General features: G+C 45.9%; 4 protein-coding genes, 1 long non-coding RNA gene and 1 pseudogene across 6 annotated transcripts in view; 4 read left to right on the top strand and 2 right to left on the bottom strand.

The window, feature by feature from the left end:
- LOC101164137 (junctophilin-3-like) overlaps positions 1–12,206 on the top strand; it is a 17,739-nt gene extending 5,533 nt beyond the window's left edge. Inside the window, exons 2-5 of the mRNA XM_023951737.1 lie at positions 70–841; positions 1,962–2,086; positions 3,746–4,965; positions 10,642–12,206. Coding sequence (XP_023807505.1) covers positions 70–841; positions 1,962–2,086; positions 3,746–4,965; positions 10,642–10,722 — 2,198 coding nt within the window. The 3' untranslated portion in view covers positions 10,723–12,206. The remainder of the gene's footprint in view (positions 1–69; positions 842–1,961; positions 2,087–3,745; positions 4,966–10,641) is intronic.
- Positions 12,207–19,869: 7,663 nt separating this feature from the next.
- On the top strand, positions 19,870–22,997 carry znf319 (zinc finger protein 319). The gene has a single exon (XM_004066788.4). The coding sequence runs from the start codon at positions 19,997–19,999 to the stop codon at positions 21,746–21,748; it is 1,752 nt and encodes a 583-aa protein (XP_004066836.2). The 5' UTR covers positions 19,870–19,996; the 3' UTR covers positions 21,749–22,997.
- Positions 22,998–24,198: 1,201 nt separating this feature from the next.
- LOC101163644 (casein kinase II subunit alpha') lies at positions 24,199–30,577 on the top strand. Of its 2 annotated transcripts, none has more exons than XM_004066787.3 (13): positions 24,199–25,005; positions 26,686–27,050; positions 27,119–27,230; positions 27,692–27,793; positions 27,868–27,918; positions 27,990–28,049; positions 28,527–28,610; positions 28,798–28,908; positions 28,981–29,082; positions 29,480–29,580; positions 29,910–30,058; positions 30,136–30,222; positions 30,311–30,420. In XM_004066787.3, the coding sequence occupies exons 2-12, from the start codon at positions 26,944–26,946 to the stop codon at positions 30,207–30,209; spliced, it is 1,053 nt and encodes a 350-aa protein (XP_004066835.2). In that variant the 5' UTR covers positions 24,199–25,005; positions 26,686–26,943; the 3' UTR covers positions 30,210–30,222; positions 30,311–30,420. The 2 variants fall into 2 exon arrangements, with proteins under 2 accessions (XP_004066835.2, XP_020567036.2); XM_020711377.2 differs by lacking the exon at positions 24,199–25,005 and adding an exon at positions 26,123–26,538 and having other exon boundaries at positions 30,311–30,577.
- A 1,136-nt stretch (positions 30,578–31,713) lies between these two features.
- On the bottom strand, positions 31,714–46,663 carry kiaa0895l (KIAA0895 like). The gene is made up of 7 exons (XM_023951717.1): positions 46,461–46,663; positions 41,316–42,030; positions 41,087–41,230; positions 38,636–38,768; positions 37,862–38,167; positions 33,645–33,742; positions 31,714–33,446 (listed from the first exon to the last, which is right to left on the bottom strand). Exons 2-7 carry the CDS (start codon positions 42,000–42,002, stop codon positions 33,285–33,287), a joined length of 1,530 nt encoding a protein of 509 aa, XP_023807485.1. The 5' UTR covers positions 42,003–42,030; positions 46,461–46,663; the 3' UTR covers positions 31,714–33,284.
- Positions 46,664–57,722: 11,059 nt separating this feature from the next.
- Positions 57,723–59,659, top strand: LOC111946769 (annotated as a pseudogene).
- Positions 59,660–67,612: 7,953 nt separating this feature from the next.
- Positions 67,613–68,517, bottom strand: LOC111946842. The gene is made up of 3 exons (XR_002872623.1): positions 67,888–68,517; positions 67,720–67,765; positions 67,613–67,638 (listed from the first exon to the last, which is right to left on the bottom strand). It is a non-coding gene; the product is annotated as an uncharacterized LOC111946842 (long non-coding RNA).
- Positions 68,518–70,462: the final 1,945 nt, after the last annotated feature.

Raw genomic sequence — 70,462 nt, 5'->3', positions numbered from 1 at the left:
TCGGGTCTGAGGACCACTGAAGTGTTGAAGATGACGGGTTAAAGGTGGACTCTTGTGTTTCCTCTGCAGGAACGTACCAGGGCCAGTGGTTGGCCGGGATGCGTCACGGTTACGGCGTGCGTCAGAGTGTCCCGTACGGCATGGCGGCGGTCATCCTCTTTCCCCTGCGAACGTCCATAAACTCTCTCCGCTCTGACCACAGCCACGGGCCCCCGGCGGCCCTGGAGGACAGCGGCCCCACCACGCCCTCAGACGGGATGGTGGCGGGTCTTGCTGGGAGCCCAGTGGGCCGCGGTGGTTTCGCTCTGATGGCTCCAAGCGAAGCGGAGCGGCAGAGGAAGAGGAAGGGCCGTTTCCGTCAGTCCATCCTCAGCGGCCTGAAGCTCCGGCGCTCTGAGTCCAAGAGCTCCCTGGCCAGCCAGCTCAGCAAGCAGAGCTCCTTCTGCAGCGAGGCGGGCATGAGCACCGTCAGCTCCGCCGCCTCTGAGGGCGTCGGCGAGAGTGAGCAGGGCTCGGCCGTGGACGCCACAGTCACCGAGATGTACGCCGGGGAGTGGCGGAGCGACCAGAGGGCAGGCTGGGGGGTGAGCCGGCGCTCAGATGGCCTGCACTACGCAGGTGAGTGGGCAGCAAACAAGAGGCACGGCTACGGCTGCACCACCTTTCCGGATGGCACCAAGGAGGAGGGCAAGTACAAGCAGAACGTGCTGGTGAGCGGGAAGCGCAAAAACCTGATCCCGCTGAGGGCCAGCAAGATCCGGGAGAAGGTGGAGCGGGCGGTGGAGGCCGCCGAGAAGGCTGCAGACACCGCCAAGCAGAAAGCAGAGATCGCCCTGTCCCGGTGAGGAGCCGGCCGGGGGCACAGCCCCCTCCCTCAGTTAGACACATTTCTGTTTGTCACAAACACACCAAAAAATCGGCTCAAGTCAATAAACCCACGAAAAGTTAGACAAGTAAAAGAAAATTAGAATAAAAATTTGTTTTTCCCTTTTCCACCTAATGAAACTATTTAAGAAATTAACTATAAACATTCATATTTCGGTAGTTTGCTCTGCTAAGTGCAAACATTAGGAACATATTATCAAAAAAAGAAAGAATTTAAAGCCTAAAGGTACTTTATTCTATTCCAAGTGCTTCAACATAACATTTTTTCTTGACCATGAACATCTCAAAGTAATTCAACATTATAGGATCAATTAGATGTTATGAGTCAAATCAAACTTTTCAGTTTCCCTAAATCTAGTTGAAGCCACATTCATCTGATCTGTTTGTATTTTGGATGATTCTAAATGTTTGTTGTTGGAAGGAAAAAATCTTTTCTGTATTGTTGTAGCTTCATCGTGTTTTATGAAGCTACAGGAACACCAGGAATGTGACGCACAATCACAAACACACTGAATGTGCGTTCATGAAGGGGAATTCAGCCCACAGTGTTCACACTGGAGAAGCAGGGAGGGACTTCTTCTTCTTCTTCTTTTTCTACTGTTGACTAGCTCATGTCCGCCACCTACAGTTGGAATAGTCTCGGTGCTAAATGTCAAGTGGTGCAAATCCCGTGAGTCTTGCTCCAGAATTTCTTTCACAGCTCTGTTCCGATATATGAAATGTCACAGAGTTCTGCCGGGGAAAAACCCTCCATGATTCATTTTCAAACGGTTGCTTCTTTTGTGAATTCAAAGGGACGCCATCCATACGTTACTACCAGATAGGAGTTCCTGATTGGTTACATTTGTTTTAAGTTGCTGCGCGTTTTGTACGTAGAGCCTAAAAAGTCGTAGAAACTATGTGTGAACCCAAAAGCTTTAGAGCCAGAAGCCTGAGACGCGTTTACATCCACATAGTGGGCGCTTGAACGCGCGTTGTCGAGGACGGCGTGAACGTAGCAAAAGGTAGAAACATTTTTGTGCAAACATAATAAACCACAGCTCTGGAAGGAGTGAAAACACATCTGTGTCGTTCAGGATGAGCCACGCCCGAGCCAAGGCCGAGGCGGCGGAAGGGGTGGCGCAGAAAGCAGCAGAAGAATGTCAGCAAGCCCGAATCATCGCCAAAGAGCTCTCCCCCTCCTTCCACATCTATGGCAACGGTAAGGAACGGCAGCAGGACATGGAGGTCCACGCAGCTTCAAGAAGTCTTCATCTTCATCTCGCCTGACTTTTTCATCCCATCACTCCTTAAATCGCAATGTTTCATGTTCCAACTCTCCACTCTTTTGTCCTGTGCTTTAATAAACGTCATCATTTCGCTCTAACTCCCACTTTAAATTCTTTCTAATCTTACTTTTCATCACTTTGTCACCGTTTATCCCTTCATTTTAGTCTCACTCTCATCACATTTTATCTCTTTTTTTAATCAAGCTTAACCAAACTTTTCTGTATCTTAACATCAGCCTTCCTCTCTCCACTTATCCCACTATCATCACAGCCGCCTGACTCTTTCTCACACTCTTAAACTCCCTGGATAACTCCCTGCTGCTGTTATTCATGAGTGTGGAGTTCCTGTTTCCCTCCATGCTTAACCCTGTCACACCAGAGACGACACTCAGCACCCGTACGCTGGTACAGAGCAGCGGCTGCATCTAAAAGGACAGCAGCGCTTTGTCTTGAGGCTCGTACCGCCACCTCAGGGGACGAGACGGCCGCAGTTCTCCGTGTGAAACAGAACCATGTGTCATACCGTTAAACCCAATCGTGCAGAGAGTGAACTGCTGCATCCCTACACGGGACAGCATGAAAATGGAACGTACCATGTATTCAGAAAGCTAATGGAAGTTACACGCACTTATGATGCTGTCGTATAAACCATTCCCTAGCTGTTGGTGAGGTGCGAGTACTAGCTCCGCCCAGGATGTGCACGTGATACGCAGGTGCACCTGTGTGTTCACTGAGTGATCTCTGACCTCAATTTTTCCTACTGGTCACCTGCGTGTCCCGTACAGGTATGACCATTTTTTGCCTGCAGACAGCCTGTATCTCCATGTAAGGCCAGATGGAACTAAGGTCTTAAACGACCATCCACGCTCTTTGAACTACTGTAGGTCTTCAACCATTCACGCAATTGACGTAATTCCAACAGATTCTGATGAGGAGATATATCACATGTTGGCTTTGCTGACGTAATGTGCTGCTTATCAGCGCAAAGCTGGTTTTCTCTGCTTAAGAATCTGTCTTTCATTGAAAGAGTTATGGTAGTCCAACGAATGTGGAACAGTGCCTGTGTCCGAATTCCCACCCTAACCCCCAACTACTAAAAAACTAGATAGTGTGGGACTGTGTAGTGCTGTGAATTTTAAAAGCAGTTCATACACCATGCTTACTAAAGATATAACGTCATTGATGTCATGAAGTTAAAATCTAATTGATATGAGCATTTTGTGATGAATATTTATTCATCTACTGTCTTCTAAAGATAAAAACGTATTAAAAAAACTACATTTAAATGCAATTTTTGGGCAAAAATTGTTCAGACGCAATGCATTGTGGTCCATATTAGCTGATCTAGTGAGCCCTGTTGCACACTGGTTTTTCGCAGACTTCTGGGAAATTTCCAGGGCACTGAATTCTGGAAATGTAGATTCAAACAGCACTACAAAATGGCGAATGTCCTCTATAGTGCGCCTTGTAGGGGTTAGGGTGGGAATCCGGACATAGCCTAAAGCTCCAGTGCTGAAGGGTCAAGGTAACTGGGAATCCCCCCCCCCCCTTCCCTCCCCCCAATGCTGTCACTGCTGCTCTTTCTTTTTCAGGACTGGAGTGTCAAGGCCCAAAACACCAGGAGCCCCGGAACAGGGACCACGAGGCCATCTCAACGGGAACAGACAGTCCAGAACTGTGCACGCCCGACACCACGCCGCCTGTAATAACACCTGATCTCAGTCCTGTGCTGAGTGTCCCCACCCCGCCTCCCCCCGGTCCACACAAACACACCCACCGCCCCAGGAACGCCTGCTTCACGCGGCAGAGTGCTGTGGACGATCAGGGCGGGGCTGAGATCCAGGTGTTGATAGAGGGGCGGGGGGTCAATCTGTCCAGGGGCGGGGCTAATAACTGGACTGATGAGGCATTTTTGGAGCGTGGGGGCAGCAGCCGGTCCACCACCCCCTCCCTCCTTGAAGAGCAGGAGGGGCAAATCAACGGGTATGAGCAAGCTCCAGTCCCAAACCACAAACCGGTGGAGAGGTCCTCGTCCAATCACAGGTCTCGAGAGCACAGCTCCTCCCACAGAGCGTGGGACCACCCCCTGTCTGACCAGAAGCCGTCCAAGCATGTGGCCTCCAACCACAAGTTCAGGGAGCACTCCTCGTCCAATCACAAGCCACAAGATCATTCCTCCACCAATCACAGGGCTTGTGAGCCCGCCTACTCCAGCTACAAGCCGCAGGCGCACATCTCATCCAATCACAAGGCCTTGGAACACAACATTTCTAACCACCAGACGTTGGAGCGTGCCTCTCACAATCACAAGTGTGAGGACTACATCTCCTCCAATCATGATGCAAAGGACCACGTTTCTTCCAAATACAGCCCCCGGCCGCATGTCTCCTCCAACCACTATCCAAAGCAGCACAACCCCCCCAACCACAGGCTGGGTGAGCATGCCGCCACTGACCAAAGGCTGGACAGCCTCAGGAAGGAGTGGTCTGCTGAGAGCACCCTCAGGTGGAGCCCCGCCCACTCTCGCCTCACAGAGCACGACGAGGAGCAAATGAATGACTACACGGTGGACATGCGGCTTCATGGTGCAGAGTCTGAACCGGCGCCCCAAAACAACAAACTGCGATCCCGAGGTTTTCGGCCAGTTCGGGAAGAATCAGCGGACTCTGTACAGATGCTGGACAACCTGAATGTGGGGGCGGAGCTAGAGGAGTGGCCACTGCACAGGGACCTCACCCTCTCCCCGCCCCAGAAGTCCCAGCTCATCATTCTGGAGCAGGACAGCGAGCATCTCACCCTCAAACCAAACTCAGTGAGTCCAAACAGCACAGTCTGCATCAGAACACCTGCAGTTTGAAGGTTTTACGTAGAATGAAACCCCTGGGAGTCCCGGGGCAGACAAGTCGGTCAGACGTTTCCTACATGGTGATCGTTAGCAGTGTAAACATGACGTAGATTTGGAAAAACACTCTTTATGCCCTTATCTCTTCATTTTTTAAGAAAAAATCCTAAACACCCCCAAATGGCAATGGATTGACCCAAACAGCTCCAAGTTATTACCCCATAAGGTAGCAGTACAGACGGAAACCACCTCATAGATTCAATGGTGCTATGACTGTCACAACCTGGAGTTCATGGGCCTATATCATGCTTTTGTTAAGCCTTTCAGAGCTAACTATTCAACTTCTTCTGCTTCCGTTTTTCCCTATCGGGGTCACAGGGCTGCTGGAGCCTATCCCAGCCACTTGTGGGCGAAGGCAGGGGACACCCTGGACAGGTCGCCAGTCTGTCGCAGGGCCACATATCACACATTATCACACTCACATTTACAGCTAGGGACCATTTAGAGTGACCAGTCAACCTATGAAGCATGTTTTTGGACGGTGGGAGGAAGCTGGAGACCCCGGAGAAAACCCACGCATGCACAGGGGGAACATGCAAACTCCACACAGGAAGGTCCCCCATCGATGTTCTGTTTACTACTATGAACCGGGGGCCATCTTGCTGTGAGGCAAGAGCGCTAACCACTGTACCTGTGCAGCTAACTATACCCATCTATATAATGATATATTACCTATGGCACACTAAAAAATGATTGTTTAATTCAATAGGAGTTATTTTCACAGTTCATTTTCCTATTCGGAAGTAAGACGATTCGTTCTCTGAGGCTCCGCCTTTTGCTCCATTTCCTGACGTCAACCTAGTCACTTCACCCACAAAAATAAAACAACATCCCAACTTTTGCAAAGATGGATATGAATATTGTCCAATGAAAGCCTTTTGCTGATCACTGCCAGCTCAGTGTAGAAAGTGGGCGTGTCTGTTAGCCTGGGGGCGGTACTGGATGCGCAGACACTTCATGGAGGGGCGGTTCCTCACTTTGTGATGTCACAATGTGAGGACCCACTCGTTTTCGTAGATTGGGAGGGGCTGGTGCTCAGAGATCAGGTTTTTAAAGGAATACTCAGGAATGCGTGAACGGATCGAAATACCACTTAGGGGTTGTTTTTTGTGATATAATACACTTAAAATCTCAAAAAGTTGCTTTTGCATGACATAGGCCCCTTTAATATTGATTATATACATTAATATTGATTTTAGTTTGATTTTTAAGAGGCAGCAAACTCGACAGTGACCAGCCAAAGTTTCTTCTTTCTCTTTCGGCTTTTCCCATCAGGGGTCGCCACAGCGAATCATCCTTTTCCACCTCACTCTATCATGGACATCTTCTACCCTAACATTAGCCAACTTCATGTCCTCTGTTAAGACATCCATGTATCTCCTCTTTGGCCGTCCTCTTGCCCTCCTGCCAGGCAGCTCCATCTCCAACATCCTTCTACCAATATATCCACTATCCCTCCTCTGAACATGTCCAAACCATCTCAGTCTGGCTTCTCTGACTTTGTCGCTAACACAGGCAACATGAGCCGTCCCTCTGATGTACTCGTTCCTTATCCTGTCTAACCTGGTCACTCCTAAGGAGAACCTCAACATCTTCATCTCCGCTACCTCCATCTCAGCCTCTTGTCTCTGTCTCACTGCTACCGTCTCTAACCCATAGAGCAGAGCTGGTCTCACCACTGTCTTGTACACCTTTCCTTTGAGTCTTGCTGGCACTCTTCTGTCACACAACACTCCTGACACTTTCCTCCAACCGCTCCAACCTGCCTGCACTCGCCTCTTCACCTCTTTTCCACAATCCCCATCACACTGAACTGTTGACCCCAAGTACTTAAACTCCTGCACCTTCTTCACCTCAGCCCCCTGTAACCTAACGCTTCTACCTTGATCCCTCTCGTTCAGACACATGTATTCTGTCTTACTACGACTGACCTTCATGCCTCTTCTTTCCAGAGCAAACCTCCACCTCTCTAGCTGTTCCTCCACCTGCTCTCTACTCTCACTGCAAATTACGATGTCATCCGCAAACATCATTGTCCAGGGAGATTCCTGTCTTACCTCGTCTGTCAGCCTGTCCATCAGCATAGCAAACAAAAAAGGACTCAAAGCTGATCCTTGGTGTAGTCCCACCTCCACCTTGAACTCCTCTGTCTGACCTACAGCACATCTCACCACCGTCATACTTCTCTCATACATGTCCTGAACTACTCTGACATACTTCTCTGCCACTCCAGACGACCTCATACAGTACCACAGCTCCTCCCTCGGCACCCCGTCATACGCCTTCTCTAAATCTACGAACACACAATGCAGCTCCTTCTGACCTTCTCTGTACTTTTCCATCAACACTCTCAAAGCAAAAATGGCATCAGTGGTGCTCTTACGGGGCATGAAACCATACTGCTGCTCACAAATCTCCACCTTCTTCCTAAGCCTGGCTTCCACTACTCTTTCCCACAGCTTCATTGTGTGGCTCATCAACTTTATTCCTCTATAGTTGCTGCAGTTCTGCGTGTCACCCTTGTTCTTAAAGATCGGGACCAGAACGCTTCTCCTCCATTCCTCAGGCATCTTCTCACTCTCTAAAATCCTATTGAACAACCTCGTTAGAAATTCCACTGCTGTCTCTCCTAAGCACTTCCATACCTCCACAGGTACGTCATCAGGACCAACGGCCTTTCCGCTCTTCATCCTTTTCAGAGCCTTCCTAACCTCATCCTTTCCAATCTCTGCTACTTCCTGCTCCACAACAACCACATCTTCCTCCCTTCTTTCCCTGTCATTTTTCTCGTTCATCAGCTCCTCAAAATACTCCTTCCATCTTTTCTGTACACTCTCTTGGGTTGTTAGCAACTTTCCATCTCTGTCCTTAATCACCCTTATCTGTTGCACGTCCTTCCCATCTCTGTCTCTCTGTCTGGCTAGCCTGTACAAGTCCTTCTCTCCTTCCTTTGTGTCTAACCTGTCATATAGCTCATCGTAAGCTTTCTGTTTGGCCTTTGCCACCTCTCTCTTCACTCTACGCTGTGCTTCCTTGTACTCCTGTCTACCTTCCTCAGTCCTTTCTACATCCCACTTCCTTTTAGCCAACCTCTTCCTCTGGACGCATTCCTGTACTTCCTCATTCCACCACCAAGTCTCTTTACCGTCTTTCCTCTTTCCAGATGACACACCTAGCACCTTCCTACCTGTTTCCCTGATAATCTCTGCTGTAGTTTCCCAGTGACCAGCCAAAGTTTACTAACTCAAATATGCTCAAACCCAGAGGTGGCTCCACTATGGAGAGAAAATATAAAATAATCATTTTATTTGTGTGCGTAATATTTGTAACTCATACAATACATTTTATGAATTAACTTGCAACTGTGTATTATTTTGGCGGCCATGGTGCAGTTGTAGGGGGGTCGACCTCTGATCGGAAAATTCAGATTCGTTTCCCGACTTGGACACCCATTTGCCGAAGTGTCCTTGGGCAAGACACTGAACCCAACCACGGCTCTGGTGGAAGGTTGGCGCCAGTGTTCGGCGGCAGAGCCGCCACCAGTGTGTGAATGGGACTGTGACTGCAAAAAGCTTTGGGCCTTTGAGGACGCCAAAAAAGTACACACCATTGGTGTATGGACATGCAAACTCGAAAATAAAAACCTACTACTATGAAATAAAGTTTACACACGCACAACTTTACGTTACACCAGCTCAGAGTCCCACTCCAGTCATCCTTCCATCTGTTTTCAAAGTCTTCCCAGTAGTCTTTTAAATTTAAGTCTGACGTCTTTAGCACACATCTAGGACATAGTTTCTGCAGTGCGGCAGGAAGTATCCCTGATATAGCTCAGACGAGGAAAACAAAGACATAGAGGGATCTATTTGTCTTCATCAGAATGGAGGAGAGCAGGGAGACTTTGGCCCCCCCCATTTCAGTTGCTGTGTCAGAACGGCGAGTTTTTTCAAACGGCAGATTTTCGTTTGCTTCTGATCTTTCACGATTTGAATAAAGAAAACCTCAGAAACACAGTTTTAATCTTTAATTTTTTTTTTTAAATGTTCTCCACCATGAGAAAAATGCTATGAGAACATGTTAAAAACACCAAAACACCATTTTGGAGTGGGTCCTTAAAACTAACTACACATTCAAAACCGCTTCTATGCATCCAGATCTTTAAACAGTACACACCAGTCGCCTGATACACACACACACATACAAAACCACATGACACACACATCAGAGCTCCTAGTCCACAAGGGGTTGTGAGACTCCTTACACATCTCCAACACATCTGAACTTAAATTGTAAATAATATCTAGTAACAATTTGACATGTTTTTTCCACTTTCGTAAATAGATATGCTCTGAGAATGAAAATGAAAAAGTGACATTTTTAAAACACTCTCTGCTGTCTCTCACAGCTCTGGACCCCAATCAGTCCCTGCATCGGCCCGATGGACTCGGTCCACATTCTGGGGTTGCAGAAGGACCTGGCGCTGTCCGAATTCTGCCTGATTTGTGTGCACAGCAGCCATTTTGAATTCATAGCTAGCTTTAAGCTGCTGTAATTTCAGGTTGTGGGTGTAAATTGTATTTTGTCTTTGTGAATTATTAATATTCAACTGTACATGTAAATACACAACTGCAAACACACAGTTACGCACAAAATGTGTTGCATGAGTTAAAAATCAAGTATTAGACACACACACACACACACATCCATAGAGACTATTTTCTCTCCATACTGCTCCAGTGACACAGAGATGTGCGACAGAGAGTCCGCACACGAGTCACAATAGTTCATGTTTTCTATGACATAAAATCCTGTTGAAAAAAAACTGTCTGAGCTGTTTAGACTAAATCTGTGATGTCACTGAAAGTGATTCGTGCGGCAGAGGCGCCCAGCTTCAATGTTAAGTCAAAGTACAGACGCGATCTGAGGTCCTGCGGCGCGTTTGGCGTGTTGAACGCGTCGACTTGGCAGCGGCGCAGTGCGGCACGTGCAGAATGGGAAAACCTGAACTACGGGGAAGAAGACGCATCAACCAATCAGGCCCTCAGCTTTAGACACATGACAGGTTCAATACGCAATCAGCGGACTTTCTATTTTCCTTATTTGCATGGAGACGACAATGAAACGTTCCTCTGATTTTATTTTTTCCCTCCCTGGAATAATGCGGGACAGCAAGTCGTCAAACTGGGTCACAGAGAAGGAAGTAGCGCTGAAAGCGGCTCCTGCAGTAGACGGTGAAGTTCGCTGTAGTGGGAGAGTCTCTGAACGATGTCATGAATCCAGACATGGAGACGTGACGACTGATGCTTTTATAGAATTCTTCACAATAAGCTAACCTGATCTCTAAACGAGATAAACGCAGACGCCGCTCCATGTAGCGATCAAGCTCCAAACGTTTGGCAGTGGCTCCTCCCACACGTTTTAACCGACTTGGTTGGACACAGTTTCAATCCATCTCGGTGCACCTGAAAACGGTCCTTACAGATAATTCCGGCTGGAGTCAACTTTAGTTTATGTTCAGTGTCTGTATCATGAATGTTTGTGGGAATGCTGGACTAACCACTTGTTCTGTCCTCCCGTGTCTTTCAGGGCTCCAGCTCTATTCTGGTGGTTATGGTCATCTTACTCAACATCGGAGTAGCCATTCTTTTCATTCACTTCTTTATTTAAGCGTACATGAGTATGATCTACTAAAACATATTGATAACTACAGTATATTATATTCTGACGCACTCGGATGGACGTTCTGCCTGCGGGACTGGAGTCTGCAGCACGAGTGACGGACACCGCAGAGCCGCTCTACCGTCGCTCCCGGTCTCTTCTTCTCTGTTGAAGCCTGTTTTTGTTTGTGCAAGACCCCCCCACCCCACCCCCGTCCCAAACCTGTCTGAGCTCTCAGCCACGAGTGAAAAGATGCCTCGAGTCAGGAGAAAGTTAAAGAGAGCAGCTTTTGTTTAGCTGTGCAGGCAGTGCTGGTCATTTCTTAAGAAAGCCTGGATGGCGGCGCGACCGGCCAGGTCCCCATGGGGAGGAAGTTGGCCGTCACACGTATTCCAGCGCCCCCTTAGCCTTCAAACCCCCCCTTTCCTGTTCGCATTATGCGCTACAAACTATGCTGCAACCGTAGATCAGTTTAAAAGGGCTTCTTCTTCATCATCATTTTGTGTTTCCATGACCCCCCCCCCCCCACACACACACACACACATTGCATGAAGCTGTTTGAGCTTTCAGAGGTGCATTTTCTATCCCTTTAACATCACCCTTTTTTAATCTGTATGCACTCAAACAGGGCCTCACCTCTGTGATCAGCACCGCTCAGCCCCCGCCCCCATCCACAACGTTTACGTTTGATCGTCCAATCGAAAAAGCCGAGCTCACGAAGGGTTCGTTTCTACGTAAAAGACACAAGCCGCACGCAGAAAACCACCTGAGCAGCAGAGCCCCGCCCCCTTTGTACAGCCTGGAGACTGTTATAACCACTATCTACTATATAGGTCTATGTGTCATTATTACTCCAGTTTGTTACCTTTTGCAGAAACAGAGAGAGCGTAGAGTGCCTCGTATTTGTTCACCCCCCCCCCAAATCTTATTTAGCCCTGACCCGACGAGAGCGCCCCCCTGTGGGCTCGCTTGGAGGAGACCAATTATCTTTGAGATCCTCCTGACCCCCCCCTGCCATCGCTCAACCTTCCTCCCACTGACCACTCTCACCCCTGCCCCCCTAAAATGGCATGCACTGTTTTGTCTCTCTCCTAGCCCGGTCCCCTGGGGGGAAAGTGGGGTTTCTACCGTTTCCAGCCCCTTTTGGGCCAGAAAAGATTTATTCATTGCTTTATTTTCTAGCATGTTTGTTTAGCCTGCTCAGTCTGGTGTCAATTAACGCGTCGCCCCCCCCCCCCTCCCACGGTTTCTGATTCAGTGGAGGTGGTGGGTGTGAAACGGCGCCTCGCTCTTATTCTCAGTGGATACGCGAATGCCCCGGTTTATGAATGATATGAAAAACAAATGTCTGCTACTGTATGTTTTATACTCGGCACCCAGTGGCATCATCATGTTGTGACATCATTGCATGCCCCAGCATGCTCTTTCTTACTCTTTGGTTTATGAGGTTGTTTCCAGGTATGTGGAGAAAATAATGAAACGTTTGAAATGAAGGAGGTTTGTTGTGCTCATTGCTGCCGCTGTTCCGCTCCATGAGGCTGCTGAGGAAAAGAGCAGCGCTCGTGCTCGATTCCCTGTCCGCCTCACGCCACTGCGGGTCGACTTCAGACTAGTACGGTGGCCCTGAAGTGCCACAATCAGTCGATACAGAAACATTCTAAAGGTCACGACGACAATTAAAAAACAGTAAAAAATCAGCATTAAATTTTAGAAACCAAAACTGAAAAAGACATTTCCAGAAAACCAAATGGAATGTTAAAACAAAAATTGGAAAACAGGATGAAATGTTGGAAAAACAAAACACAATGAGAGACCGGAAAAGGTAGAGGGACATCCTGATTGGATCAAGTTCAGTGTCCAAGCTAAATAACTTAATAATGGACATACGTCATCGTCCAATCAGCAATGTCCCTCAGTACAAACCTTTTCCAGTTTCTCATTGGGTTTTGTTTTTCTAACAATTCATTTCGTTTTCTAAAATGTTTTTCATTTTTTAACATTTAATTTTGTTTTCTGGAAAATAATTTGGTTTTCTAAAAATGTTTTTTTCCTTTTTTTTTACATTTTGGTTTCTGAATTTTTTTTTTTTTCCCAATTTGTCGTGATCTTTTAAATGTTTTTGTGTGGAGTGATTTGTTGATATGATTGGCACTTCAGGGCCACCGTAGACTAGGTACGATGAAAGCGTGGCTTCAGCCTCACTGGCTTAAAGTCCCACTACATGGACGAAAATCCGACGTTTTAATCCACTCTGTCTGCCAGATGATTTTTTTTTATCACAAACTGATAAATCTGCTGTTATGTCCAAAGCTTCATATACTTTGAACTACTTGAGAGGTTCCTTGCTTTGGCTATCAAAAACCACACAATGATCCATGTTTTTTTAAAATAAACTCGCTCCTCAAGTATTTTAAAATCTGATCTCAGCTGGGATCAGAATCCTCCTCATTTGCGAGATCAGAATGATCGAGGATTCAATTTAAAGTCTTGAAATACTGGACAGAGGTCTGTAAAACAGATTAAAGGCGAGACCGGATCACCAAATCCTAATCTTCAGGATCAAATTTGGTTTGAAATACCCATTTTCAGACCCAAGTCTGGCTCCTCTACAAAGGTGGGCACCAGCCTGGAGAAAACACCAAGGTTGTGTCAGCATGAAGGGTCCTGTCCAAGGACCCCCCCCCCCCCCCCTGGATGAAGCTCAATACACACCGTGGGTTCTCTGTGCACCGAGCCATCCAGCCATTTTCATTTGGTACGCTCTGTAAATAAAGATTCATTGGATAAACACAGATGGAAGATGGATCTCAAAGTTGCATTTCTAAATAATTCTTTATTCAAATCCTTTTAAATCAGGAAAAGGTTTTTAAAAATGCATTTTCAGAAAGATCGGATTTGTGATGTAGAAAATTCTTTTAATTCTTTAAAAGGAGAAACAGGGAAAGGGGGGAGGGGGTTGCTGCTCTCATGTAAACAGAGAGCTCTCAGTTATGGGTGATGGGAAGGGGGTGCGGGCTTGCTCCCACCCCCTCAGAGGTGAATTTCCAATGAACTCCTGCCGCTCTGCAGAAACTTTGTCCTAAAAAAACGACACAGGTATTTTGATTTTGGCTCAAAACAGCAGAGTCGTTTGAAAATGGATCAAAAAATGATCAAAAGATGAACGGAGACCAAAAGCACCAACCAAAGGTGCTGACGGGAAGTCGAAAGCACAGAAGAGAGTTAATGAGGGGAAAACCGACATGACATACGAAAAAACAAACCAGAGTGGAATAATCTCCTCCAACGGAATAGTTCCACGCAGCTGGATCCTCTTCACTCTCCACAAAGACAAAACGTGTAAACGTGGTGCAGTGAGACGCTGCAGGAGCTTCTTCAGAGATGACCAGCTGCTTGGGAAGCAATCCCTAAAAGGGGATTTGGGGAATTTCTCCCTGTGAGATCAATACTCCAAACCTCCACCTGCCTCCTGTAACAGTCTAGATTTTGAATGAATGCTTGTTGCTCTGTATGACTCCATCTCAGTGTCAGAGACTGTAAGACTGCTCCTGAGATCGCCTCAAACCAGAGCCGCCACACAGGTGACTTTCTGTGTCCCGCTGCACTAAGGTAAGCCTTCAGACGAAGAGAAAAAACGTTTGACATGAACCGTTCACACCCAGAGCTTCACCTCCACTTCTTGACACTTTCGGAGGACTGGAGGCTTGGCCTCAAACGTTGATTTCTCAAGCGTCTGCCGGCAGATCCAGACATGAAGACAACAGCTGAGGGATGGTTAGACCGAGTACAGCAGGCCCGTGTCCTGAAAAGGTCCCCAGGTGAAGCGGCTTCCTGACGCTGTTCAAGCAGCTCAGCTGATGAATTATTCCACACAGACGCTAAATATTTCAGACGAGAACATAGTGCTGTTCATAGTTTCACTCATGCAGACTGAGGAGGGGCGGGGATCTGAGGTGGAGGAGGTTCCAAGACATAAAGAGGTCCAACAATGACGGGTTTCAGCTGACCTATCATGGAGTCACTTCAGCCCAGTGGGATTTCAGAACTTTGGATCCGGATTAAAGTGATCTGTGATCCACGGATCACAGATTTTATACGGGTATTTCAAAGCTTTGCTGGATCAGATCAAATTCGCTCAGATCTGCTTGGATGGAGATTTCCAGATCCGCCCCGCCCACAGGATCAGACAAGAGAACCCAGGAAGAGGCGGAGCCTGCTCCCTCCAGGAAGAGTCTGCAGGACTTTTGCACCAAACGTGAGTAATATTTTGATCTAGGAGGATTGTTGTTAAAATCTGACATAGCAACTCGTAGTATTTTGTTAATACGTTTTCATCAAGAGAGTGGAACTTCTGTAAAAGCACAAGGAAAACAATGCAGCTTCATTCAGCAGGACACTTACTTCTTTAAACACACTAACTAGACATCACTTCAATTCTACTCCATGTCTTTGTAGATGTATTTCTGTCTGGTTCAAAGAGGTTTCTATGCTGTAAACTGAGAGACACATCTGACTGTTTTGTCGTTGCAGCTCTAGAGGCTGAGGAGACACAAGTGGAGCATGAGAGACCTGCAGCTAAGATGGATGGATGTGTGGATGAATGCATGGATGGATGGATGGATGGACCCCTAATAATAAGCAGCTGCTTCGGGGATGTCCATTTTTTCCACATTCTGTATTGTGAGAGGATTTGTTTGCTTTTGACACATTGTGGAAAAATAAACTAAACTAATGGATGGATGGATGGATGGATGGATCAGTTTTTGTTGTTGTCACACATACAATGAAATTAAAAGTTCATTCATTCCATAAAAGAAGAACTTACTACTAAAAACAATAAATAAGACATAAAACTACATAAAAAGTGCTTCAGTTTGTGTTAAAATAGTTAAAAACCAGAGAAATAATAATACTAAAAATAATTAAAATGAAGAAAGCTCCCACAGTATCTTAGTTTACAAGAAGATGTCCAGGTTTAATGTTTCCTGGTCCACATTTAATTTGTTTATGGCAATCGAATAAAAACTGTCCTGAATGCGCTCAGAGTTTCAGTAGAATCGTATATTTATTTTATTTTATTTCTGCACACATTTGGCTTTTTTCAAACACAGAAATGTCTCTAAAAAAACATGACAAGCATCAAAAAAATCCTTTCTTTAGACAGGATTGTGGATTTTGAGTGTCCTTCAGTAAAGCTGCTTTTCTGTTTGTGGCTTTTTATGTATTCGCATTGTTGATCATATCTACAAAAATGTAGAAAGAATAAAACAGACTTTTCATTTTGAACAATAAAGAACCATTATCAAACAAAAAGCAAAAAAAAAACTTTATAAATCAGCAGTTAAATGATGAATATGCTGCATCTTTTTCTTTTTTTTATTGAAGTTATTTGCGAGGCACGTTGAAATTGTACAATAGACTACGTGCACGACAGAACTTCCGGTTAACTTCCGTGTTTCGAGTGTGAGGCCGACAACTTCCTGTTGGTCGTGTTATTGGTGTGGGGAGTTTTGTTGAGTTGCTAGTTTTGAGTAAATAGGAGCGGATTTCGGGTAAAAGAAAGGCGTTTGGTGTTTCAACGCGTGACAAAGACATCACAACATTGTTGTGTATACCCGTGTGCGAATTTGTCAAAGTACAACAGTACTAATATAAGCTTTCATAGCTTTCCAGTGTCGGTGAGAGCCGAATGGATGGTGAACACGGCGGGAGGACTTCACCCCAAGCAAGACGAGTCGTGTTTCATATTTGCAGCAATCGGAAAGAAAATGTGTCATGTAAACACGCCGTTCGGAATACTTTGCCCCGGTCAGACTCGTTCGGATCAAAATTTCTTTCCGATCGAGATAGCTGGGTTATGCCGATCGTTGTTCATGTAAACGGTCATTCCGATCGTGTGTCACTGCTGCTCTGGGTTTACGTCATGCATAGACGGTGTTTCACTGAGAGAAAGCTTTGGAGCTCATACGGGACCGACCAGCGGCTCTGCGGACGCCCTGCGTAAAGCCCCGCTCCGCTCTCGCCCCGCTGGGTCTCCCCTCTCTTTCACCCCTCACGAGGGAGATGCGGGGGGGATGCGTGTCCACTGACGTCTGAAACCCAGCATCCGAGCTCTGCGTTCGGGCTCCGGAGCCAGTGGACCGAGTGAACCTCTCTGACTGAGCAGATCAGCTGGATTTATTAATGTGTTTGAGGGGAGGGTGCTTTGTTACGTGTGCGTTTTGTTATGTGTGAGAATTCGGACTGCGAGCCGAGCCGCCGCTCTGGGTTAGCGGCTGCCGGACTCGCGAGGACAGAGCAGAGCACACAGTGTGTGTGAGCTTTACAGAGCAGAAATGCCGCTCAGTCCTTAGAAACTGTTCAAAAAATCACGACACATGGAATTGTGTTTCTAATTGTGCCCCGACAAATAAAGGCTGATGTTATTCCCAGACATTTACGTGCAGCCAGGATGCAGATTGCAGCGTTTCCCACATGGTTTGTCCTGGATATTGTGTCCATCAAAAGGCTAATGTTGTTAGCCCGTGTTGTTAGCCTATCCTAACACTGGGTTTTTCTTCAGTTCTGTTCTTCTTCCACAAAAAAAAAGCACTGACCACAAGGATTAAATATAAAATGATGAGCGAACAGGCACTTCATAATATTCATAAAATTAATAAAAGCACGTTTGGAAGATCGCCTCGTATATTACCGAGCTGCTGCATATGTGACAGCACAGGTTTGTCTACAGTACAACGGGACACATTTCCTTTCGGTATTTTCGACACTATATATTTTAGACACGATATTTTGCCCATGTAACCACGCACTGGTCGACAATCCTGTAGATGTCGTTCACGTCGATTTTCGGGAGACCTTGTAGAAAACGGCTGAAATATACCATCTTTCGCAATGAAAATCTGCCGTGTCGCTGCTATAGAAGTCGCAAGCCGGAAATGGTCGGCCTCACACTCAAGGCGGCGGAAGTAGAACTCCTTACTTTCGTGCACGGAGCCTATTATTCGACAAACAGAGCTCAAAGTCTTTTAGCGCTGCATCTTTTTCACTGTAAATTTATAATTTCCTTCTTTAAACAGTTTTCCCGACAAAACACAAAGGTTGTGTCAGCATGAAGGGTCCTGTCCAAGGACCCCCCCCCCCCCCCCCCTGGATGAAGATCAATACACACCGTGGGTTCTCTGTGCACCGAGCCATCCAGCCATTTTCATTTGGTACGCTCTGTAAATAAAGATTCATTGGATAAACACTGATGGAAGATGGATCTCAAAGTTGCATTTCTAAATAATTCTTTATTTAAATCCTTTTAAATCCAGAAAAGGTTTAAACAAAATTCATTTTCAGAAAAATCGGGTTTGTGATGTAGAAAATTCCTATAATCCCTTAAAAGGAGAAACAAGGAAAGGGGGAGGGGCTTGCTGCTCTGGTGTAAACAGAGAGCTCTCAGTTATGGGTGATGGGAAGGGGGTGCGGCTTGCTCCCACCCCCTCAGAGGTGAATTTCCAATGAACTCCTGCCGCTCTGCAGAAACTTTGTCCTAAAAAAACGACACAGGTATTTTGATTTTAGTAGTAAATTCTCTGGGTGGACCACAAGTTCCCTGCTTGGTGTAAACAGAGAGCTCTCAGCAGCAGAGAGGGGAAAGGGGGCGGCGTTGCTCTATCCCAACAGTCCTTCGCTAACCCAAAGAATTTCTGTTGAACTCCTGCCACCTTGAAGAAACTACTAGAATATGACGTGTTTTTAAATTTTGCCTAAAACAGAATTTAAAAAAAAAACACTCGGACCGCTTTGAAAATAGATCAATACATAACTGAAATGAAACTTTAAGATTAAACTCAAACCGTATAAATAAACTACTGCTATAGTGACAGCATCGTACTTCAGCGGGGTTTTGAATCTTCTTGTGGTTTCAGAACAAATCCAAAACTGGTGTCATTGACAGAGAAACGGGGAAACACTCCCCTCTGCTGGACGAACCGGGAACTACACTTTCTCACACAGTAGGGAACTGCCGCTCGCCTTTGTGTGATCCTGAAAGCTCGTCGAGCAAACTTTGAAAGCAGTTTTCCTATGGGCCGCCATCGCTCCGTCGGCGTTTCTAGGTGCTCCGTGGCCATGGCACGTGCGTAGCCGCCGCAGCACGGCGGCAGCAGCTCCCTGCCCGCGGGTTTCCGGTGTCTGTCCGTCTGCTGGGGGATGGCGTCCGGCTTCGACCGCATCCTCTCCACCGGCGGTCCTCCTCCTCCTCGTCTGGGCAGCCGTTGATGTCGAGCCCCGAGCACGCCGAGAAGCGACGATCCTGAGCTCGAGTGAGTATGGCGGCTGCTTGGGCGGCCGCGCGGGGTTTCTCCGCGCTGCCCGGGGAGGCCTGCTGTCGTCCGGGGTCCCTCCGCGGCGCAGACTCCCAGCATCCAGTCGGTGTGGCCTTTCAGGGAGCGGGGTTTCCACCGAACCCTTCTCCCGCCCCCGCTGCATCCGCGCGGCCCTCCTCTTTCATGGCGGACGCTTCCCGCTGACGGAACTTCGTCGCCCCCCGGACCGAACCGGACCGTATTTGAGAGGGAGAGAGGGCGGCGTACTTGGGGAAGGAAGTCCAGAGATGTAGCATCGTTAGCTGCGGGTTAGCTGCCGCAGCCTGACGGGCTAACGGCGGCGGACGGAGCAGCATCCAGAGCAGAACCGCTTTCACTTCGGCCCAAACTACCTCCACGAGAACAAACGAAGCGGGCAGATGTTTCCGAACCCGGAGACTGGATTGCAACCGCCTGGCAACATTCGTACCCACTAGATGTTGGGCTTCCGTTTCAGGAAATAGACCGAGCCCATCATCATTTCTGCCGTTACCGCCGCGGTAGAGCGGACGGTTCCGCTCAGGTTCGCCGTTTGTCAGCGTAACGTGACGGCGGGAACTGTTGGAAACAGGATTGGGTTTCTTTTTGTTCCCAACCATCGTAGTTGGAGCCGCGGGCTTTCAGATGTGGAGCGTCCTCAGTTTAACCAGCATCTCGGCTTTGAACCGGCAGCCTTGAGGCTGCTGCTGGCAGCTGTCATTCTAAGCGCCGTTTGTCTGTCAGTACATTCTGTTCTAGAGCTGCTTGGTCTATCATTCATGGCTGTTTGTTTACTCATTTTTTTCCCTCTTTACTCCCAGGTCCCCCCCCCCCCCGTCCGCTGAGCAAACCGACCCCCCCCCCAGGAGCTGGTTTCCATCTCCCTCCGGCCACATCTGGGACAAAAACTGTTGTTTTGTGAGCGTTAGGCTCCTGACATCGAAGGTGGAAGGATGACGGAGGCATGGCAGCAGCAGCAGCATGCAGTGGCTCCACCCTCCGTGGTGCACACACTCCCCCAAGGAGCCGACAACCCTCTGGGCTGCACCGTGTACGGCGTGGTTCTGCAGCCGGATACCTCCCTGCAGCAGCCCCAGCAGCACGCCGTGCAGGCCCAGCAGGCCTCCTTACAGGTAGGGGGCGACAGAGGGCACAAGTGTGGCGTGTGCGGACTTGACATTTCCCATCTGGCCAACCCTCACGAGCATCAGTGCATGGTGACCCAGGACCGGTCCTTCCAGTGCACGCAGTGCATGAAGATCTTCAGCCAGGCCACGGACCTCCTGGAGCACCAGTGCGTGCAGGTGGAGCAGAAGCCGTTCGTGTGCGGAGTGTGCAAGATGGGCTTCTCACTGCTCACCTCCTTGGCTCAGCACCACAACTCGCACGGCAACGGAAACAATCCCATGAAGTGCTCCATCTGCGAGAAAACCTACCGACCCGGCTCCGGGAACGTCACCCCCACCTCGTCCGGCGGAAACCCCCAGCAGCCCTCCACGGGGGAGACGTCCGGGGGCGGCGCCGTGATCAGTGCCTCGTCTCCTCCGGCGTTTGAGGCCTCCGCTCCGGACAGACCCTACAAGTGCTCGGTGTGCCACAAGTCCTTCCGGCATCTGTCGGAGCTGACCCGCCACGAGCGGACGCACACGGGGGAAAAGCCATACAAGTGCGACACCTGCGACAAGAGCTTCAGCCAGTCCTCGCACCTGGCTCACCACCAGCGCACGCACAGCTCGGAGCGGCCGTACAAGTGTGCCGTGTGCGAGAAGAGCTTCAAGCACCGCTCCCACCTGGTGCGTCACATGTACGCCCACTCTGGCGAGCACCTCTTCAAGTGTAACCTCTGCGAGATGCATTTCAAGGAGTCGTCCGAGCTCCTGCATCATCAGTGCCAGCCGGAGGGGGAGCGGCCTTTCCGCTGCGGCTCCTGCGGGAAGAGCTTCAAGCGGCCGTCCGACCTGCGGCAGCACGAACGCACGCACTCTGAGGAGCGACCCTTCCAGTGCGAGGAGTGTCAGATGAGCTTCAAGCAGCAGTACGCCCTGGTTCGCCACCGCCGCACTCACAAGAACCCGGCCGACCGGCCTTTCAAGTGCAACCTCTGCGACAAGAGCTTCCTCCAGCCGTCCCACCTGCTCTACCACCAGCAGGTCCATGGCATGGAGAGCCTCTTCAAGTGCGCGTCCTGCCAGAAGTCCTTCAGCCAGTCGGGAGAGCTGCTGCGGCATAAATGTGGCGGGGAGGTGGAGAAACCCTACAAGTGTGACGTTTGTGGCAAAGGCTACAAGAAGAACTCCACGCTGCAGCGCCACCAGAACACGCACTGCACCGAGAAGCCGCTCAAGTGCTCGCTGTGCGACAAGCGCTTCGTCTCCTCCTCCGAGTTCGTCCAGCACCGCTGCGACCCCACCAGGGAGAAGCCGCTGAAATGCCCCGACTGCGAAAAGCGCTTCAGGTATTCGTCGGAGCTGCAGCGCCACCGCCGCGTCCACACGGGGGAGAAGCCTTTCAAGTGTGCCAACTGCGACAAGAGCTTCAAGCAGCGCGAGCACCTCGCCAAGCATCAGAGCGTGCACTCCAGGGAGACGCAGTTCAAGTGCGTGTGGTGCGGGGAGCGCTTCGTCGACCTGGCGGCTCTGCAGGAGCACACGGTCCAGCACACGGCGGAGGGGGAGAACTTCCCGGAAGCGCCGTGCATCCCGTGAGGCGAGCTGCAGGCAGGACAGTCCTTGTGAGGAACTGCGCTCTTTTCTAAGGCACTCACCTGTTTTTTTCTTGTCGGTGAACACGTCTCGCCCTCGCCCCTCCGCGCATCACAGGAACCGGACAGAGACGAGCAGGAGCCCTCGTTTCTGGAGAAAACGTGAAGACATGGAAAGACTTGGAAGGTTTTGTTTAGAGACGGACCTTAGTCTGTGGTTGCATGTGGTAGCTTGTCGTGTCCGTTTTGGAGAAAGGCGACCGGAGCGTCCCGTCTGCGAATTCTCCTGATAGGCTCCTCTGTGGTCCGTGTGCCTCGTCCTCCTCTTACCTTTTTTTGTTATTTTTTTAATCACTTTTGGTTTTAATTTAACGTTGGGTGAAAGCAAAGGCCCTTCAGGCGGCAGCTGGTGTGTGCAGCAGGATCCTCCGACATACTCTAGGCCAGGTGTTGCCATCCGTTTGTGCATGAATATTTATCCCATTTAATACCCCCGATGTATCATAGACTTTGTTTAGGAAAACGTCCCAAGAGGAAGAAAAAAATCCAGTGGTTTTTGTGAAAAAGTGAAGTGTGTGTTGTCGACTCTTTGTATGAAAACAGAGGAGCTGTCGGTGAAAAAGCCAAACCCTCGGTGTCAGACACGCGTGCACTAGAGGAAGCACAGTGGAATATTTATGACTACTGATTCCTGGATTGGTGGACTCTGTCATATTAGAGACTGACTGTGTGTACACGCTGTATAAACATGGATAGTGCTTATGTTACCCGCTTTCTGTTAGCTACGAATGAACTGGCTGTTTCATAAACAGCTTAAGCCTCACGTCCTCGAGGACCAACCCAACAAGTCCTCCAAGCACTGTGCTGCTCACTCGCCACAAGCTAGCTGCTGTTAGGTAGTGTGATAGGTCTAACCCACTTCTGTTATTTTATAAGAATCTGCATTTTATTCCCCTCACAGGACCCCCCCCATCCAAACAGACCTAAATAACCCGAGTAGCTCTTGAGAAGCCACATGATGTGTTTGTTCAAACCAGAGATTATCTTTGAGAAAGATGTCTTTAAGTTCACGGTGTGGATTTCTATCTTCTGTACAATCTTTGCGTTATATTTAAAGCAGGTTTTTGAGTGAATGGGGGGGGGGGGGTATCCCGTGTAACCCTAAAGCTCCTGCTTGGGGGAGGGGCATACGGATAGCGTTATAGACTCCTGTTCATACTGTATATTCAAATAAAAGCCCTCATAAGTACGGTGCAGCGTTTCCGTCACTGAAGGCCAACAGGAGATCAGAGCAGGTGGACGGTTCTCAGTCCCACCGCCGGTTACGGAGGAACGCTCCTGCAGAGGAAGACCATAAATAACCATAAACCATGTCATGCTTTCAGAGGTGGGTTAAACGACCAAAAACGACTCCAGGAAGACTCGTTTGTCTTTCAGCGGTTCCCACAGAGAGCGCCATAGAAAATCATCCGCTTCCACCTATTCCTCCTTCACACCATCCACCCTCATGTTCTCTACATCCATCACCTTCCTCTCTTTCCTGGTAGCTCCAACCTCAGCATCTTTTCACCAACATCATCCCTGTTCCTCCTCTCACGTGTCCAAACATCTCCATCTGCTTCCCTGCATTCATCTCCAGAACATCTACCATGATCTGTTCCTCTGATGGATTCATTCCTGGTCCATCCTGGTCCCAAACAGAACCTCAGCATCTTCATCTCTGCCTCCTGCCTCTGCATCACAGCCACAAAGCATCTTTTTTAATTATGTGTTTGTGTTTCAAAGCCTTTTCCTCTCCTATTTCCTTGATTATTATTTTTTGTGGCGACATGAACTAGGTCACATGATTTCCAGTTGAAGTCTTGAAAACCCTGTGACATCAGGTCAGTACCACTGTACTGAAAGCATTCTGATGGAGCCCAGAGCTGCTGAATGCACATTTCTGTCACAGATCTATAGTGAGGTGTGGCGAGTACTGGATTTATTTTTTCGTTGAGTAAATGTAACCCATTCCTACACATCTGAACACGTTTCCCTGGTTGATCCAGAGCCTCTGTAGCTCTGAAGAACAGTCAGTCAGTGCCCTTTACCCTCTGCACCACATTCCACCAAAACTCATCAAATAAGCAAATCTTTAACGCTTTTCCCCAAAGTGTTCCCAGTGGGTTTCAATTATTGTGCCATTTTTTTTAGGACATAGCTTTTGTAGACTGACAGGGTTTCATTAGAAGTTCAGCTCTGAAATTCTCTTGAGTTGGCATGGAGCAACCCCACCCCCCTTCCCTTCTTCTTTGATCTTCTGACCTGCCCTCTGCATCACAACTACAAACTTCTTCAAGCTTCCTTTTTTCGCTGCTCCTGATTCACAATGATTTAATAAAGAAATACTCAGAAGTGCTCATCTAAATTTTCTTTATAGATGTCCTCAAACGTCTGAAAATCACCTCTAGGACATGTTTAAACTCCACGTTTATCAGGGTGGGTCTTTAAACCCTCAGAACTCTTTGGGTTGTCTTGTCTAAAGTGGAAAACGTTGCGAACCATAGTTAGGCTGGATGAGCTACAAATTCGTTTCAGGAAAGAAAAGAAGTCCAGGTGCCATGATCCAACTTGAGGGCAATGAGGAGAACCTTCGCCGCTATCATGCAGACTGATTATTAGTATTCTACCCGGGAAAATGCATCAATGTAGCCCAATTTTCCTTGCACTCATTTTTATTTTCTCTAAAGATTTCAAACGGTTTGGCTCAATCTTTTTTGCGTATTTCAACTTCAAGTGTCCTGGCTTTTCAGCAAATTGAGCTTTAAGGACGTTTGTTACAAACAAAACTTTTTGCATAACTAACTCACTGCTCTCAGCAGCACTCATGCAATTAAACATTCAACTCTTGGAGTTGTTTACCTGGCCACGTGCCAACTGAACGGGTTTTTTATTTATCACTATCAATTTAAAGAAAGAACAACCACCAGGTTGTCGCCCACCTACGTCATGAGGTTCATTGCGTCGGTAAAAAAAAAAAAATCGTTTCTTTCGCCAAACGTTTCACTTCCGGGTTACGAAAGGGGGAGCACCATCCTGTTCTGGTACCGACCCGCCGTGGCTTCTGCCCCGCCGTCAGAGCCGCTTACCTGCCCGCCTCGGACCGCGATCGAGTCCCCGCCGCGCACCTACCTCCGTCATAACGGACATCAAAGTGCCGCGGGTGCTAACTGGCGTCGATGACGCGCGGACTTCCGCTGGGCTCGAGCCTTCTACGACGAGGTTAGCCGGCTAACTTTAGCCTCGCGTTTGAACTTGATTCCCTCAGCCATGAACGTGTTTTTAAAACTCTTCCGGCCGCGGAACGCTGATAAGCCACTGGGTAAAGATCCCGCTCGCGCTGCTGCTTGGTTGGGCTGTGGCAAAACGTGCTAAAACGGCTAACCGGGGTAATTAGTTAGCCTGGTTAGCGGAACGAGCACAACTACTAGTCAGAGGCTGACCGGAAGCTGCTAGTAGTAAGCGCGACTAGGATGTGGGTCGTAGTTTCAACCTTAACCGGGTCTGGGAGCACCTTTGAGCCTTTAAGCCGCAACACGAGCCGGTTCTGGAGCTGAGCGGGGCTGAGTTTAACGGGCCCAAAGCTCCCCGGAACCGAGACACAAAAACAAGAGCAGAATGAAATTAAAACCTTTAATGATGGTTCGTTAAAGATGACAGAGTCTGCGACTCACAGGAATTGTGTATTTACGTTTACTATAGAATAATGAAATGGGAACTTAATGAAAAAATGTACTCTAGAATAATAATCAAAAAAATTACAACTACGCCGAACAGGTATGGGGGCGGAGCTTCATCTGATTGATCTTTCCCCGCTGGTGCGTTCAGGTGCTGTGTAAAGTGGGAACTCTTTCCTGTCTATTTCTGAACTCCTGCATCTTCCTCCTCTTCCTCCATGGTCACTGTGGTCCACGAGCTCCTGAATCAAACTGAAACACCTGCTCAGATGCAAACTTAACACAAATACCAGGCCTGGGGTGGAGTCTGTTCTCATGACCTTTGACCCCTCAGAGATTCATACTCGAACGGGATATTTGTATTTTTACTCGCTCTGGTCGTGTCTGAAGTGCACAATATAGGGCGCTCGCCTTTTTTCGGGGGGGGGGGGGGGGGGTGTCTGAATCTACTATTTGAAATTCCAGTGAATATGGACCACAATGCATTGCGTTTGAACAAGTTTTTATGTGAAATATTGTATTCCAGTTCATTTTTTATAAACCATCCACGTTTTCATTGGACTCATTGGATTCATGAAGTCTTCGAAAAATGTTTTAATTAATTGGGTCGTTAAATGGGTGATGTCATATTTGGCGTTTACAAAGAAAAAGTAGTGAGTTTGATGTCTGAACTGCTTTTAAAATCCAGTGCACCAGAAAGTCCCGCACTACGTCGTTTTTCCCTTGTTGGGGAGCAGGGAGGATCAGTCGCACATAGCCTACGTCTTCATGCGTTTAGCTTGTTCCGTCGTTGCTTTTCTTCCTGTTTTTGTTGTTTTTCTTCCTTGAGCTGCCTTTGTGGGTCACCTGCTGTTTCAAGCGCAGTGTTAATAAAGTTTCAGCTGGTTGTTTCTGACCCATAAAGATGTTCAGCTTAGTAGAAAAGCTGATTAACGGGAGGCTTTTTTAAATTTATTTAACCATTGTGCTATCTTATGGGGTCCAGATGACCCCACTCCCAACGTTAACGTGCCGCCGTTTTGAGCATCGTGATTAGACCACTGGGAACGCTTTGAAAATGGACCAAAAGACGATCAGGGTGGGTTTTTAACCTCATAGTTTGATGAGAACAGAACACAAACAGTCTGGATTTTGTTGGGTGTTGTCCATGTCTGCCCCTCCGAGTTTGAATTTGATCAAGAGAATATTCACATAAAGCTCAGAGGTCTGGTCTCCCTTCCTGCAGCTGGCGGTTCTTCATCCCATCCTGCCCAACATCCTGCTCCGGAGTTTAACTCACTCGGTCCTCTTGGCTCTGTCGGTCTGCACGGCGCGCGCTCAGCACGGGCCCAGCGCCTGCCAGCCCGCGGCACGAGCAGCCCCAGCCCGCGTTAACACGCCGGAGACGCAAACTCTGCACGGTCGCTGCGCCGCCTTCCAGTATCGAGCCGACAAGTATTCAGAGGGAGGTGGAGGGCCCCGTCACGGAGCCTCAAAGCGAGCGATGCCCGGATCTACGCCGGCCAGCAGCAAGGCTCGGGTCTACACCGACGTCAACACACAGAAGAACAGAGAGTACTGGGACTACGACGCACACGTGCCAAACTGGAGGTACAGGTCCGACCTGCAGCTTCAGGGGGTTGAGAGGAGGTTTGTGACTTCATCCGCTTCCTTTGCAGCAATCAAGACAATTACCAGCTGGTGCGAAAGCTGGGCAGAGGGAAGTACAGCGAGGTGTTTGAGGCCATAAATGTTACCAACAACGAAAAGGTGGTGGTGAAGATCCTCAAGGTGAGTCTCCCCTCCTGTCCAGAGGATGTTGGATCATGGTTAAACCACCCTCCTAACTATGAAGAGAGAATCTATTTCTCTCCCAATAGTGTGAAATAGTGACAGAATTTGCAGTCAGCTGTAAACCTGCAGGTTCCTACATTTTCAAGGACTCGGATTTCTTCGCAGTACGTTGCTCGGGCTTTGTGGTTTCCTGTTGTCTGGATCTTCTCCATTGGAGGCAGCAGGACCCTTTTCTGTCCCACGGTGCCTGAAAAGCGGCTGCATGTTGAAGGAAACCTGTAAATCTAGTCCTGACGGGCGTCAGTGGTTCATGTTGGAAACCCTAAGGGCCCACAGACAGTCTTATAGTTTCAGTGAAACAGAAATCGCGGTCTGACACCAAAATCCAGTGTGCAGAATCATTTAGAACGTGGAAATGTGTCCCAGACGTGATGTCATAACTCTCCTCGAATCCTCAGCCCGTCAAGAAAAAGAAGATCAAACGGGAAATCAAGATTCTTGAAAACCTGCGAGGAGGAACCAACATCATCCGCCTGGTGGACACGGTCAAAGACCCAGTGGTGAGCGGCGGTCATTTGCCTGCCCGGTGTCCCGCTGCTGTCCTCAGCTAAGCCGTGCGTGTCCTCTCTTTCAGTCCAGAACGCCAGCGCTCGTCTTCGAGTACATTAACAACACAGACTTTAAGGTACGGCCTTCGATGGCCCTCATGCATCTGCTCCTGTTGGCTTCTTTCCTGAGCTTTCCTCTGGTCTGCAGGAGCTTTACCAGAAGCTGACGGACTACGACATCCGCTTCTACATGTTTGAGCTCCTGAAGGTAGGCTTCCAAATGTTCAGCAGTCCCAAAGCTCAAGTTTCAAGTCCTGGAGTTGAATGTTTGTAACATTCAAGTCCCCCATTTCTGAAAGAGCCAACCCTGAAATGAAAAATGTCTTTAGCTCAGTTTCTTTGACTCAGACTCTTTCCGTTTAATTAGCCTCAATTTAGTTTCATTCAACTCTGTTTCATGTAGTTTAGTTCAGCTTTTTCAGAGTTTATTCTGCATTTTAATGCAGTTTTATATGTAATATTTCCACGGTATGTGTGTCTTCACACACTGTGGAGCAGAAAAGTCTTTGATTCTGCAGGTGGTTCCACTGAAAAAGCTGAGTTTGGTTTATTATAGATAGATATCTTCTTGCTTTCTACTCTGATCTGTAGAATTGAAGTCTACCTGACAGGTGAGCAGGCTTTTGCTGTAAACACTGACTTGAGGCCTTCAGAGGAGGAAACGCAGCCCTGCTCTTTCTTCCAGGCTCTGGACTACTGCCACAGCATGGGCATCATGCACCGAGACGTGAAGCCCCACAACGTGATGATCGACCACCAGCTGAGGAAGGTAAGGCGGCTGAGACCCCACAGGAAAGCGTCTGGGCGCCGCCCTCGGCTGTCGTGTTGCGTCTTACCAGCTGCGCAGCTGTTGAAACCGGGCAGAAGCAGGCGGGTCGGAGGTCAAACGTGGAGCAAAGACGGTTTCTGTGCAGTTTGAGCTCAGGCTGTTTCCACCGTCTCCGTCTTCTCTGCAGCTCCGGCTCATAGACTGGGGTCTGGCTGAGTTCTACCATCCCGCTCAGGAATACAATGTCAGGGTGGCCTCCCGTTACTTCAAAGGCCCTGAGCTGCTAGTGGACTACCAGGTACGCCTCCAGGGAAGCTGTGAACCTCTGAGCCCCAATGCCAGCCGGGGCTGACTGTCCTCCTGTTTGCAGATGTACGACTACAGTCTGGACATGTGGAGTTTAGGCTGCATGTTGGCCAGCATGATCTTCCTAAAGGAGCCGTTTTTTCACGGTCAGGACAACTACGACCAGGTGAGAGGTCCACTGCACACCGACCGCCGTTTGCTCGTTTTACCCTCTGACTTTAAAGTTTTGCTTTATCAGCTGAAGTCACACAGCGGCCAAAGGGGCGGAGCTGAAATACTGAGCGAGCCGTTGGCTGTGGTTCTTTGTTCACCTCAGTCTGTCTGCCACATTTACAAGATAAACAAGCTGACTTTTAGTTGTTTTTTTAATCCCTGCAACCCGAAACATCAGACACTTAATCTTCCCGTAATTATTCAAACCCCAGCAGTCGGCGTCCGATGCAGGAAAGCGGTTTTCCACAGAACGCCGCCTGGTTTCAGTGTTTTCCAGAGAAGGAAATGGTTACCAATGTTCACAATGATGTTTCACTCTTCTAACCAAACCGAACCTCCCTCCTCTGCAGCTGGTCCGCATCGCCAAAGTCCTCGGTACCGACGAGCTCTACGGCTACCTGCACAAGTACCACATAGAACTGGACACCCGCTTCAAAGACCTGCTGGGGCAGTGAGTCCTGCACACGCTCAGAACACCTCATGGTCATCAGAGCGAGCTGAGCCTCCCGTCACATTTTCGGGACCTCATGGTTGTGACCATTCGATGAGCGTCCATCTGCAGCCTGTCCAGGAGGTGGCGCCAGACAAGCGTGGAGCCCTGGGTTTCAACCGAAACCTTTATTTAAACAAAGAAAAGAGACAGTTTGATGTCAAATGTATTTTCTAGCTTGGAGTGAAACCAGCAAACCTCCGCGGATGAATGAAAACATAAACCTGGAAGGAGCTGCGGCTCCTCTGATCCTCGCTAACCAGCCCCCCCTCCCCTCCCCATGATTTCAGGCAGACGCGGAAGCGCTGGGAGCAGTTCATCCAGTCAGAGAACCAGCACCTGGTGAGTCCGGAGGCTCTGGACCTGCTGGACAAGCTGCTGCGATACGACCACCAGCAGAGGCTGACGGCGGCGGAGGCCATGCGCCACCCCTACTTCTGTGAGCATCTGATCTGAACGCGTGCCCCCCCCCCCGGTGGCTGTGTGTCCGTCAGCTGTGACGCTTGTTCTCCTCAGATCCCGTGGTGAAAGAGCAGGTGAACGCCAACACGGACAGCACAAAGGCAATAAGCAGCTCCAACGCTACATGATACCAGAGAGCAGGTAACCCCCCCCCCCAGAGGTAACCCCAGCTTTTTGTGGCGTGTTGCTGTCTGCCTCCATGCTCAGCTGCTCCCACGCTCTGTTCCAGGAAGACTCCTCCTTTTTCTTTTTTACCTCAACCTGTGACCTTCTGGCTGCAGAGACCTCCGCCCATAACAGCCATACGGAGCAAACGTGTTCGGACTAAAGCCCCCCCCCATCAGAGCTCGACCCCCCCCTTCAGACGAGCTCCTTGACTGCTGATGGATCAGCTCCAGGCTGAAAAGGTTGCATATTTTAGCACTGAGTGACGTGGAGGTGGTTTCTGCTGATAGAACAAAGCTATATTATGAGAATAAAACGTTTTTATTTAAGACACAGTGGTTCTGTCTTGACTGTGGAAAATATTCCCACCCTCACGCCAGTTGAGTTCAGTTCTTTCTTTGCACCCACAGCTGACTGAAGACGGGTTGAACCCATCGACTGTATCAGAGAGCTGGAGTGAGCGCGTGTGACCTCACCTATAGGCCCAATCCAAATTCTCCTACGGCTTCTCCCCACCCCCACCTTTAGCCCTCCAAATGGAGAGTTATGGAAATATAGGCTGTCTCCAAATTCCCGCCCTAACTATTGTAAAACTATAGTGCAGCACTATGTAATGCCCTGGATTTTTAACGGCGGACATGATGTCATCAATTTCATGAAGTTCAAATCTAATGTAATAATTTCATTGCTATGAGCATTTTGTGAGTCCACTGTCCTCTGAAGATAAAAACATTGATTTATTAAAAATATACATTTTTTTGGGGTAAAAATTGTTTAGATGCAATGCATTGTGGTCTATATTTGCCAATCTAGTGAGCGTGGATGCACACAGGTTTTTCTCAGAGACTTCTGGGAAATTTCCAGGGCAAAGGATTTTGGAATTGTAGATTCGGACAACAGTACAAAATGGCGAATGCTCTATGTAGTGAGTAGGGAAGGAATTCAGACACAACCAGAATGTCTTTGAATTCGGATGTTAATAGCACTTGATGATGTCATCAGTCGTCGCCGGTCATCTACGTTAGCCGCAGGTGCCAGCGCTCGAAATACAGAAGTCTTCTTATTTTAAAAAGTTACGCTAAAACACAAAAAGTCATTACTTACATGTGTGGCTCCCCCTTGAAAGAAAACATTTTGGGACACCACTTCAGCTCCAAATGCCCCTACGATTAGAGCAATGGGGAGGAGCCAGAGGGGTAGAAAATGGTTTGCTTTCAGCTCCAACCAAATAAACTCAATTCAGTCGCCATTTTTTGTTTTGCAATACGGACGCCGCCATGTTGGGAGTTGGACGTCGTCGGTGAGCAGTGATTGATCAGAAACCGAACCGTACGTTATGCAGCCTCCAACCGAATCCTCTCCAAAGTGAATGCTCCAAACATTTGTTGTGTTGTGAAATTACTGAAAGTTGTTTTGTTATTTTATTGTTACTTGCTCGTCTTGATTACTTGAAATGATCCAGAAGAGTCCAAATATGAAAGACGTTTATTTAAAAACCACTGCAAAGCTGCCATGCCCGACAATCCAGGTCAAGATTACAAAGAAAGAAGGAGCAGTGACACAGAAACATCCTCCGTTCGCCGTTCACTCATCAGAGGTTAAAGCTGCTTCGCCATTCAAACAGTGACTGATCAAAAGGCTGAAGAAGTAGATGTGAATGCTTTTTTTGGTAGAGCAGGGTCTACAGAGAACCCTGGGCCCCCGCTGGGAAGGGGGGGGCAGCATCCAATGACCATCCACTGAAACTCTGGGTTCTCTTAAGAGAACCAGCTTTTCCCAGGATCCTTCATTTGCAGTGAAGTCAGAACCTGAACCTGCAGGAGGAGCGGCGTCACACAAAACACAAAGAGAAACAAGCTCCGCCCACCACACGTGAAGTGCATACAGGAAGTGACACAGATCTGAGCATCAGTTCAATAAATAAACCATAAATTCCGTGGTTAGTACTCTGAACGGCGTCTGTCTTATAGGGATCTTCAAACGGAAGTGGAACACATGTATGTGCATGAAGTACTGTTTAAATTGAAAGTTGACCTGACCTGTGTGTGTGTGGGGGTGGGGGTGGGGGGCTGCGGTGCCCCCTCCCCTTCTGTCCGTGGTTCTGAAGCAGATCATCTTCAGTATGAAACACAGCAAAGAGCAGCAGCTGACGAGATCCACACGGCAAAGGCACGGCCCAACACCTGACCCCCCCCCCCCCCCCCCAACAGCTGCATAATGTCGGTGATGAGAGACAGGTCGGGGGGGGGGGTTCACCTTCACTTTCCAGATATTCCCCAGAAGGTCTCATATGATCAGAAGTTGAATATTTTAAAGGCAGCTGTTCAGACCTAACTGAGCATGCTCAGTAACTTCCATGTCTAGTGTGGGGTTGGGGGGGTCACTCTCAGTCAGGAGGAGGAGTTTAAGATTTTAACTGTCATTACCCCCCCCCCCCCACACACACACACACCCTTTTTCTGATAGCTACATTTTTAGACAGAGGTGGGGAGGGGGGGGGGGTCACAACTTACTACCTGAAGCTCAGGTGAGACTCGTGGACATCTGGCACTTGATATGTGAGGATTCTTTACAAACGTGTAATAAAACTTAAGTTCCAAGGCGGAGACGTCCAAATCCAGGCCCCGAGGGCCGGCATCCTGCAGCCTTCCATCGAAGCTCCTTATTGGCTAAACACACCTGTCCAGGTAATCAGCAGCAAATAAGGCAGGATTCCTGGAAAACCAGCAGGAGGTCGGCCTTCGAGGGCCTGGATTTGGGCACCCCTGTTCTAAGGCATCCAACATAAAGCTGAAACCTGAGACAATCATGAGCTCTCAGAGTGAAGCAGTGAAGCAAACTGAAGCAGTGAAGCAAACTGAAGCAGTGCACACAAAAGCGCACATGGATGGCCTTTACTGTCTGAGGTACGTGTGTGCAGCAGGACGCAGCAAACATGCAGTGAAGCGCAGACTCCTGTCCCTTCAAGTTTGACCACAAGTAGTCTCCTATAAAGCACGACCAATAGTTGGTGTCCTCCGGCTTAGGGGGGCAGAGTCTCAGGGGAGCAGCTGCTGCAGCACTGAGTCGTCCAGCTCGTTGATGGAGACGATGTGGTCCAGGTGATGAAGGTACTTTTCCGGGTCCCGCATGAAGTGAGGGATTCTGGTCCGGGAAAGATCTGCAAACGGACGGAGTCTCTCCACATCCTCGTAAGACACCTGTGCAGGTAAATATGTGAAAAACAACTGTGCAAGATCAACATACAACACCTCGGCAAGTTCAACATACAGACACCTGTGCAGGTGAATATGTGAAAAACAACTGTGCAAGATCAACATACAGACACCTGTGCAGGTGAATATGAGAAAAACACCTGTTCAGGGACAATTTACAGGTACAAGAATGTTAACACTCACCTTTCCTAGAGAGGTCAGCATTTTGAAATCGATGTTTCTTCGATGCCTCAGGATCCTCAGGATCCCATCCAGGTAAACCTGATCTTTGCTAAAGCAACCTGTGCACACGCACACACACGCACACACACACACACACACACACACGCACACACACACACACAGGCACATTTTTCTGATGATGCGGGACATAGATGAAGGAAATAAAAACAATGTATTTCTGAGTATTTCTTTATTCTAATTGTTGTCAATCAGTAGCAGTTTGAAGCAGATTGTATTTGTGACATAGCAACCACGCTGGGTGGGGCCACAAGCTCCCTCCTGTGTTCTGACGCAGAAAACTGGATCAGGGGTCTGCAACCATCAACACTCAAAGAGCCCAGAACAGCCCAGCAGGAGCCACAAAGGCTCCTTTCCCCTTTAGAAAAATAAGAGGCTGGTCTGTATTCAGCCAAATCAAGACAAAGCAGAAGTTTCAGTCATCGGTCCTCAGGCTGAGACAGAGGGTCCAGTGTTCTCTGTCCACCTAAGTGTGAATGTGGGTGACAAAGTTAGAAAGATTTTTGAAGCACAAACAAAGCAGGTTACTAAGACTGCTTTCTAAGGTCTTTCCTGAGTTGGAGCCTTTCTCTCCAGAGCCAGTGCTGAAATCTTATTTCATGCTTTTATGACATCTAGATCAGACTACTGTAAAGCCCTTCCTAGTGGCGTAAAGACAAACACGGCTGCAGCTGCACGCCTTTTGACTGAAACCAGACAGAAGGAGACACGACACCGATTGTAAAGTCCCTGCACTGGCTCCCAGTCAGCTTTAGGGTCGATTTTAAGATTCTTTTATTCAAGTGTTAACGATCTTGGACCCTCTTTTTTATCTGAACCTTTAGCCTATGAGCCTCTAGGTGCCCTCGGTTCCTCAGGTGCAGGACTGCTGAAGGGGCCTAGTGTTTGAACAAAAACCCACTGCGAGGCACCGTTCCAACCCTACGGGCCTCGCCCTGGGACAGCCCGCCGTGGGACGGCCCGCCAGAGGACGTGAGGACCTCATCACAAACTCATCTGTAGATGCGCCAGATTGACTCAGTCGAGTGTTTTAAAGCTCAAGTTAAGACGTTTTTATTTAGGAAAGCTTTTGGCTGACTTTTACTTGTGCTCACTTCTGCGTGTTTGGTTGTTTTACTTATAAGCCTGTGTGTGTTTATTTGAGTCGCGCTCTAAGAAAAGTGCTATATAAATAAAGATTTACTGACTTTACTTACTAGATGAGCTCTCAAAGTTGGTTTTGTTATAATGTGCTATGTATACGTTTACTATGTATTTATTTGTATTATGTATGTATCTTAGTCTTACTTGTTCTTATGAATTATTACTATTTACTATAATCAATAATATTAACTTATCCTAATGGCATTGATTATCTTATTTCTTTCACTACATCTCTGCTTTTAAACCAGTTTTTGGCTGGAATGTCTGTTTTTGGGAGGGGGGGGGGCTTGTTCTTTTATGTCCAGCACTTTCAGGTGGATTTTTATATAATACTTTATAATACATTTGAATCTGAATTTATTATGATAAATATAAATGACACTAATTTTGTCATACAAAAAAGTATAAAAATAAACAGAAAAAACGTGTTCTATTTTCAAAACATGAAGTAGTTTCTGACTTTGACAGAAGTTGGTTCAAATGACTTCCTTTCAAAATAAAGTGTCACATAGGATTATCTGAGTAAAAGTACTCATTTATTTAACTCTTTGTGGTTCATCTCAGCCAGAAATGTGTCAATCTAACAAGGTAACCCTTGTGCTATCCTAGGCACTTTGACATTGGGAGTTGGGTAATCTAGACCAGTGTTTTTCAACCAGTGTGCCGCGGCACACTAGTGTGCCGTGGGAGATGGTCAAGTGTGCCGTGGGAAAATGCCCTCATTAACTGATCTAAAAACATTAAACATCTCGAGGATATCAGCTCTTTGTTCATCCAAACAGGTCCTGATAAAACACTGAGTAGTTAGGAATATGAAAGATCATAAAATACTTTTTTCTTTGTGTTTAACTGATTCTACTAAAGACATTTTGATAAGGATGACGGCACCGCGATTTACCTGCAGCTATAACTGTTTTCTGAAAAGTCCCGCAGCTTTTACTGTCTCCACGACTCCACCAATCATTCTTGAAGGCTTAATCACATGTCATCAGTCTGACCAATCAGAAGTGGTTAAAGTCTCCACTTCCTTGTTCCAATTTAGCTCATAACTCACTCAGTTCCAACAAAAACACCAGCTAAAGCTCGTCTTTAGCGCTGTAGCTTTCCACAGAATCCGGTATCAGACCGTGGAACAAGTGAACAAAACCATGAAACTCAGAGACGCAAGTGTTTCTGCCGTTTTCTCGCCGTATTCACACTACATCTCCCATGATGCATTGGCTTAAAGGGACAGCGCCTCAGCGTACAATGAGTCGTCCTTGTTACACGTCTTGAAACCACAACGAACAACGTTTGTATGTAACTTAACTTTTATTACATCTTTCAGAAAAAACATCTACAACTTCCTGCTTTTTCTGCCACAATTATCACAAAAATGCACGTCAGATTGCCGGGGGGGGGGGGGGGGGGCGGTAGATCAAAACAGACTATGAGTTTCTGCTTTTTTTTTTTTTGGGATGCTGGTGTGCCGTGGGATTTTTGTCAAGGTTAAAGTGTGCCGTGGCTCAATAAAGGTTGAAAAACACTGATCTAGACCAGGGGTCGGCAACCCATGGCTCCGGAGCCACATGTGGCTCTTTCATCCTTCTGTTGTGGCTCCCTGTGACTTTGTAAAATAATGAGTATTTTATAATAATTAAATTTTATTTTAGTTTGTTCATTTTTCATAGCATTTCAAAGGCGCTGCTGGCTCCGCACGAAGCGCGAGCCACGGAAAAAACAGCTTCGTAATGAGCTCGTATTTATCGGGCGAGACCTGCAGAGCTGATAGCAGGAGGAGACACGCGGGGGGGCTTCAATAAACACTCCCATCTTCTGCCGGGAACTTGACGTACCGCGGGGCAGAGACTGATGACAGACTGAGAGTTCACACCGGCGTTGCCAGATAGAGTCACAGGTTTCCAGCCCAAAAGTCATCTGAAAACCGCCAGACCCAGCCAAAAAACCGCCCAAAACAGCTTTTGTTGATGTTTTTTTTCGTACTGGACTGATAAAATAGAAGATTTTTCTAAATAAAAGATAGTTCAGACTAATAATAAAAAAATATTTCTTCAGCAGGCCGCCTTCTTGCATTCATTTGCTTAACCCGCTCTATCCCCGCTATAACCTGAGTCCGGCTCTTTCATCCTTGTGCTGCGCTGGAGCGCCCCGACTATCGTATTTTGCGCTCTCTGTGTAGGACACACTGAGGAGCGCGGGGGAAACAAATCCCAGCTACAGAGGATGTGAACAGGTGAACAGGTAGAGAGGAAAAGCAGGTAGAGAGGCGGAGGAGGGGCTTTGGCTTCAAACTCTGTCAGAGAGATGAAAACACGGGCGTCAGATTGAGACGCAGCTTTCCCTGCAGGAGTTGAAGCAGAGACTTTCCCTGGGATGATTTTATGAACTCAAACATGGAAACATGATTACCAAGTAGAACTCTTCAAAATAATAAACCTGATCTCTCCACATTCTCAGTGTCTACCATGCATACATATTTTTATGACTTTGTTAAAATATGAAGCTGCACCGCTCGATAGGTTGTTGGAGCATTATGGGTAATGTAGTCAGGAGCCTCAGAGTGCTAAGTCCTTCAGCTGTTTGTGAACGAGATGAATACAGCTTGAGTTATACTGTTTGTACTCCTTACTTACTTGTTACTTTAAAGTAACTTTATCAACTTAAAACTTAATTTTTCTTTAACCAAAGGGCCACCATGAAGGTGTAAAAGAGCCACATGAGGCTCCGGAGCCTCAGGTTGCAGACCGCTGGTCTACATCCATGTACGTCTGTGATTTCCTCGTCTGAGCTGGAATCTGACAACGCTTTGAAAATAGATCAGAAGATGATCAAAGTGGGATTTAAGGCTGCATTTAGAGCAAATGTCTGCTTCACAGCCCTGAAGCTTTTATTAAGCTCCACAAAACATTCAGACTTTGTTTCAAATGCATCAAAACTAATTTTTCTGAGACCAAGCTCAATGTTTAAATACCAAACGTTGAATGTGTGTCTGCATGTGTGTGCGTGCACGCGCTCACCGGGCTGCGAGGTGTCCGTCTGGCCCCTCTTGGCTCTCAGGCAGTACTCCCAGCGCACGTCGGGGTCGTGCACAAAGCGGGCGATGTGCCCGAAGAGCTGGCTGAAGCTCATGCTGGCGGCGTGGAACACGGTGTAGTACAGCAGCGCAGCGCGCCACAGGTACGGCTGCTTCCGCAGCAGCACGCTGTGCAGGCTGGCCAGCCCCTCCTCCGTGGGGTTGGCGGGTTTCAGGCCAAACTGCTTCCTGCCGTCGGCCGACGCCCACGGCTGCAGACTGTTGTTGACGCCTCGCAGGTAATGAGTTCCTGAGGAGAAGCATCCCATCATGAGAAGGAAAACCTTCGCCCCGTCAGAGAGCACAGAAGCCGCTGTGGCGGGGGCCGGGCCTGGTCCAGACGATGCGCAGACGAGGCTGCAGCTGCCGAAACGTACACCGCAGCCACAGACGATAATCACTTTCACGTTTCTGCACATTCTTCCTGAAGGACACCCTGAGAAGAGAACCTGAGTTTGTTCAGAGAAGGTCTGCAGGAGCTCCACTGAAGGCCCGCCAGAGTCCTCTGCAGCTCTCCAAATCCCCAAGAGGTTCAGAAATACAAGCGGACGTCACATGACGGACTAGCAGCAGCAGCTGCTGTAACGGCCCCAACACCCGGCAGGTGCGGACCGGACTCACCTGAAGAAAAACTGGTTCAAGGAATGGTTACGGTTTAGCTTTGAGCAGGACGAGCTGTGGAGAAAAACTCCACGCCTCTGTGTCTGCAGGGACGTACCGATCTCGTGCCGCAGCATCCCCTCCAGCCAGTGCTGCCGGGCCCCGCCCAGGTTGATGGTCAGCGTGGGACGGCAGCTCTCCACCACCATGACGGCCTGCGACAGCAGCTCGTCAGACAGACGCACCACCACCTGAAGGCACACAGAGAGAGAGACAGGGTGCTGGTCAGACGCCTGCCTTTTCTAGCAGCCGCTTCCAAAGAAAAGTCTTAGGTTCCCTACTCACTACATAACGCATTCGCCATTTTGCGATGATGTCCAAATCTGCAATTCCAAAATCCAGTGCCCTAGAAATTTCCCAGAAGTCTCTGCGAAAAACCAGTGTGCATCGATGCTAACTAGATCGGCTAATACAGTGTTTTTCAACCTTTTCTGAGCCACGGCACACTTTAACCTTAAAAAAAATCCCGCGGCACACCAGCATCCAAAAATTAAAAAAAAAAGGAGAAACTCCTAGTCTGTATTGATCTACAGCCCCTCCACAATCTCACATGCATTTTTGAGATAATTGTTGCAGAAAAAGCTGGAAACTACAGCTGTTTTTTTCTAAAAGATGCAATAAAAGTTAAGTTAAAAGATTTAAAAACAGTTTGTGTGTTCGTTAGTTTCAAGACGTTTAACAACAGATCTCCTTTTGCGCTGTCACTCTCACAACCCAATGCATCATGGGAAATGTAGTGCATAAAACGGCCGAAGATCGGTTTTCGGAGCTTCATTGTTTTGTTCACTTGTTCCACGGTCTGATACCGGATTCTGTGGAAAGCTACACCGCTAAAGACGAACTTTAGCCGGTGTTTTTGTTAGAAATGAGCGACTTTACGAGCTAAATCGGGACAAGGAAGTGAAGACTTTAAGCACTTCTGATTGGTCAGACGGATGACATGTGATTAACCCCCCCAACACGGGACTTTTCCAAAATACAGCCGAAGGTGCAGCTGAATCGCGGTACGTCATTCTTATCAAAATGTCTTTAATAAAATAAAATAAACGCAAAGAAAAGGTATTTTACGATCTTTTATATTCCTAACTCCTCAGTGTTTTATCAGGGCCTGTTTGGATGAACAGAGAGCTGAAATCCTGGAGATGGAAAATGTTTTTAGATCAGTTAATGAGGGCAATTTCCCACGGCACACTAGTGTGCCGCGGCACACTGGTTGAAAAACACTGGGCTAATATATACCACAATGCATTGCGTCGGAACAATTTTTGCCAAAAAAAAGTTCAGAAGACAGTGGCCTCATAAATGATCGTCGCAAAACGCCTATGTCAGTTAGATTTTAACTCCGTGAAATCGATGACATCATATCCGCCGTTAAATAAAAAAATAGTAGTGAGCATGGTGTCCCAACGACGTATGGATGTAATTTATGGAAGTGACGACTGTTTGAAAAGGAATCACGAATGAGAGATTAATAATTATATTTGTGTCCAGCTGGAATTCTAGAGCGCCAAGTTCTTCAAACATCAGAATAGGAAGAAAAAGTTTTACGCCGCTACATCATTTAACACCAAGCCTCTATACCAGCGGTCCCCAACCCCCGGGCCGCGGACCGGTACCAGTCCGTGGGTCATTCGGTACCGGGCCGCACAGAAAAAATAAAATAACTTACATTACTTCAGTTTTATTTATTACGGAATCTGAAAGATGCTTTATTTTGAAAAATTGCCCGATTCTCTGTTCCATCCGTCTATGTTTGACGCAGGCCAAGGCGCTCTTCTGGGTCACGTGACAGGATACCGCTAAAATCAAACCCAGGAGCTAGCAAAATGAGTAAAAAACAATCGTCTTTGGAAAGTGGAAAAGGCCCAGCCATGGGCATGTTTAAACATTGTCATAGCGACCAGCGAGTGTTGGGGGCAGAGAGGACGTTGCTCATGTCATAATTCATGTTTATTATGTTTAGAAAATACCAGTTTTCATGCAGGTCATATTACTTTGTTGTACTGTAGTGTCGGTCACGTGCACGTTTGCTCTGCAGGGGTTACTGTGGGAGCTGGCATCACAGGGAATTCAATCAATCCCCTTTGCCTGCTTTGGTCAAAATAGGGTTGAGCACGGGTGTTTCTTTTTGCCTACGTGTCCTTTCATCTGGCAGTTGTGTTGTTTCACTCTTAGTTATTTCTTCCTGTTGTGTTTACTTCTTTTTAGCACCATGAGTGTGGGAAGGGGAGTGGATGATGATACCTGTGCGATGTACAATGTTTAGCGTGTCAAAATAAAAGTGCAGAGTACGTCTTATCACGTGTCTCTGCCTTTATTGCAGCGTTGCTGCAGCGTGTGTCCACCACTTATAATATACCGGTCAGTCAGAATTTTGCCAGACATCAAACCGGTCCGTGGTGCAATAAAGGTTGAGGACCGCTGCTCTAGAGGACATGCGCTAATAGAAGAAGCCCCTCCCTGCTCGTCCAGTGTCAACACCATGAGCTAATGTGTTCTTGCTCCTTACCTCGCCCACGCAGCCCTCCTTCTGCAGGTATTTGCGTACGGCCGCCCACACTTGGCTTTTGGGGAGCACGCCGCCCCCCGTCACCTCCTCAAAGTGCTCATAGGAGTCAAACTTCCTCAGGACGCACTCCATGATTCCCACGGCCTGCAAGTGAGCACAGACATCATCACCATCATCATCATCGTGTGCACTGTGGCTCAGAGGAACAGGGTGGGGGGCGCTGCAGCACCTGCTCCAGGAAGAGGCCCGCCCCCTCCCTGTACTTGTCCAGGACGCCCCGCGGTTCTGGCTGCGCGTACTCAAACTGAGGCTCGTAACTGAAGTCGGACTGAAAGAAGGCCAGCTTCTCCTGCTCCAGGTTCAGGGGTCTGAGGGCCACCAGCAGGCAGGGCCGCGGAGGCGGGGGTGCCACGCCCTCCGCTCCTTTAGCAATGTGGGGGAGGGAGCTTGCCGGGCGCATTCGCCCCCTCCCGGCTCGCAGCGACAGCGGGTAGTTGACGGAGCAAGTGCTCTCACTGCGCCGCATCCAGCTGCCCCCCGCCAGGCTGGGGCTGGTCAGGCTGCGCATGGGGGGCGAGGGCGCCACAGGCCCACTGCGCCAGGGAGGCTGAAGGATCTTCCGCTCCTCCCTCTGATCCGCAGACCCTCGCTGGCGCTGGGGGGTGACCTCCAGGCTGAGGGGTCGCCGTAGGGCCGGCCGCCCCCCACATCTCAGTGGCGTGGATCTCCTCTGTGCCGCCTGGGGGGCGCTCGCAGCTCCGGGGAGCCCGTTTGCTAAGACCTTCTCCTTTTTGGTTGTTTTGTCCTTTGAGGTGGGGGTGCTTGAACCCCCAGGAGGGTTTCTTTCGACATTCCAGCCCCCCACACCTTCACCTGCAGCCTTTTCCATGAAGACGTCCCCCGAGTCCAACACCATCACCTCACAGCCAGTCTCAGACTTCGCCCTGTAAACACACACCTGATTTAGCTCCACATCCCATCAAGACATCCTGGTTGAAAAAGTCTCCAAGTGGATTTTCCTAAATCTGCAACTTTCAACTCCTGAAGAGCCATTCGGGTCAATTTCTCACAAAACAGAACCCAACAGGCGGTCCTGTTGGGTTCTGTTTTGTGAGAAAGTGACCCGTCTTTTTTCACCCTTTAGAAGTACAAGACATGGGTTTGTGTTCATGTTATTGTTATTATTATGATAAAGATTATTTATTTGTTTCTTTTTTAGCAGGTGGCACGGTGGAGCAGTGGTTAGCGCTCTGGTCCATAGTGAGAAGGCCCTGGTTTGAATCCCGGCTGGGACCCTTCTGTGTGGAGTTTGCATGTTGTCCCCATGCATGTGTGGGTTTTCTCCTCTGGCTCCTCCCTCCTCCTACAGTCCAAAAACATGCTTCATAGGTTCATAGGTTCATTGGGGTCTCTAAAGTGGGAGTGACTGTGTGTCCTGCGACAGACTAACAGGCTTTGGCGACCCTGTGACCCCAAAAGGGATACAGCAGGTCAAGAAAAACAGATTATGGTCTTCTTGGCATTAAAGAAAATTAATATTTTTTAAATATGAAATAATTTATAGATTTTGACAGAGGTTCACATGACTTGATATCAAAATAAAAGATACTGTGTGTCACACAGTGTCACCTCAATGCACCAATATAGTAGTATGTAGTGTAATGTTGACAAAGATAAACACTTTATTTTACCATTTGTGGAGCATCTAAGCCATAAATTTGTAAATCTGACTAGCCAAAAATGAATCAGGTCTAATTAAGTGACCCCTACCGTGTTTCTAAAACCATGTGGCTCACTTAAAATCCTTGAATTTGTTTCAAAATAGAAAATGTCTCTAAAAATCCAGTGAACCTTAATTCTGGTTGTGCTCACTGACCTCCAGTTGATTTTCTGTGGTACACGGCGCTCATAATCGGTCAAAATGTTGTAAATGAGTTGAATACAGTTTAAATAAATTTACTTTTTTAAAAACTTTATTCATTTTTAAATGACAAACTTTATTTTTCTTTAACCAGAAAGGAAAAACGGAGGGGTAAAAGAACAAGATTGGAAGGTGAACAGAGCAACGATGCAAACCCCCTCAGTTAGAGCTTTGAAGATGGGTCGTGGTTGGGTCTTCCATCAAGACAATGACCCAAGCACATAGCCAGGAGAACCACTGAGTGGCTCCGTAAGAAGCTTGTCAAGGTTCTGGCATGGCCCAGCCAGTCTGTAGACCCCAACCCGATAGTAAATCTTTAGAAGGAGATCAAACTCTGTGTTTCACATCGACAGCTCAGAAACCTGAGTGATCTAGAGGAGATCTGTGTGGAGGAGTGGGCCAAAAATCCCTCCTGCAGTGTCTGCAAACCAGGTGAAAACTATAAGAAACGTTTGACCTGTGGAATCGAACACAAAGACTACTGTACCAAATATCAACATTGATTTTTGTCAGGTGTTGAAATACGGATTTGTAACAGCGGCATACATATAAATAATTTTAAAAATGATGCAATGTGATCTCCAGATTTCTTTTAGATGTCTCTCACAGTGAACACGCAGCTAAGATGAAAATGTCAGACCCCTCCATTATTTAGGTTGGGAGAACTTGCAAAATCCCAGGGGGTTCAGATACTTAATTTCCTCACTGTATGTCACAGCAGTGCAGTGCAGTGCATGAGGACTGTGAGACAGTGGTGAGGTATGCTGTAGGAGTGACAGAGAAGTTCACAGTGGAGGTGGGATTACATCAGGGATCAGCTCTCAGCCTCTTCCTGTTGGAAACAGGGATGGACTATGGAATGTGTGGAGAAAAGTGTCATCTGTGATAGAAGAGTTTAAGCTCAAATGAAAGGGAAGCTGTGGAGACCAGCCGTGTTGTCTTCCCCAGTGAGACCCATGTTTGACAGAACTCCATAAAATTTCCCACCCAATAAAGTGGGACAGTCTGTGAGAGAAAGCATTCTAAGCTGCAACCAAGTCTGTCTGACGTTTAGTGTTTCCTGGTCCTTTATATGGGGCTTCCTTAAGACTTTACAATTAAACAAAAAGGTTTTTAGGACCACTTTGAATGGAACTGAAATCTTTACAACCTGAATCTACAGAAGTTTACTTCTAAAGTCTGACATTTTACCAAAGCAATGGGAAATCGTTGCCTTTCAAAAAAGAGCCTCCAGTGGTGATTTGAGGAACTACAGCCTTTGGTTCTACATTGTTGTGTTCAAACTTTGAATGGAAGGTGGAGCCTTGGCTCCAACTGTGGGGCTGGAACACGAAGGGCTCAGACAATTCGCATAGTTTGATGAAAAAAAAGTTTTTAACAACCAATTCTCCACAGGCTGTGCTTGAATTGAACCAAAACTATGAAGTACTCAATGCTGCAGTTCCTCGAATGACCACTGAAGGCTGGTTGCAGAGGGGGGCAGGTTTCTGTTGACTCTAAGTCAGGTTTTACTCCAAAAGGTAAACCTTTAAACATATGTAGAGTACTTTTCAGAACAGAAGTCGCACTGAGGATAAGTTGCAGTTCGGGAGAAACGTATTTACAAAATACGGGAACAAGAACAGACATTTCGTCTTAAGAGGCAAATAAATTTAAAGGAATAACTATATCTGCACACTTCACTACTGTAACACATTGGTGCTTATTTATCTTCATGAAACACAGGAGGTAGGGCTGAACGATTAATTTTCGAAAAATCTGGATTTTATTTTCCCAGTTCTCTTCTTTGTTGCACTTTCGTTGTTCAGAGTAAAGCTGAAAATGTCTCTTCCATCACTTTCAGTGCACGTCTTGGTGTCTGTGTTCACAGTTATCCATGTAAGGGATAGAGCCGGACGGTGTTTGTTCTCAAACATTATTGGGGGACGTGGAGGGCTGATCACATGGGGCGGTAAACTGTGGAATAAGGTAGGTCAACATTTATTATGGTATTGATACAATGTTTGTGGTCTATATCAGAGCACTCTGGACCTGATAGTTTTTTTTTTAATTGTTCGTTGGTGTAAAAGTAAATGTTGGACGTATGTTAAGTTAGGAAAACTTCACAAAGCCAGACTTTTTAGTTGTAATTTGATCTTTGCTGCAACACAATGTCATGAATTTAAATGAAAATATTTCAGAATGAGGCTTTTTACAACAAAATCACTACTATTTAAAATAGAGTGATAAAATTAATTTGTTACAGGTCACCATAAATAAATGACACCAAAGATGTCTTCCCTGACAGCACTACTCTTTAAATCACCAACACTCACTAAATCCATTGAGATCTTCATCGTCTCTGTTGTTTTAGAACAGCTGAGCTCCAACTGAGCGGCGCTTCTGCTTCAGTGTTGCTGTCAGTAGTAAATACTGATACACACACCTACAGCGCCCTCTAGTGGTTGTTGCTACTTATAAAAAACACATTCAAGTCGCATCTGAGTATATGTAGACTAAGTATGCAAAAAATGCGACTTATACTCTGAAAAATACTGAACATTGCTTTGTTTTCTTTTCATTACAGCTGAATTTGTGCATATTCGGGGGAGTGTGATTGGGCCCGTCCCACTGCAGGTCTCACTTTGGTTCTTCAGAACCGAAAAGCTGACGTCGGAGAACATCGGTGTACTCCAGTAGTGGTTTTAGGCATGGGACTGTACGGGCGATTGCCCGGAGCGCCAATTTAAAGGGGGCGGCGGTTCGGTGCTTGGAAACAAAAACAAACATTACTATTGGTTTTCTGTGATATTCAATTCAATTTTATTTGTATAGCCCAAAATCACAACAACAGTCGTCTCGATGGGCTTCAAAGTAAAACATGAACTCAAAAGGATCATGAATACAAAGATTTCAATTGGAAAATACTAAAAGTTTTTTGCCAGTGGTACGATTAAAAACTGGCTAAGCCATACTGGCATCCCTGCCCTTAGGTTTTCCAGCCCAAACTGAAAAAGAGCTCTTCCATTGATCCCCAGGTTCTCCGTCTCATTCCTGAGTCTGTGTTTGCAGCAGAAACTGTTGTCCCACAAGACTTTCTCTGATTTGTCAGAAAAGTTTTTTCAGCCTCATCTGACTGGAAGTTTGATGCTTTTCTGTCCTCCATGCTCTGCCAGCAGAGGTTTCCGGCTCCCGCCTGTCGTTTTCCTTCGGTTCTGGTTTCAGCTGTGTTGGGAGGGGGGGTCAATCGGTCACAGATCGCGGTTAGATCAAACCAGAGCGGTTTAAATCTGGATTAAATCTGGTTTAAAAAGGCACAAACTCCGTACTATCAGGGTTTCCATCAGGGAGCGGGAATCAAACCTCTGACAGGGAGCCCCGCAGAATCTGCGGGAGCCTCGCCGCCGCCCCTCCTCGGCAGGCGGACAACCTCAAAGTAACTCCGCAAACCCCCGCCTCAAGTCCCGCACTCACCGAGCGGAGAGTCCCGGCGCTCCAGCGGGGGCAGACGAGGCTTCCTCCCGCTTCAAGAAGTCATCGCGGCCGCGGCCCCCCCGGAGCGCGTCGGGCTTCAGCGGGACAGTCGCGGTAATTACCGGATAACGGTTCGGGGAGGGGCGGGCCTCAGGCGCGCCTGCGCCGGCCGGGAAGCGGCGGTCGAGTTGGAAGATATGACGCAACACGCCGCGGACACCACGGCCCTCTGCGTCATCACGCACGACGTCATCCAGTCCCAAACAATCCAAAAGACTTTAAGATTTAAAATATTTTTAAGGTGCCCGTGAATTTTTGGATTGTTTTTACATGTCAGCAGCTACTTTAATTAATTTTATAAAATATTTTACGGCCCCCCCCTCCCCGATTATTTTCCTTTTTCCTTTTGTAGCGTCTCCACTTAAAAAAAAAGAAAACTTACAGCAGTGTGACAGGAGCAGGTGCAAAGTATCGACGACAGTACCAGCTATCCTATTCATTCAATGGTGCCAAGTCTGTATGAACAAATCAATAAATACATAAATATAAATATTGTTTGATTTAAAGAGACTGTTGATGCAACAATCCAGGTTGAAAGTTATTCCATATTCAGTATTTGTAATGTTTTGAGACTAAGCTCTTCCAAAGATGAATAGGAATTCAAATAAATCCAATGAAAAAGAGGTTGCACAATGGTGTAGCGGTTTGCACCAGCCCTGGTTCCCAGTTGGGGACTCTGCGTGTGGAGCTTGCATATTTAGGACACAGTTCAGCTGTAGGCTGATCCAAAGAGATTTTTCTGAGCTAAAGTAGAATTCTGGTATTTAACGCTCTGACTATTTCAGAGGTGAAGGTCAGGTTCAGTATCAGGGTGTTGTGTTGTCTAAATAAACAGTCCTTTAGTTTAGTTTTATCTTGTTTTATTTGACACACCTTTCATTCAATCTTCCAGCTTCCTCGTCTCTTGTCCTTCTGTCCTTTCCCGCTCTCTCTATCTGTCTATCTCGCGATAATTCAGGAACTTAACTATACTACATTTTCCTCCCTTGTTTAGAATAAAAACTTCCTACCACATAAATTTTCTTATAATAAACAAATCACATTGTTCTCAAACTAAAATCAAATTCTTTTCAAATACAGTTGTAACAAAACTTGTCAACAAATGAGAACAGATACACGTTATTGTTTTTTCTTCTTCTATTTAAGTCTCTCTGTATCTGATGGGCTTTCTGATAACCCGGCCGTTCCTGGTAGTGATGAAGAGGGGTCACGTTCTGGTGGAATCTCAACTGCTGGAGTAGTCTCTGCAGTTGACGCATCCTTTGCCTCATGATAGTTTGGTTCACTGCAGGCTGATGAAGGCTCTGGGATGTCAAAGTCAACATCCAGTGGTGTTTTACGAAGATGTTTGACATTCCTGATCATTTTAGATCCATCCTCTCTGTTGACCAGTTCAAAAGAGTTGTCAGAGGTGTTCTTCAGCAATACATAGCGAGTCTCTCTGAATGTTGGATCCAGTTTTCCATTTTCCATACTCGCAATGTAAACTATATCACCTGCTTTAAAACTGTGCTCCTTTGCTCTGCTGGTCTGGTCAGCGTAGTGTTTCATTTTGGTCTGGTATTCCCGGTGATGCTTTCTTACATCTGTGGCTTTCTCCTTTTCTGTTAGAGGTAGATCTTTTTCAAGATTTGGATATTTAGTGCGAATGTCTCTTCCAAACATTAACATGGCTGGTGTTTCTCCTGACGCTCTGTGTGGTGTCGAACGATATGCCATTAATATTTTTGGAAGTTCTTCTTTCCATGTCTTTCCTTCACATTTGCTTGCCCTGAATGCTTTCTTTAGGTATCTGTGAAACCTCTCCACTTTACCATTGCTCTGTGGAAAATAAGGTGATGCTCTGATGTGCTTAATTCTACATGACTTCATAAATGACTCTAAAACCTGTCCTACATACTGCCTGCCATTGTCAGTAACAGCCTCTATGGGGATATCCAAATCTAGCAAATATCTTTGTCAGTTCTATAACTACAGTAGCTGAAGAAATGTCTGAGATAACAACAGCCTCTGGAAATGAAGTGTAGTTGTCTATCACAGTCAGTATGTACTGGTTTTGGATAGGACCTACCAGATCCATACCAATCTTAGTCCATGGTCTTGGTGGCAGTTCCAGTGGTTGGAGGAGTTGGTCTTCATGTAGTGGCTGGTTGAGAACACAGGCGGAGTAGTTTCTGATCATTCTTTCTACATCTAAGTCCATGATGGGCCAGTAGAATTTACTCCTTAGATATTGTTTGGAACGAACCACCCCTTGGTGAGTCTCGTGTCCAATCGACAGTGCTTTGCTTACCATCCTGTGTCCTCTTACTAGAAGTCCGTCATATGTACATAACTCTTTTGCACATCTGTTATATGGCTGCGGTTCCGCCGGAACTGGATTTGGCCATATTCCTGTCTCAATGATTTTATTTAGTTGTTTCAGTGTTTCATCCTCAGCTGTTTTCTGCTTTATGTCCTGAAGGTTCATAGCTTGTACTCCATGCATTGTCAATGACAAGACTTTGCCTACATATGTTTCCACATACTCGTTACACTCAGTCTCAGGTAAAGGAAGTCGTGAGAGTTAGTCAGCAACATTGGACTTTCCAACTATGTGTTCCATCTTGTAGTCGTATGGTTGTAGTCTTAAGCCAAGTCTCTGTATTCGTGGAGGTGTCAGCGTCGCTTTGTCTGGGTTGAACATGTAAATTAGAGGTTTGTGGTCTGTTTGCAAAGTAAACTTGCCTCCCCACAAGTAAGTTCTAAAATGTTCCACCGACCATACACAACCTATAACCTCACATTCTATTTGGGAGTAACGACCTTCAGTTGGAGTCAACGAACGACTTGCATATGCTACTGGCTTGTTCTGTCCATCTTGCTGAGTCTGTAGCAAAAACTGCGCCTAGTCCTACTGGGCTTGCATCACTAATGACTACTGTGGGTGCACCTAGTTTAAAGTATGCCAAGCATGGCTCACTCACCAACACTTCTTTCATTGCTTGGAATGAGCTCTCTGCTTCATTCATCCATTCCCACACTTGTCCTTTTCTAGTCAGCTTCCGTAGTGGTTCTGATAAGTTTGCATAGTTCGGTATGAATTTCATCAGAAATTCACAGGTGCCTAGGAACGAGCGTAGTAGCTGAACATTTTCAGGCCTGGGTGCTTTGGAAATGGCTTCAACCTTTCTTGGGTCTGGTTTGATTCCTTCCGCAGTGATCACGTGTCCAAGTTTCTCAATCTGCTGTAGTCCAAAAATGCACTCGTCTCTGTCGAGGGTTAAACCTCGGTCCTGAAGTCTCTGAAAGACTTGCCTTAGTCTCTGTTCAAGCTGCTCTTCACTCTCTGCAAAGACCACTACATCATAGTGATGTAGTGCAAACTGTGCCAGGCATTCCACATAACACGATGTCCATAGCCTTCTGGTAGGCTTCTGGTGCACTCGATAATCCAAAGGGAACTTTTCTGAAGCGGTAGCAACCTCTCTGTCTAATGAACATCGTCAGAGGTCTGGATTCTGGTGCCAAGTCCCACTGCCAAAACCCTTTCCTTGCATCTAACTTAGCGAACACTTTAGGTCCTTGAACTGCCTGTAAGATGCTATCGACTGTTGGTACTGGGTGTCTTTCCCTGATCACTACTCTGTTCACTTCTCTGAGGTCTACACATAGCCTCACTTCTTTTGTGTCTTTCTTTGGTACAATCAGGATATTTGAAACCCATTCTGATCCTTCATTCACCTTTTCTATTATACCTTGTTCAAGCATCTTATCTAGTTCCTGGTTTACAGCTTCTAGCATAGGATAAGGGACTCTCCTCAAACCCTGTGCTACAGGAGGGACTTTTTCATCAACTGTGACCTTATGACTGTAACCCTTAATCTGACTAAGTCCTTTAATGACTAGTGGGTATTCTTTAACGAGCTCGCTGAATCGTTGCGTCTGTTCTACAGTGTTCATTTTTCCCCCTGTGTTAAATATTTTTAACTCAAAAATTGCTCACATATATCTTGTCCATGATTATGTTGTTCTTCCATCTAATTTCTGCCTCAAAGTAACCCACACATTTAAGTGGAGTTGTCTGAGAATAAAATCTCTTTTTGGTTGGTTTCAGTTCTGTTTTAGTGGACATTATTCTCCTATAAAGATCCTTTCCAATGAAATTTCTGCCACTTCCTGTGTCTATGACCATTTTCAGCCATTGTCTATTTACCTTAATTGTCTCAGTGCCTTCAGAATTCACAGCATGGACAAACTCATCGGAATCAGAGTCAGAAGCATTCTGTACAACTGCTCTCACAGGTTTCCTGGATTTTATCTTTTCTTTCTCTCTATTCCTGTCTTTAGTTGTGGCGTGCGCGTTCTTTTTCTTTTTAAAACACATTCGCGCGTAATGTCCTGTTTTCTGACAGAAAAGACACATCGCTGTTTTTGCACCGCATTCATCTGCTGTGTGAGTGTTCATTCCACATCTGTGACACTGGGTGTCGCTGTCGGCTCGCTCTTGGCTGCCTTTTGTGTCACGCGCCGCTCCGGCTGCACATCCGCCATTTGCGCGTGCGCTTTTCTTAGTGAAATTCACTTGATTTTCCCTTGTTCTGTGACCAGAACTCTCAGTGAAAAGTTTAGATTCTGCCTGCGCTGCTTCAAAAGCTTGTGCAATTGACAATGCTTTGTCTAAACTCAGTCCATCTTCCTGTAATAACTTGTCGCGTAGCCGTTTCATCACGCATTTCTCCACTATCTGATCCCGAAGCATGTCATTCTCCACTGCCCCAAAGTCACATGACTTTGCCAGCTCTCTTAATGCATTAACAAACGCATCAACCGTTTCATCCGGGTACTGAGCTCGGAGCCGGAACTTGTGTCGCTCCAAAACTATATTTCTCCGTGGAGTAAAATACGCGTCTAGCGCAGCAACAGTCTGAGCATGCGTACCTTTGTCTCCAGGAAGATTGGCGAAAATCCTCTGAGTTGGCGCTCCAATGCAATGCAACAGTGTGGCTCTTCTTACCGAATCTTGTGCATTAATCGTACCACTGGCAACTTCGGAAAATCTATAGGAGTCCATCCATAGGTTATATTCCGTGAATAAATCTGATGCCCAAGGTTCAGCGGAACCGGCGGGGCTAGCTGAGCATAGCTTGGTCCTTGTGCAGCTCATGCAGATCCTTTGTGCTGCTCGTCAGACGACACTGCTGAATTTCTTTTCTTTCTTCCTTGGCTGGGACGTAAAATCCTAGTCGTCCTTCTTCGTCAAGGGATCCTTTGAAAAATAATCCTCGTCTCCAAAAATGTTGTGTTGTCCAAATAAACAGTCATTAGTTTAATTTTATCTTGTTTTATTTGACACACCTTTCATTCAATCTTCCAGCTTCCTCGTCTCCTGTCCTTCTGTCCTTTCCCGCTCTCTCTATTAGTCTATCTCACGATAATTCAGGAACTTAACTATACTACAAGGGTGTCGTCTTCAGGACTGGTGGTTTGTCGTTAGTGTGTGGGCATAAACATATGTAGGCCTTTACTGGACTAAAAGATATCCAAATTAAACTCAACTGAAGACTGCAAGTGTCTCAGAATGAGTACCCCCACCCCCCACAAACAGTGGACTGGGAGTATGGTTTATAGTTCTGCATGTATAGTTTTTCCATGTTTAAACCTGAATATTCGTGCAATTTGGAGGATTGTTCACATTCCTTATTGGTTGTTCCTGATAATATCCTTACAGAACAAGAAAAAAAGTATTTGATTCCTTGCTGATTTTGTAGTTTTATCTGCATAAATAGAAATTGACAGTCTGTCATCCTGACGTAAGTTTCATTTGAACAGTGAGACAGGAAATCCCCTTTAGGGTGGGGCTCCAGACCAGATCACACCTGGTGGGGTTTCCACAATCATGAGAACAGAGAAAACAACACGGCAGGAGTTAGTTGATGATCTCAAAGCAGCTAAACCACAGTCACCAGGAAAACCATTGGTCAGACTTTACACCATAACGGTTTCACATCTTGCGGTGCTGGCAAAGTGCACCTGCTTAAAAAGACACATATCCAGACCCACCTGAAGTTTGCCAATGAACACCTTCATGATTTAGAGCAGGGCTGGCCAACCCTGGTCCTCAAGATCCACAATCCTGCCTGCCTTCCAGTCCTCACTGACCAGCTTCCTGCTGATGAGCTGACTCAGGTGATTCCATATGGAGAGAAATTAGACTCAGTCGGATTTGTGCGTGCGTAATTCTTGATTTGTGCGTAAATTAGGATTTGTGTATGCATATTCTTGCTTTGTGCGTGCGTAAAATAGGATTTGTGCATAAATTTGGATTTGTGCGTGATTTGTTACTCATAATACGTTTTGTGTATAAGTTAAAAAAATATAAAATGAAAAAAATACAAAATGCAATTTACGTATGCACAAATTAAGATTACAACAGCTTGAAACTACTTACACACACACATCTTTAAAAAACACGCACGAATCCCTTGTTACGCACACACGAAGCCAAAGTTACGCACGGATCTACGGTGAGACTGTTTTCACGTCTCACAAATTCGTCCGTAAGTGCTGTGTTTATTTATGCACGTTTATTTATGCATAAATCCTAATTTACGCACGCACAAAGCTAGAATATGCATACACAAATCCTAATTTACGCACAAATCAAGAATTACGCACGCACAAATCCGACTGAGTCTAATTTCTCTCCATAATTCCACATCCTGATTGACTGAACACACCTGATTTAGGTAGTCAGCATCAAGCAGTGAAAAGAGAGCTGGAAATCGGGCAGGGTTGAGGCTCTTGAGAATCAGGGTTGGCCGGCCCGGATTCAGACAGACATTGGGAGAGGGTGCTGTGGTCAGATGAGACCAATATGGAGCTCTTTGTCATTAACTCAACCTGTCCTATTTAGAGGAAGAGAAATGCTTCCTATGACCATAAGAACACCATCCCTACTGTCAAGCATGGAGGTGGAAACACTATGGTTTGCCATGTGGATGGGAGGATGGATGAACCTCTTTCCCTCCACCAGGAGGCTTAAATGGGTGGTGGATGGGTCTTCCAACAGGACAACGACCCAAAACATACAGTCAAAACAACGAAGTTATTTAACCAAATAAAAAATTCTAAAAAATAGCTTAAACTATGAACTTGGTCTGCTTTTCTTAAACTAAAAATGTGCCGGTTTTGCCTTAATACGGCAAAGTCATCAATCAAATTCTCATATGTTAGTGTCTCAGCTGTTGTGTGGTTTATGGTTCTAACTACCAAACCAGATAGCCGATCTTGATCCATGGATGATCTTAGGAACATTTTGATCATCTTTTTTATCCTTCCAGCTAATTCTTTCCAAGTCTTCATGCAGTGGATATGATCTATTGTCATGTGAGGTGATCAAAGAACTGGCATGCTTCCAGACATTAAATCCAGGGTTTGTTAAACTCATTTTCTTTCTGGAAAATAAATTTGCAGCATAAAACACAGAAGCCTATTATTTTTTTTCGAGTACACAAACCATGTTCTATTCACCTCTTCTTCACTAACTACAGTGTATTTGAAGTCCTGCTGATGGTAGCTTCCTCCATCATTGTCATTCCTGGGAAAAACAAATGTGGATAGAACCTCAATTCCTCCTCTGGAAACCAGATGTGTTGGATTCCTGTCAGTCATGGATAAGGGGCAGTTAGTGGGTCAGAGGGCAGTTCTTCATCCACTGAAGCCGCTGTAATGGATGAAAGATATGTTTCTGTGTTTAAAATCCTAAAAAAAGGCACTTATATTGTCAATAAATAAGTGTTTGCAGGATTTGTTGAGCAGTATGGATTGTCATACATTTTATGAAATTATGTACACACTGTAACTGACTATGAAAATATTTACCATATCTACTACACTAGTAATTTAAATGACTTCTCCTCTTCCTCATATAATCTATTATTAGGGTGATGGGGGGTTCAGCCTGCGATGCACCTGGGGGGAGGAGCTAGTTGGCAGTGGCCCCCCTCCCATGGTTGCCGTATGGAATAGGCCCCCCCTCTCGGTTTTAATTGCGCCTTAGACATGTAGGAGCCTTGGTAGGGGGGTGCTTGGACATCACTGCCAGCATGCAGCAGATGTCCTTTAGTGCCCTACCCGCCAATTTTAACTGCACCCCCTTAGCGCACACACCCTTTACTCCTCAAATATACACTCCAACACAAACACGCACACACACACCCTCACAAACACACACACACATGCATTTCACAAGGAAGGTGGGACCTGAGACCATTTGACCCTACCTCATCCCTGGTAGGGGGTACTGGGCCCTTGGCAACGGCGGCCGTGTTCCTTGGGTGCTGGCTTCTCGGGCCCGGCAGTCCTCTCTCCACGCAGAGAGAAGGATCCCTGAGTTCTCTGGCAAGACCAAGAGCCGGGGATCACATCACATCTGAGCCTGGGGGTGTCTGAGTCCCTGTGGTGTGGGTTCTGGTCCTTGCCCCTGAGCGCTGGGCCTTGCCAAATTTCCAACTGTGGGTGAACCTGGTTGGGCCATTCTTACAACACTTCCTGTGGACCCCCTCTTCCCCTGGGGGTCCTCCTCCTGGGCGGGGATGGCTGGCCCCTCCCCTCCTCTCTCCTGGACCAACCCTGGGCCGGATGGGTGGCTGCCTGGAGTGCTGGGCGGGTCTCCCTTGGGGGGTCCTGGCTCGTACTTGGGGTTGGGGTGGGAGGATGCCCAGAACTTCTGGGTGGTGGTGGGGTGCTCGTCTGGGGCTGTGGGCGGTCTTCTGGGGTGGGGTCCCGCGTTGGGCCCTCCCTGCGCGGCGGGGGGGGGCTGCTCTCCTTGTTGGGCTGGAGCTGCGCTCTCTGTCCCCCCCATGCCTCCCTTCTCTCTGGCTTTGGGGGCCCCAGTGGTGGTCCTGCTGGCCCTGGCCTGGGTGATGGATGTGGTCGCCTGTGGGGCGGTTGAACTCTATTTGCTACCGTGTGGGCGTTGGGGGGTTCTAGCTGCCACTGCTGCTGCGGCGGGGTCTCTGTATGGGGATGACTGGCACTCTCCTTCCATTTTACATTCCATCATGCATTTTAGAGGAACATAAACACTCACTTGAGCACAGGTGTTAGCTCACCTTTGCACTAATATTTTGTGTGATGGAATGAAATATCTCACACTAGTTGGTTTGAATGCATAGGTATGCGTGTGTGAACAATATCTGTAGTGTGTACATGTGTGTGGACAGGCCGCAGCATTGTGCAGCAAAGCATGGCCTGGTTCAGATGTTGCTATTAAAAAAGATATGTCTATATGATTATTATTAAGATATAGCTGCCTGTGTTATTGCTTATTCTCGATTTTCTCTTGTTTTTATGCTGTACAGTTCTTTGGTCAACTGAGGTTGTTAGTAGTGCTGTATAAAGAAACTTAAAATAAATTAATTACGATACGATTGAGTAAATGTTGTAACTGAAGGTAAATAAGGTTTGTGCTTTAAATTACAGTGCCACATTACTATTATTATTATTATTATTATTGTTAGAGAGATAAGTGGTAAGTAAGAGAGAAGTTTAGTGACACGTCTTTAATTTTTTCCCCCCAAAATTCTTTTAGAAGTTTCCCCGGGTTATCTAAACAGAGGACCAATGCAAGACCCCAATTACGAATGACCAATAAAAGGCTCTGCAGCAAAACTTCATCCGTCCAGTTCTGCCTTTTGCCGAGTGCCTCGGAAAAAACTCCTAATCCCTCAGAGGAGCTCATGCTTTCACAGGCTGGGTTGGGAAAAAGAACGATCAATATTCCATAATAATCCATAAGCAGGTACTTTACCTCACATCAAACTACTAAAAGTGGATTTAGGTACAGGTGGGGGAAAAAATGTTTGATTAAAGTGTTTACTACTGGCACCCACGGGTCACAGACCTTCTGTGTGAGGTGTACCCCAAAATGAGTCAACTGGAAGGGGCAGGGATGCTTTACAAAGCCATGGGTAAAACTTTGTTGTCTCTTTTCAAATGTATCTCAGTTTGAATTGATTTAGTTACTGATGAAGTTATGTTTGAGAATTTTTCTCGGAACAAAGAGCTGATGATTTTTAATGTTGATGGAAACAGGAGGATTAGGCCAACGAAAACTCATCCTTGTACCACCTGACAATGAGGGATACACTGGGACCTGCATTATCAGGACAGGAAAGTCTTGGCTATCCTGCACACTCTTGACACTACTGCCCATGTCTGCTCCAGAGTTCCAGGCAATGCCAAATGCACGGTGTCTCTCATGTCAGAGCTATGTGCCACTGCAGCTCCTGGGGCTGCATGTCAAGGAATGTAGGATCAATAATGAGGTATGGCTGTCAGAGTAAAATATACAATCTGAAATCGAGCCTTTCTTTTGATGTTTGTTTGTATCACAACGAACATATCCTATGTTCTAGTCATTGACCCACTTCAAGTCAATGGAGCAGCATTCTTAGCAAAGATTTCCATGTGTCTTTTTCCCCATACCTTCCTCTAGTTCCTTCGGTGCAACGCCAAAAGGTTTTCGGACCAGCTAATAGATATGCTCTCTGTAATGGGTCAGCAGATAGCCCCTGCCTCCTCTCGTTGAACCTGGCCAAAATACCTAACCCTTGAAATGAGGCCCAGTGACCATTAAGTCAACAAGGAAGGCATCTACCTTCATATAAAACCATTTATTTTTTTAACTTTTTAATTGTATTCAATCCAAGCTGCTTTGGCAGAACCTTGTCTAATACATCATCTAGGATCATTAGGCGTGCAAATATCTCAACTTATATAGATTCAAGTTGAGGCACTGTCCAATGCTTTTTGTCTTATTCCACTATCTTATGTTAATTTGGACAGACGGTTTCTGCAGAAGACAAGGATATTGTTGAGGATGATGATGTATTGAGTTATTAATTTTATTTTCTTTAATATAATTATAATTGTTAATTTCGTGAAGTCTAGCATTGTTCATTTCTTTTGATATTTCCAAAATTTTTGTCACAGTTGATATTGCAAATGCTTTCCTATAATTTCTTTAGCACCTCAAATTATGCTCGTCTCCCACTCCTTGGGTTTTCTCTGCCAGATAGACAAAGTAGACACCAAAAAAAAGTTGCATGTGTCCATTACAAACACTTGTATGGTACAAGCTAAATTACAAGGAAGTTTGATTAGTAAGTAGTGTTGAATTATGTTTTATACAAACAACCGTTACAGATCCTACTAGAAATGCTGACACAAGTTTTGGAGAGTAAGGTGAGCACACCACAGTACACATTATAAAGTACCATTATTATGTTTATTTGACAGCCTACAAGTGCAACAATTAAGTACTGAGTGATTATAACTTAGACTCATTAATTTCATAGGTTGCTTGTCCACTGTGTTGTCAACCTTTTACCAAGGATGAAATCTGTGCACACACAGGTGTTTGTGGGGAGAGGTAACAACAGGGATTTTCCTCATAGGAAGGGACAGAATTTCTTTTTTTATTAAAACATGTTGTGACCCTTTTCTTTTGTCTCAATTTTTCTTACAGTAACATCGCAGAGGAAGTTGAAGTTTGCAAAGACCTGCATGGACACCACAGCAGATATGCAGTGGAATGAACTTTGTTACATGAATAGAAAATTATAGTAAGTTTAGGGGATGTCATCTGGACTTGGTTTTAAAGTTGGAAGACACATATAAAGCACTGAGAAGAGACCCAACCAGCGGCTACAAGAAAAAGGTTATAGACTGCCTACAAAGACTGGAGAGAGATCAAGTCATCGACAAGCCTCTTTATTACAGACTGTACCCCGGTAATACCACTCCATGCATTTATGGCCTCCCAAAAATCCACAAGGAAGGAATACCACTGAGACCCATTGTCAGCAGCATTGACTCAATAACTTACAACATGGCTAAACACCTGGCTACTATTTTGGCCCCTCTAGTTGGCAACACAGAGCATCATGTTAGGAATTCAAAAGATTTTGCAAACAAAGCCAAACATCTTCAGCTGGATTCTGACGAGACGATGGTGTCTTACGACGTAACTTCCCTTTTCACCTGCATTCCCACCACGAAGGCAGTGATTTCAGTGAGGAAGAGATTACTGCAGGATTCTCAGCTACAAGACAGAACAAATCTGACACCAGACCACATCTGCGAACTGCTGGAAGTGTGCCTCAACTCCACATATTTCCAATTCAGGGGAAACTTCTACAGGCAGAGGCACGGCTGTGCTATGGGCTCTCCAATCTCACCCATTGTCGCCAATTTGTACATGGAAGAAGTCGAGAGAAGAGCCCTGGACTCCTTCCCAGGTACTACTCCAAGCCACTGGTTCAGATATGTGGACGACACTTGGGTCAAGATCAAAAGCCAGGAAGTGGAGACTTTCACAGATCTTATCAACACAGTAGACAAGAACATCAAGTTCACCAGGGAAGACACAAAGGACAACACCCCTAGCCTTTTGTAGACTGTGCTGTGATCATTGGAGAGGACAGACAGCTCCAGGTTGAAGTGTACAGAAAGCCTACTCACACAGATCAGTACCTGTTATTTGACTCAAACCACCCTTTACAGCACAAACTAGGCGTCATCAGGACATTACAACACAGAGCCCAGGAGGTCCCCACAAGCTCTGACGGAAAGAAGAAGGAAGAGCAACATATCCACCAAGCCCTCCGAACCTGTGGATATCCCAAGTGGGCATTCACCAGATCCCAACATACAGGAAAACAAGACAAGAAGGAACAAGAGCCGAAACGGAACAGTATTTCAATTCCCTATATCTCAGGCCTGTCTGAAAAACTTAAAAGGATTTTCAAACAACATAACATCCCAGTTCATCTCAAACCAGTCAATACCCTCAGCCAAAAATTCCCAGCTACAAACAGAGTAATGTTGTGTACTCTATCCACTGCAAAGAGAACTGCAATGAACAGTATATAGGAGAAACCAAACAACCTCTACACAAGCGACTTTACCAACATCGCAGAGCCAACCCAAGTGGACGTGAGTCTACAGTACATCTCCACCTGAAGGCCACAAACCACTCTTTCGAGGACAGTGAAGTCCGAATTCTAGCCAGAGAGAAAGGATGGTTTGAGCGAGGAGTGAAAGAAGCCATCTTTGTCAAGAAGGATAAACCTTCTCTTAATAAGAATGGTGGTCTCAGGTTTATTCTTCCATCCATCTATGGCAGTGTTTTGAAACCTAAACAAACCAAACCAGTTCCACCTGAGTCGTTAACCGCTGAAAGAGACGACCAATTTGGAGAGGGAGTCACTGGCTCCCCAACCCCCAGCTGAGGACAAAGGACTATTAACGACCCGAAACCATGTAGGCTAAGTGGACAACACCTCCAGTTTCAGGTCTGACTCCTCCCCCATGAGCGCATATATACCAGCTCTTAGACCAGCTATTTCAGAATTGACAAAGCCTCTTGGATAAGAGGCGAAACGTCTTCCAACTTTAAAACCAAGTCCAGATGACATCCCCTAAACCTACTACTATGGAACCAACCTGGATGAATGAGAGTCTTCATAGACATGAATAGAAAATGACGCACATCTCCATCTGTGATGTCTAATCGAACCCTGTTTTAGTGCATCAGACATCCTCGTCGTACTTGAAAAGAGGGTGGATGCTTACATGAGATTTAACATCTCAGTAACGAGGGAAGACCTGTTTCAAAGGGGGATGAAGCAGTGGATAAGACAAAAAAAAGCCTCGCCAAAGAATCTTCTCTTTGTTTCCTTCATTGGTGAACATGGAATAGATGAAGGTGCTCTACGAAAAGAGTTCCTTACTGGTTTGTTTTTCAGTACTCCCACTTCAAATCATGGAGTAGCAGTACAGACAATTTCTCATCCCAGTGTTAGATTACATGTAACTGGGTTTTTTTTGCACAGAAATGGTGCGTGGAATTGAAGCACAGTACTTTGAAGGAGATGGAGAAAAAGGCAAAATCCCCAAATACAGTATCTTGGACTACCAAGACCAGAATTTCAAGTATGTTCCAAGATAGCCTAGGTTAAAGTTTATCAATTTAGAAGTTGTTTATATACAGTTTGTGATTTTGTCGCATAAAAGGACCTGTGGGTAGATTTTGGCTACAAGTTTGGCCCAAGGAGGTCCTGCACCAAACTTCCTTAAAACATGGTGCTACAATTTCTTGTGCCATGGGGAGATGGAGATTGACGTTCCACCAGATGAGGTTACAGCTCAGGACTTGATCAACCTGAAAGCTGATGTACCGACAGACAGTGGTCGTCATAATAGTTCTGCTCATATTTACAGCTGATTGCTATTGTTTCACAAAAAGGAATATCTCACAAAAAACTTTTTTTTACTTAGATATGTAGATGCATCTCTGTCCTCCTCTCAACACTGTCACCAGTGTTTTTTGTTCTATCCAGATGGAAGAACTGTTTGTCCCCCTCACTGCTTAATGCAGTATTGGAAATGATTAGTTCTGTGTTATATTTCCATATTAGCTACCAATCAGTGACGTGCGGTCAGATAAGGCAAGTGAGGCACAGCTTCAGCTGTCATGATTGTGATTAAATAGAAAAAGGTCAAATAAGTAAATATTATTTTCCACTGATCTGTGTTGACGATACATTTTCAGTCGACTCAACACGTGTAACCCTTGTGCTATCCTAGGCACTTTACCATTGGAAGTTGGGTCATCTAGACCCACTAGACAGTGCTCTGAACCTTTTTTCTTCAATGATTTGTGATCTTCACTGGTGTCCATGGATTACATGAAATCTTTCCACCTTTATCCACCTTTGTCATGGTAGGGAGAACACGTCAATGTAAGGGTGGGGTCACCTAAGATAGCATAAGGGTTAAAACAGTTTCTGAGGTTAAAATCGCAGAATTTGAATGTTGAGCAATCACATACGGAGCAGAAACTCTGGGTGACGCTCAGGAGCGCTGACTGCAGAACTCAATTTTAACAGACACGCACGGTCAAAGCCAATGAGTTCTATCGCTAGAGGAGACATCACGTGATTCCTCATGGGAGGAGAGCACCGCCATCTTGGTGAGGTCAAGTTACTGCAGCAGTGCATGCATGTGAACACATTTTTTGCAAAATGCCACTTCATTGTGCGGGTTTCAACTGCCAAAATCGAAGAAATTAGTCCACGAAGGAGGAAGGCATAACATTTAAACTTATATTAATTATAATTTTTTTCTTTTATTACTGCAGGGACTTCATTAATAGTACACATGTTGACATGTATGATACTGCAGGGCTATTATCAACATGTAGAGATGATGTACGTATAATTTGCTGTCGACATAAATGTGCATTTTATTTTGTTAAACCTATATACAGTATACTAACTAGGACTAGGCTATTATAGAAACATAGATTTATACATTTCTGACTCAGTGACTGAACTTTTCTTGCAGGTTTCCAATGGATTCAGACTTAAGGAAAAAAGTGGGCCTTAGCAATAAAAACAGCAAACCCAGATGGATCACTGTGGTACCAACTAGAAATACAGTCTGGATATGTTCAAAACACTTTGTGGAAACAGATTTTGATAAGAGGCCAGACTGTTTGCTTGAAACCTGACACCATACCATCTGTGTTACACCAAATTGATCACTCACATGAATCAGTAAATTTATTGTTTTTCTTTTTTTTAAGGGTAATTAAAAAATTTACCTTTTGACTTTTGAACTTATTGTTGAATTATTATTGATTTATTATTATCATTTATTATTATGGTTGAATTACTATTGATTTGTTATAATTATTTATTAGTGATTTATTATTCTTATTATAATTATTGACTTATTATGTACAGCAGTGGTCCCCAACCACGGAAATTTTGGCACCGGGACGCACAGAAAGAAAAAAATAATTTCCATTTTATTGTTTTTTTTTTGGTAAAAACGTTTTATTTTGAAAAGTGACCGGAATTTCTCTGTTACATTCGTCACACTTAACGTACGTCAAAGTCGCGACACCAAACATCACTTGATACACCCCGCTAAAATTAAACCCAAACGACCAAAATGAGCAAAAAACAAACTTCTTTAGAAAGTTGCTTTGACAAGGGGAAACTGTCCAATGAAGGGACAGAAGAGGAACCTGCACCCGATAAAAAAGGGAAATCTGCCTTTGACAGGCAGCAGTGCCTTGCGTTGCACCTCAAACCCCACCCCCACCCCCACCGGTCCGACAAAAGGTGACAAAAAGGTTGGGGACCACTGATGTACAGTATATATTGTTATTTATTATTATTATTGACTTCCAATTGACTTATTGTTGGGCTTTTCTAAATAATTTAAATTGCATGTCAAAGAGGTCTAAAGCTTCTACATGTTTAAAAATAACTTTTTAAAAATTCTTTGTAATTGTTTTTTGTAAGAAGTCCTGCAACTATGCATATTTAATCAAAGTTTGAGCTTTTAAGGCTGCCTGTTTCTGTTATTTCCCAACAACAAATGATGTATATATATAAATTATATACATATATTATATATTTTTATATATGTATAAACACATATAAACATAAATATTTATAAATTATATAAAAGCTACTTAGATGCCACCAAAGACTATAGAAAGCATTGTCATGAGGGCGCCGTTGACCTCACGAAGATGGCGTCGCGCTCCGCCACCGTCAGCCAGGCGTGTCTCCTCTAGCGATATAACTCATTGGCTTCAGGTGAGGCAAGCCTAAACCAGCAGGGGGCAGGCGTGAGCTGACAGCTACTTTTCTACACTGTTGCAGAAGAAACAGAGTAAAGTCGTGTCTCCATTGAGAGGAAGAAACTTGTTAACTAAAGGAAAATAAGGAAGACTTTTCCAACAGATCATAGAGCTTTTTGTGGAGAAGGATCAACGCATGGACTCAAAAAGTAAAACCAAACATGGTTTTCAATTTTTGTTTTTTAAAAATAACATGAGAGTAAATGTAAAAAATAATATAAGGATTCAAGGAGTATTTATTGCCATTTTCAGTAAACTGAGCAGTTTCACAGAATTGGAATTTGCTGTGGTGCTAATGTGCAACATAAAACATTTAAGAATAGAAAAAATGAAGAACAGTAAGAAAAATTAAAAAATTACACAGAGTTCAGAATAATAAATAGAATAAGTAGTGCAAACAGTGCAAACGGAGAATGATCAAGGTGCAGGTAGTGGACTGGTGACTGACTGGACATGTAAGTGAAGTTTAAGGGGGGAGGAGTTAAAAAGGTGTTCATGAGTCTGACTGCAGAGGGAGAGAAACTGTTATGTCACGAGGTTCTGGTCCTGATGGACCTTAGCCTCCTGCCCGAAGTGAGTGGCTCTAGTAGACCATGTCCAGGGTGAGAAGGGTCGGAAGCTATCCGACCTGCACGCCCCGGGTTCTGGAGACGTATAGGTCCTGGACAGATGGAAGGCGCAGCCGATCACCTTCTCAGCTGAGTACACAATATGCTGCAGTCTGTTTATGTCCCTGGTTGTGGCTCCAGTGTACCACACGGTGATGGAGGATGTGAGGATGGATTCTATGATGGCCGTGTAGAGCTGCACCATCATCTCATCATCTGGGCCGGCAGCTTTCTTCAACTGCCGCAGGAAGTAGATCCTCTGCTGGACCTTTTTGAGCAGGGAGCTGATGGACGGCTCCCACTTGAGGTCCTGGGTGATGCCAAGGAAAAGGACAGAGTCCACTATGGTGATAGGAGAGTTCGACAGGATGAGAGGGGGTGAGGGGGCTGTGACCTTCCTGAAGTCCATCATCATCTCCACTGTCTTCTGGGTGTTCAGCTCCAGGTTGTTGATGCTGCTCCAGGACACCAGCCGGTCCACCTCCCTCCTAGAAGCAGACATATCATCGCCCGATGAGGGTGGTGTCATCTGCAAACTTGATCAATTTGACAGAGTCATGGCTGGAGGTGCAGCAGTAGGTGTACAGGGAGGAGAGCAGAGGAGAAAGTACACAGCCCTGTGGAGATCCTGTGCTGATAGATTGGGTGGTGGAGACATTCTGAATCACAATCAGAATCTTTTATTATCATTCTGCAGTGCACAATGAAATTTTTTCCAGCAACTCTCTTCCAACAATATAAAAAGATAGAATAAAATAAAATAAAGGATAAGCAGCTATATAAGACATAAATACTGTACAGTAGAGTGGGGTGAATATTGCACATATGAGTGAGTATTCCACATGTAGAATGAATATTGCACACACGGCATGAAAATTGCGTACATAGTTTTAGAGTACAGTCAGGGCATCGTCAGCTGTGTGCTGACAGGGGTTAGTGGGTTATGTTAAGTCTGGGGGGGGGGGGGTGTCGTTGACCCAGTTGTGTGATGGGGGGTGTGTGTGTGTGGGGGGGGGGGGGGGGGGATGGACCTCACTGCACTTGGGAAGAAGCTGTTCCTCAGTCTGTTCGTGTGGGTTCTGATGCTCCTGTATCTCTGTCCAGAGGGAAGAGGTACAAACAGTTGATGTCCTGGGTGGGTGGGGTCTGCAGCTATACGACCAGCCTTCCGTCGGACCTGGCTGTCGTACACTGAGTCGAGTTGTGGGAGAGGTCCTCCCACAATCTCCTGTGCGGTTTTCACCACCCGGGCCAAGTCCTTCCTGTCTTGAGCGGTGCAGCTCCCGTACCACACCGTGGCACTCAGACAGAGGATGCTCTCTATGGTTGCCTTGTAGAAGTTCCCCAGAAGTTGTGATGAAAGTCCAGTCCTTTTAGGCTTCCTGAGAAAGAAGAGTCTCTGCTGAGCCTTCCTCGCAGGTGGGATGTGTGCAGCGACCAGGTGAGGTCAGATGTGATGTGGATCCCCAGGAACTTGATGTGGTCCACCCGCTCCACCTCCTCCCCGTTAATGAGGAGGGGGGTGTGTACCACCGTTCTAGTCCTTCTAAAATCCACAACGATCTCTTTGGTCTTGGAGGTGTTCAGGATGAGGTTGTTGTCAGCGCACCACCCTGTAAGGTGCTGAACTTCCTCTCTGTAGTGAGTCTCATCATTGTTGGATATGAGACCCACTACGGTGGTGTCGTCGGTGAACTTTAAAACCAGGTTTGTGGGATGAATAGCGGAGCAGTCGTGGGTGAACAGAGTGAAGAGGGCGGGGCTGAGGACAGACCCCTGTGGTGTTCCTGTGCTCAGGATCAGAGTGGATGATGTTGAGTCCCTGATTCTCACCACTTGGGGCCTGTTGGTGAGAAAGTCTTTGATCCAAAGACACAGGGAGGCAGGCAGTCCCAGGTTGTGGAGCTTCAGTGTCAGCTTGTCCGGGATCACAGAGTTGAAGGCTGAACTGAAGTCCACAAATAACATCCTGACATAGGTGGCCGTCTCCTTGGCCACAGGGGGCTATAGTGAAGGCCGTGGTAGTCCGTTGGATCTCGGGTGGTATAAAGTCCGACTTTGGGGGAGTATTACATTGACAATTCCAACTAATTTGAAGTAGTTCCGTCCTGCTGTACTGAGTAAACGCTTCCAGTGTCTGTAGCACCAACAAAAACATGAAAAAAACGAACAAAAGCAGAGAGCGCTGAGCAAGAGGGCGGCGCTTCTTCCCCAGCTGATTAAAAACAGGCTTCTGTTGTCCAGATCTCTGTTGTCAACAATAAAATTAAATCTTCTGTTATGGGACAGCAAGGTCAAATTCAGGGACCACCACAGCTCCCTGCACATCTCCAAAATCAGTCGCAACATCCCAATCAAAGTCTGGCTCCTGAAAATCCTGAAAGTAAGATCAGTGGATTGTTTTGCTTTGTTTTTCCACTCCCCACCCCAACAGCTTTTTCCTCTTTTAAAACTGGCACCGTTTCCTTTAAAGTATTTTGAAATGCAAACCTGGAGATTCTCTGGCTCTTTGGTGGGATGGAGGATCATTCCAGTTTGCTACAACTGCTCAGGGGTTTTGTTTCCTTTAGTTCTGAGTGGATGGCAGCTCCAACCTTCCACAAAAGCATCCAGGTCCTTCTGGAGTTTGTGAAGGAATGTCAGGTGGACTGCAAACAAACCTTCTGTGAAGAAAATGTTTACAAATAAGTTAAAGAAATAAAACAAGTCAATAAATTAATGCATTTGACTTTTTAATATTGCCTTTTGAAAATGTCCTGCACAATTGGTATTTATTAATTGAAGTATTTTTGCCAGATTAACATTTAACTTAGCTCTGAATGGCACTGAAAGTTTTTCTTTCCCCTCCACAAACATCACAATATTGCCTTACCTCAGGAGGATACATCAAGTAGGTGTTCCATCTCCAGCAGGTGAAGTTCATTGTAATATTTTGATGTTACACATGCTCTGACATCACGCCACAAACGCTCAATTCTAAGAGCACACAACTTAAGCCATGTAATGTCAGGGACTTGGAGACATGAAACATGTAAATTGTTTTTCAATTGAGTTAAAGGCAGTGTGTAAATGGATTTAAGGAAAATAATAATCAAATCAAACCGTTGATTGTGGACACTTTGTCCTGAAATGAAACTCCCACGATCAGTTCCACGGACGGTGAACATATATCTAGCTATGTCCACATTCTCTACTCCCTGATCACCTCTCACCCTATTTCACAAATGAATAACAAAGAACTTTAAAAAAAACTCATTGGATCAGAACACAGCTCTCTATATTTAAAGTCAATTTCCAAATTGACTTTAAAAAATCTGTGATAAAAAGTTTAGGTCTGCATATCAGATTTGTAACCGTGCCTTGAGTGTATGCCATGCACCTCTGTTTGGATGAACAGTTTTGAATGCTGCAAACCTGTTGATGCACGGTTATTGGTGTTACGGGGGGAGTGGGGAAGTACCCAGGCGCAGAGAGGAGAGGAGGCAGGAGGTTGCAGGGGAACAGGAGCTTTAATAACTAAACTAAAGATACAAAACCAAAACCACTGCAGACGGCAGGCTAGAAACTCGAAACACAGAACCAGGGAACAACACAATATGGACCAGCACAGGAGGAAGGGAAAGACAGGACTTAAATACATACAAGGCAACAAGACACAGGTGGAAACACTCAGGACTGATGGGGCAAGGTAAAACTCAAAACAACAACAAAACAGGAAACCCTACAAAATAAAACAGGAAATCCAGGAACAAAACACAAAGGAACTGAAACCGTTACAATTGGTGGCGGCCTCCAAACACATCACCTACATAACCATAAGAACATTATGGTAAACCAGTCTAAATGTAAAGCAGAAAACAGTGCAAAGCTTTAGGTTAAATCCTACCTTTCTGGAGTAGCCATCAACTCCACCAAAAAGGACAATGTTGTACCTGTTGGCATTAAGAAAAGCATTTTTATGGTGAAGTATATAATGTTAAGACAAATCATCATTTCACTACCCCCCCCCCCCCTCCAAAAAACAAAACAAAAACACACACACAAGCATACAGACCTAATCAACTTGTGGTTAGTGTCCACATGCCACAGTGAAAGGGGTCCTGACTGAATAGGTTCTCTGCGCAACACAGCCAAGTCCAGTCAGTCTGGAAAGAATTCCAAGCGAGTCCACACGATGCATTGATGCTGCAAGTCTTCTCCACTGCACATTGATGCCCATTGACCTCAGCCTTCCTTTCACCATCCGATAGCCTGCTGTCGGATTTTCAGTTTTTATGATCCGGATGGAATCATCCAGCTCTTCATCTGTAAGATTACTATAAGTCTGGTTGACAGACAGGCCAAATTCAGTCATTCGTCGATGGACAGTTCTGGTTGAAATCCCCTGTAATCTTCTTATGCTTTTCACCTGAAGATTTAATGCAATAAGTTCAACCAGTCTGTCCTTTTCCACCACATACATGGGTTGCCCCCTTGCTCCGCTTACAGTTTGAACTGGGGTCAGTGCCACATTATGACGATCAATGTGGTCCAACACCAGTCTGAGGAACTCTTTTAAAGCTTGGATAATCTCTGGCTGGATATTTACATGTCTGGACGGTGCTTCCCAGAGGTACAGTTCTTGCCTACAAGTGAACAGCAGAAAGTCCAAGTCCAGGGGTTGTGAAAGTCCAGACTCTAATTTACTGATAAAAATCATTTCTTGTCTCAGCATGTCCTATTGACAAAAAACAAAATAAAAATCAACACTGGACAAAAGACTGAACAGAAAAACTCTTGGAATAAATTCATGATAATTAAAGAAGTTCATAGCAAAGCTGGCATACTAATAGTAAATGAAACCACAGCAACCAATATAAACAAAAACTTCTTACTGAAGTGGATTTAACCCCTTGTGCTATCTTAGATGACCCCCCCCCCCCCTTCCATTGACGTGTTCTCCCTACCATGACAAAGGTGGATAAAGGTGGAAAGATTTCATGTAATCCATGGACACCAGTGAAGATCACAAATCATTGAAGAAAAAAGGTTCAGAGCACTGTCTAGTGGGTCTAGATGACCCAACTCCCAATGTTAAAGAGCCTAGGATAGCACAAGGGTTACAGACTTATTTGGTCTGCCATCTCACAAGATCAGTTGTTCAGTGATTAAGGGATTTCAGCTGAATAAAAGAAAAAGCAGTTAGAATATGTCCAGAGTTGAGAAAACTCACTTAGAGGATTAACAGCTCCAAGTAGTAATGATTAACCACAGTGTCTTCATTTAACTAGCAATACATGAAAATTAAGCAGTAAAACAAAGATTCGTTTTATACTACATCATGGGTGAGATGCTGCTACATTGTTAGCATTTGCTAACAACATGCTAATACATGCTTCCTGCACTTTGAGTTGCGTAGTAGCTCTGTCTGGGGCTAACTGAAGTGTACATGTATGTTTAATAAAGTGATTTTCACACGAGAAAAATTTACAGCACAAAAAAACCCACTGCACTTTCTTACCTTGTCCTTTATTGCCGTTCGTTCATGTTTTCATCCACGTTACATCCACCGTTTTCTCTTTCATAGCCTCTAAAAAATGAAAGTCCCGCCCCGGGACCAGACACACATTAGGGCCGCATTGGAGCATTATGTTCGCCTTATGGTTGTGAAAGTACTGTATATAGAAACTATGATAAATATGGAGTGATATTTCTGCCACCACGTTGCACACAAAACTAAGTTGCAAGTGAAAATATTAAATATTTGCTTTTCAATAATTTTTTATTCTGCTCTGAAATTATTTTCTTTTGCTCTCAAAAACTTTTTGCTATAAAAAACTTTTTATATTTTTAAAGAACGTTTTTTGCGTTTGCAAAACACGTTTTTGTCTTACCTTTGATTTTGCTGAGTTAAGTCTCAGTTTGATGTGACAAAGCTGCCATCAAACAGCTGCTGATTGGTCCAGAATCTGACCTTTTAAAAAAAAAATATTTTAACAATAATTCATACTTCTTTTCTTTTTTTGCTTTGATTAATTAATTATTAATAATAAATCAGATTTGTGAATTTATGGCTGAGGATCTCCTGAAACTGTAAAGTTTGTCTGCTGACATTAAATCAACAGCTCTGTGTGTGATCTGTGAATCCTGCAGAGCAAATTATTGGTACAAAGTTTGATTTTCTTTAAGATCTGTTTGTTAAAACAAAACAATAAAAGATTTAAAGGACAATATTTTATGCTGCACAAGTGTTTTGGATTAGATTAACAGCAATAAAAGCAAAAGAATGAAGGCTCACCAAAGGAGACTTATAGATTTAGCAGATGAAGCATTTTTAACTTTTATGTTCATGTTCACAGTGTCTCATGTTTTAGAACTCGTGAGCGTTTGTCCAAAGTTTAAAAAAATTAGTCATAAAAAATGCTATTTTCTCTTAATATTTCACCATTTATTGATGAAAATAAAACAATAGTTCAGATACAAATCTTAAAAAGTTTAACTTCCTGCTGGACGGAGTCGGAGCTCTGACGTTTTTTTTTCTGCTGCAGACGTTTTAAACACGTTGGTCTCTACACTGACATAAATAAATACTAAACTCTGTTTTATTTCAGCTGCTTTGCTGCTCCTTCTGGGTTTAACTCTGAGAGAAA

Source organism: Oryzias latipes, chromosome 3, assembly GCF_002234675.1.
Source record: "Oryzias latipes chromosome 3, ASM223467v1".
NCBI lineage: Eukaryota > Metazoa > Chordata > Actinopteri > Beloniformes > Adrianichthyidae > Oryzias > Oryzias latipes.
The sequence above is the reverse complement of the archived record's forward strand: the minus strand, read 5'-3'. Positions and strand labels throughout refer to the sequence as shown.

Bases quoted from the DNA above. Each gene is read 5' to 3' on its own strand.
- znf319 (XM_004066788.4), top strand. From the start codon at position 19,997: ATGACGGAGGCATGGCAGCAGCAGCAGCATGCAGTGGCTCCACCCTCC.
- kiaa0895l (XM_023951717.1), bottom strand. From the start codon at position 42,002: ATGGTGTTGGACTCGGGGGACGTCTTCATGGAAAAGGCTGCAGGTGAA. The intron at 38,769-41,086 runs GTAAGGAGCAAG...GTGTGCCTTCAG, and splicing joins AGGAGGGCTGCGTGGGCGAG to GTGGTGGTGCGTCTGTCTGA. The intron at 38,168-38,635 runs GTACGTCCCTGC...GCTTCTCCTCAG, and splicing joins GATGCTGCGGCACGAGATCG to GAACTCATTACCTGCGAGGC.
- LOC101163644 (XM_020711377.2), top strand. From the start codon at position 26,518: ATGGACCAAAAGACGATCAGG. The intron at 26,539-26,685 runs GTGGGTTTTTAA...CCCTTCCTGCAG, and splicing joins TGGACCAAAAGACGATCAGG to CTGGCGGTTCTTCATCCCAT. The intron at 28,611-28,797 runs GTAAGGCGGCTG...TCTTCTCTGCAG, and splicing joins TCGACCACCAGCTGAGGAAG to CTCCGGCTCATAGACTGGGG.